General features: G+C 41.0%; 1 protein-coding gene across 1 annotated transcript; it reads right to left on the bottom strand.

The window, feature by feature from the left end:
* Positions 1 to 8714: 8714 nt before the first annotated feature.
* srgap3 (SLIT-ROBO Rho GTPase activating protein 3) lies at positions 8715 to 65304 on the bottom strand. Its single transcript, XM_022745650.1, has 22 exons — positions 65042 to 65304; positions 50279 to 50474; positions 41797 to 41959; positions 37361 to 37423; positions 31348 to 31533; positions 29664 to 29792; positions 25959 to 26180; positions 25727 to 25828; positions 24730 to 24927; positions 24397 to 24481; positions 22266 to 22293; positions 21169 to 21271; positions 20083 to 20143; positions 19374 to 19451; positions 19106 to 19240; positions 17756 to 17861; positions 16640 to 16867; positions 16353 to 16426; positions 14099 to 14279; positions 13765 to 13914; positions 13360 to 13669; positions 8715 to 12486 (listed from the first exon to the last, which is right to left on the bottom strand). The coding sequence occupies exons 1-22, from the start codon at positions 65103 to 65105 to the stop codon at positions 12040 to 12042; spliced, it is 3309 nt and encodes a 1102-aa protein (XP_022601371.1). The 5' UTR covers positions 65106 to 65304; the 3' UTR covers positions 8715 to 12039.
* Positions 65305 to 67686: the final 2382 nt, after the last annotated feature.

Genomic DNA, 67686 nt, shown 5'->3' with positions numbered 1-67686 from the left:
CTTGGGATAAATAAAGTTGTCTGAATCTGAATCTGAATCTGAATCTGAATGACCATATTCACACATACTTTGGAAAAATATGGCTGATAAATAAGCATTTGTGTGTATCACAACTGATTTGAATTTTTAAAAAGCTTGTACTGCTCAAGTGTTTCTAGACATTCCTCATGACAATGAACCAACACTTCATAAAACATTGATAACTTCATTAAAAACAGATTAGTCTGTGCATTGAAACACCTGCCAGTTAATTTGGGAGGGATGGTTTGGTCCAGCGTGAAATTCATTTAATGGGTCGTCCCTTTTGTTTGAATTCAAATTTTGGCCTTTAACACAGTAAGATCACACAGTTTACAAACATAAATAAAAACACTGTACACTCTCAAACATGAAAATGCCAGCGGCACATGCGGTGCAAAGTACCCTCCCTCGCTTGCAGGAGCATTGACTTCCTTATTCAGCCTTCCAGGAGAAGCTCAGGCACATCACAGGTATGCAGTGACATAAGAGTGAGATTTACTGTACACGTATGCAAAATGTATTCCTCTGATATTTTACAAGTGACGAAGAAGCAACTTCTTCTTTACCTGCACAAATATTAGCAGAGCGAGTGTCCCTGTAGTCTCCGACACTGGTCAACAAGACATTATCATGCAAATGTATTTGTGTTGGACCATGTCACATGTGTGCTTGAATGTGATTATTCAGTCACATGGATATCCAGAGGCATTTATGTGCGGTAATTACATTTTTCCTGCCGGTTTAGCGGATGCATCCCCCCCAGAGCCTTTGGCTGGTTAAATCATTTCACAGTGTTGCCAAAGCATTAATGCCTCTTTCCACATGGTCTCCATAGCATCACCAAACAATTTTGATAACAAGGCATCCCCTGCAAAGGGGGAGCCGACCACTCTAATTTGTATAGTTGTTTGGCATCTATCACAGGAGGTGTCACAGAAAATGACATACCTTTGTAATAAGCTGCTGTCTGTTATCATCTCTCTTCTTTTTGTAGGCCCTAATGAAAATTATTAAAGATTTTCCACCCTTCATTATTTCCTTCGTAATTAGTGTCACACCTCTAAGAATGCAGGAGACGTCAGTGAAATTGTAAATGTCAAGGTCTGTCAGGCTGCTCTATTTCGGTTTGTTGTGTTCAGTCTGATGAATTGAACTCATGAGGCCAAAGATAATATTATGCTGTTCTATTTTGCTTTGTCCTGATTGAAGTCTTTATATTGAAACAATTCTCTCCGTTGCTTGAGTTTATGTGTGTCTGACTGTGTGTTTGACATTCCCCTGCGTCATTTATTCATACGTATTTAATCACAAAAGGCATGGCCCATGCTTCGGATTCTGTGGACCTGCACTGAATGACAAAATGCCTCCACTGAGCTATTTCAAAACACCTCAATAGATGGACTACTCTATGATGAACACCTAGACAGAAGTGACATGAACACATGAACTGACACATATGCGTATGAATAATGTAGAATGGACTTAAAGTCTGCTTTGTATTAGGTGATTTCTGCTGGAGTCAACCGCCGTCCCCTTCCAGCACTCTGCTCAGACATTCAGAAACTGGAAACTGGGAATGTTTAATGACTGGATGCTCAGCCAAGCAGTAATTATACACTTATATTAGCAAAATGACATGATGTACTGAAAGCCTGCGAGACTCTCTCAGGTTTTCAAGAATTATGTTACAAATTAAACCCATAACCAGGTATTTCACATAGTGTCTATTTCAGTGTGGGATTTTTAAATGTTCTTTTCAGTACAGAATTGTATTACTGATTCTGTGTGTTTAAGGATTATCTACACTACATTAAGTATTTTTTTTAAAAACTGAACAAGTGTCTTTTTTCTTTTTTTCTTTTTGGTTACTCTGCTTCTCTCTAACTCTTTGCTCACTCAAACAAGGTGTCTATTCTGGGATGGTGCTAATGAATCCTTTTGGTGTACTCGGAGCTGACTCCTGTCACTCTAAGAGAACAAAGGGGGAAATAAAATCATCTTAAATTCAGTTGCAGTGGTTATGATTTAGTCTGTCATTTCTTGAAAGGGAATCAATTAAAAGCAGACAGACTTTGCCATCTAGTGAAACCCCAGAGATCCCCTCCAGACATGTTCTAAGACATATACAAATAAAACTCTGCTTTGAATAATATTGTATGCTTGATTTTTTTTTTTTTTACACAAGGAGAGTTTCATTATCTAAAATATTCTTCTACATTCACTCCCTTTCCCTCATTGAAAAATCCCAGATATAAGAAAAGGCAAATATTTTTCATTTTAAAAGTTTAACTGTGAGGCATGAAGCTGTCTCCTACTTCTCTGAAAAGTCTAATCTCAGTGTTTGTGCACTGAAGGCTTTCCACATCACACTTGTGTAAGTTGTGTAAGGTGTCACAAAATCTTCTCGCATTAAAAGCTCGTAAACTGAGATTCTTCAGCAGATGAAAGTGAAAACAGTCTTGTCCTGACAAACTCTTCACATGCATCATTCTGCACAGCGCAGTTCAAACATCCAAGTTAAGTAACACTAAGCAAAAGAACATTTCTGAGTGGAGGGGAGCTTTAAAATATAGGACTACTGTTGACGCTGATTAACTGAGTCACAGTTTATGAATCTTGCTTTTCTCAAATTATCGGAGGAAAAAGCCTTTGTCAGTTTTAGGGCTGTTTCATGAGAAAAAACGATGTTGAGTATGACTTAACTTTTAGGAGCCAAAAGATCACATTGTGTGTTTTTGATTTCAGGTCAAAGAAACTAATCAACAGACCCCTGCTCTGGATGTTACGCAAAAAACCATGAGCCAGAGTGGCATCTGCAGAGTAACATGTTACATGCGGGAGACAGCTGTGGGGGAATCTTGTTCAGCTTTTCTTCGGTTAAGTGTTGCATGTGTAGCGCTTTGATGTGAATTAAAACAAGCATCAGACATAAGAAATACATTAAGGGAACTGTAACTGAGGTCTCAGATTCATGATTTTATGCAGCTTGGTGGTGGCGTGTGGCTGCTTTTGACATATGTTTCAGATGATGAGAGTATGCTGCTACAGACACTGAGAAAAGCTGTGTCGCCCCTTCTCACTTAAATGTGCCCTTAAAGCAAGAAGCAGCAAACATACCGTAGATCACTGTAGCATATTCATTAACTCTTTTATGCCTAGAGAAAAATGGGCTTTCAAGGGAAACTAAATCCATGCAGCATTAAGTTGTCCCCAAAAAGTATTCCGCTAATGCTAAATAGTTGCATGTGAACATAAATCCAGGGATATAACATTGCATAATATATAACATTAAGTCCACAGGCTGAGAATGTGAAGTACATGTACACATTAACTGTGTGATCCCCGATGCGTATTTGTCTGAAACATCTGCACGATGACATACCTGGTGTTAAAGTGCTTTGTATTATCAGTGTTATGCTTTTATCTATTCTCCACATGTATATCTCTGTCTGATGAGGCCCTTAGCCAGTGAGTCAGCCCCGTGTTAGTCAGTGCACAGAGCTGCACCGGCCTGGGATCTTAACAATGGATGTAGCTGTTGGAAATGACAGCAAACAGATGAAGCCGGAGTTTGTGTCTGCTGTTAAACAATGGACTCAAACAGGCCAGATAGCCTTGTCTTTGAAAACGTCGATGACAGAGCTCTGTCCTTGATTAATTTTTCATGTGCTGTATGTGATTTGCTTCTACATTGATAAAATTGGGCTTCAGTTTGATTTAGCAGGAGTAGAACAACAGAAACCACTTTGGCATTTCCACTCCAACACCCTGAGTCTCAAAAACAAAAACATTAAGAATAAATTGGCTATTCCTGTCCTGTTTGTTTATGCATTTTTAACCCTTTTAATGTTTACCACAGTATGTTATAGATAGAAGTTAAGCTGTTTTGTGACCTGGATTTGGAGAATTTTATTTTATTCTAAAGTAATTATTAGCAGTATTTTACACACATTACTCATTACATGTGACATGAGACGCTATCTGCAGTTAAACTGAAATGAACTTGAGTTGCTCAAGTAATTGACAGAAGCTGATATTCTTATCAATTCTACATTTACACAACATATTATGTAGGTTTCATGAATATTCTACCCAGAGGTCATTTAATTATTGAGGTGATAGACGTTCTTTTATGTGCAGGTGCACTTAATTGAAAATTTGCGGGAATTAATTCCTATAATTCCTTGCTAACCGTGGACTGGACTACACCAGACCAACCAGCTACTAAACTTTAAATTGACTCTATCAGTATGCCTGCCATATCAAATACAACTGTAAATTGATTGATTTCACCTATTATTTTATATGGGTTTACCTTCAAAATGTATACAGTGTGTGGGCCATGAATCTTTCTGATGGGTTTTTAGTGTTTCTGGTAGTACACTTGTAAATCTGACAGTATACAGTGGCTGGAGACGGAAAGGATGAAGGAGGGAGCGGGCTTATTGTGAGGCAGACTGCAGAATGTTTGTTGGAGCTGTCAGTTCACTTCATCAATCACCTTGTCCTAGTGCACCACAAGGTCGCTGATTTTGAATTTTTAAAAACAAACAAACAAACAATATCATTACCATGGTGTTTGTTTATGCACTTTGCACAATCCATGCAGCCATGAAGGACATAGTAATGTTACAACTACTGTCAACCTTTTACCTGCACTGGGTGATTAAACTCATGAACGACTGGGTGGAGATCATTTTAATGGTCTGCTTTCATTTGTTATAACCTCAGAAAATAAATTAAGTAATTAATCAGACATTCAATCATAGGTGTATTAACAGCAAACAAAATTGCCTCACCCATGAATAGCCGTGTGATGAAAGCTAACTCTACCTGATCACATTGTTTGTGGCCATTTGTTTTTCACTTGCTTCAAATAAACAGGTGTGCTATGAAAGAGTGCAGTGTCAGCTCTGACCCGGGCCTCGGCGTTGGCATCTCATCTTCAAAAACTTCACTTCAAAGTTCAGTCATAAGTGTAAAGCTATATTTGGAATTCCACTGCAAAAACAGCATAAATATAAAAAGTAACACTCAGATCTCAGAGCTCGAATGTGCAATCTATGATCATGTGTTTCTTGTGCGGGCATATGATCAGGAGTTATGAGCACTGATCTTGTGTGTGCGTGCGTTGCTTGTCATGAACTCTTTGGTGTTATTTGTGCGAGGGTGAGAGACTTGCTATATCTCTTTGGCTTTCATTTCTTCCCTGCTGCATCCCTGCACATCAATGATACAGGCATAGCTGTAAATGTCACTGAATTCAGGTGTTTCTGTTTGCAATCACCTTGAAAGTCTGATGATTATTTGAGTTTCTTTTTATTCATGCTTGATGAAGCAAGTCACGACGTAACTTGTTTCATAAATATAAAGCAACCGAAAAGATGTTCCCATCTTGGAGTGAGGTCAGATATTTTTTATGGAAATACATCAAAGTAACATTATTGATTGCCCTACAGCATGAAGACTAAAGTATTTCAGGGATCTCTGCAGCGCTGTGATCGCTCTCTGACACTCTGAGACCGACAAAGTATCAAAAATAAAAACGGTTCTCGTCCGTTCATAGAACAGTCCCTTGTCTCTGTCCTGCCAACAACATCTCCATCTGTTCTGGCTTTCCTCTCAACTGGAAAGCCCTCGGTTTGGTCCCTCCAAAGTTTTTGCATCTTGCCAAAGTAACTTTGAGAAAAGCACTAAACCCCCACCTACCTGTAATTTGTAACCTGTAAGTGTCTAGCCTAAATGTTGAAATCAAAAAGTGTTAAACTAAGAAAATCTTTAATAGTACATGTTGTGATAAATCACAATAAGGAAATGTGAACAACAGAGATGGAATTATTCCTTGGGATACTAATATGAGTATCTTTGAACTGAGGCAACGGTTTGCATTATCAAGCAAAGAATTGCCTCAGTACAACATAACAACAATTCCAATTTGGTGAAATTCCCAGATAACTGAGGAGATTAACTCTGCTTATGCAATTTTCTACTTGTTTTCTTTGTCTTTGTTCTGATTAGAAAATAAACTTCATTTGAACTTTCCAACGTCCTCCAACAACCATGTTGACCCTGTTTTTGACCGCTGATCAAAATGCTAGTGTACGTAAATAACAGTATATCATATGCATTCTGCCATCACACATTATGTCTCAGCTTGTTTACCAGCTGCAGGTAATAAATGTAAAAATATCCACTCTCATTTATGATAATTGCACCACCTGCTATTTTTGCCTTAAAACATTTCATATAATGTGGAAACACTTGAAATAAATAATACATGACTTTGATTTGTTTAAATTGTTTTATTCTGATTATGAAAATGAATGATCTACGGCTTGTCACTGGTCCTCGAGGGGTTTTAGCTGAAGGGTGTAACTGCTTCACCATTAATTATTGTGATGAAGCTGAGCTGAAGGCACATAAGATGTAGGTTGAAACAAGAAGTTAATAATGATAATTTTGTTCACTGTGACTCTTAAAAAGAAATCATTCTTTATTGAACAGTTTACTCTCATTTGCGTGTTAATTATAATGGAAGATCAGCCAAATTAGGCCACTGGAGAGGGCTTATGCAACTTCTTTTTCAAAGCAGCTGCAGCATCTGTTCTTCATTGATGAAACATACCTCATTCTAGAGGCATACAACGATTTCCATGCCAGCGGAAGTAACTGTAGATTTTTTTTGTTGGTGACCACTTTACTTTTTCTTTTTCTTCTTTTCTTTCCGAGTAATTTAAATAATTTATAAGATCATTTGCAAGTTCATCTTGGTACGAAACCCACTTTTTCATGGTTAAGCACCAGCACATTCATGTCCTGAGATTTGCCATCTTTTTTGCCTCCATTCTTAAGGAGCCTGAAGTCAGCAAGGATGTGTGGCACGGTGCTCACTGCTTTCAGGGGAAAAAAGGAACAAAATCATTTGTAAAAACTGAATATTCATCATGCAACCTAATTACCAAACATGGAAACGGATGGATGTGCTTAGTGATGATATTATAATGACGTAAGGTGTTAGTTGATACTGAATAATGAAAATATAAACTATTTCACTCTCTATAAACAGACATGTTTGTGGGGGTTCTTCTGTAATTAGAGTAACTTAATACGTCTTTTCTCCTGTCATCTTAATAACCACTGCTTCCTTTCTCACACACAATATCCAATTAATCATTATGACATAAAATGACATCCGAGAAAATAAAATTGTTCATGTAAATTGTTTGTTTGAATTGCTTTAGAAAACTTGAAGTCACATTATCAGATCCCATTGATTGATTGATTTCATAATTGAATGTGTCAGATCTACTAGCCTAAGCTCACAACACTTTAAAATAATGCCAGTAGATCTCAAATTGTAAGTAAGTGATATACTTTCGAGACTAATGAAAAATATGAATAGTTGCTTGTTCGACATGGTCTTGTTGAACAGGAGTTACTCAGATGGAACAAACTGAATTTTGTTTATATTCTGTCAGTGTGAGCTGCTGGTGTAACACTCTCTGACCAATGAACTAGAAAGCTCATTTCAGAGGGAGATGTAATCACCTAATCTATGCAAAACTTTGTTCTCTGCATGGTCATCACTACTTCCTAATTCCTAGTAATCAATAGAGTGCTCAGTGCACATTCAACATGTAAAGCTTCATCTGTGTTCATCACACACTTTCTCTGCTGCAGTTTCTCCATCATGTGGCCACAGAGTGAACTACAGACTCTGTCTCGTTGCAATCAATTTAATGTTAATCTTGAGTGAGTCACTTCATCTGTGTATCTCGTCCTTTTTAATCTAACTTTCTGTTTACCACTGCTGTTTAAGTTAAAAGAAGTTACATTTGGTAGTACATTTGGAGCAACCCCCACATCTTTGGCTTATTTTGGGGGATGTGCTCCATTCCTCTTCCTTTCTTTGCGAACAGCTCAAGACAAGCTTGATCGATGTTGATCTGGCTGCTGATGCGGTCGTAGAGGTTGGTAGGTTTTTGCAATGGCTCCATTTGTGAAAATATTCGGGGCCCCAAACTGTTCAAGTGTGCCAAGTTTCATATTTTTATGAAAAAGTGAACATATCACCCCAAATCTGGCAAATGTCACCTAGAGTAAAAAAAAAAAAAACCCATGACAAGAATGTCAAACATTAGAAATCTTACTTAGGTAAAAGGACAGAAGTATAATCTTTACTCAAGGAATCAAAAGTAAAAGTACTTGTTCAGCAGAAAAATGGCCCATGTGATTGTTACATTGCGCATATAATATTATTGGATTAATTTCACTGTTCCATTAATCAGGAAGTAAAATTTCCAGTGAGCCAATTTTAACCACATACTTACTGTTGGGTAGTTTAGTCTGTAACAGTTTGTCATATCATACAAAATGACCAAAGTCTTTGTATGTAGATCTTTACCAGCTGTCTAATAAATGTAGTTAATAGAATATTTCACTCAGTGAAAATATAAAGAAATATTCACGTAAGGTAAAAGTACGCCAAAATTGTAATTATCTAAACTACTAAATGTTAAAGTCCACCAGTGATGCAAACACATCTTTATCTGTATCTAAAGCATTGTTAGTCAAATCAAGGAGACATATAGTTTGGGTTTTTGTGATGTGCTTCACCTTTTCCTCACAACTGGATCACAACCTTCTAACACCACAAATCAAAAACAAATCACTCAGAATATCCAGATCACAGAGCAATAATGGTTTTATTTGGACGCAGGGGTTTTCAACATCCAGTCAGTGGTATGGTGTACATTACATCACAGGGTTTCAACCAACCAGACACTCATCAACAAACAGCATCACTAGACAAACAATTAAAGAGAAGGTAAACAGTGTGACGGCAACTCACACTCCGGTCCCCACAACATGACAGGCGCTCAGCCTGCTCCCTCACTGCTATCTTCTTTTTTAATGTCAACCTTAATGTTGTCTCATGTCAGCAGACAAACAGTGTTACCCATTTCAGCATTCATTCCTGGAAAGAAAAAAAGTCTGTGTAACATCACATGTAGGGAAAACGAGAGTCATAAGCTCTGCATGTAGAGGTTCCATATCAGTCCTGCTGTTTCCAACAATACTGCAATGATTTTTCTTTGAGAGGGAAGAAGCTAAATGACAAGAGTTACGGCTCAACCACAGCACAGGCAGTTCACAGGGAAAACAAAAATATGAAAGAAATATTCTGAGATGACTCTACTGAACTTTACCAGTAGATTGTGTATACAGTAGTTTTTATAACTCCTATTCTTCAGGGATCACCCAAACACAGACGAGCAGTTCATGATAATTGTTGTGTAATTCAAGAGAGGAATATCTTTACACAATGTACTCCTTATGGTGGTCGACGAGTAATTAGCAATAGAAAGAAAGGATAAAAAAGCAACATCAGTTTATAATTAACATGACAACTAATAGACAACATATTACATTTAAAAAAAGTAAATATAAAAGTCCAATAAAAACTGATGTTGTGCACAAAAGGCACTCAAATTTTTCTGCTCCACTTACACTCTATAAATAAAAAAAAAAAAACAGTCTAGTTAAATATAATGATGATCATTTCATCTTTTGAAATTGTGTGCTTTCTTCATATTTCAATAAACATATGTTTCTATCTTCATAGATTTCAACAGGTGCAAAACTGTAGCCAGGAAAGATAAGAGGAACGATGCGGATGAACCAGGTGATTGTAATATCAGCTCCAGATCACACTCATAATGCCCACATGAGGTGACGGTGTCTACTGGTTCATCACAAGAAGCGATACCAGCAGGAACCAGCAGAGAGCGTGACTGCGCTGTATGACTTTAAATGCTGTATTGCCTTTTCTCTGGCTGTAGGAGCTCTGTGTTCTTAAAGATTCTCCCACCCTGGATATTTATATATCTGCCCATGACAAATAAAAAGCAGACAATACATTGACCACAAGCGAATATGTTCTGTTTACAGCATGTGTCTCTGTAACACTGCAGAATGTACAGAATGACTGCAGAGTTGGCAGTGGAGTCAATGCCTGGTTGACATGCTCATATTTAAGTTTCCTTTTGCTGAATCAAGCATTGTTAGTTCTCTTTCCCTTCTATTTTAACAACTGCTACAAGTGGCTTAATTCATCATTCCCAACCCCCATAAATGTTAAGGCCCGTTTCTTTAAAAAAAAAAAAAAAAGTCCAATACTGAAATTATTTGTGCATTTTACCAAGGCAAGGCACCACATACAGCCATTGTTTAACTGCTGCATAATATGAGTCAGTCATTACAGCGCAAAACATGCAGAACAGAGCAGGCTCATAGGGATGCGCATAACAAAGTCTCTGGACTAGAGCTGTGAGAATGACAGTAGATATAAACACTGAAAAGTTCTTATTCAGTTTTCCTCCAAAGGAACAAGAAAGAGTACACAGTCAGAGCAGAACTGTGTCTATCAACAGAGATAAGGACAAGGCAGGAAGGAAGGAAACGGCTTTGATAACACTATGTCACAACATCTACTTTCAGGTCCCTCTGGGTGAGCATCGCATCTTAAATTTGAAAGAGGAACTTGCAGAGGGTACTTTTCAATGTTTCTTATGCAATAATGAAAATCACCCATATCAGTCTTCAACGGGAAACAGTTCCAAGTTTTACGCACTGTCTGAAACTGGGTGAGTGTGTCAAAAAAACAAACCAAAACCAAAAAAAAAAAAAAACATAATGGAGAAAAGATTTGTTCGGCCTTTGCGGTCTGTTCAACAGCAATCAGTTTTCTACAGTACAATTACCAAATGCAATCTAAACACACAGTACACAGTAAATGATCTGAACTATATTGTACACAGCCAAAGAATATGTTTCTAGTTTACTGAAGATGATAAAAAGGTGGTTTATGTTCTTTACAAGTGCCATTCACATCAACCCTTTGCCTTTATTTTTTGAATTAGCCTGTACAAGATTAACACTTAAAAAAATTACTAGCTATATATTATGTACAAGTTTACCACAGGATTCCTACATTAGTTGATGCATTAGTTTTCTGCATTTCATATACAGGAAATAGAAAAAAAAAAACATGGCAACATGCCCACCGCCCATGATGGCAGAGGATGACTCCTGAAAGTAATGTCTACAACTTCAGAGATCATCTTCACACATCTGGACGCTTTATCTTTAGCAGTGAACAGGATGACTTCAGGTACAACATCTATAGTACCAACAGCCACACACATGGCATCTTTAAAATATAACACTGTAATGTCCTAATGTATTACTTTGTCATGTATTTGAACATTTGAGACTTGATATTTTTTCATCAGGTTTCAAAGTAATTATTTTCTGTTTACAATGAACAACATGAGAAAACTCTGCATCATTACAATAAGCCTTTAATGGGTCCCTTATTTTCTCCAAACCCTGCATGCAGAAGTATATAATGTCACTATGTTGATACTTTGCTGAACATCCACTGAATTATAGTACAAACAGAAACCATGGCAACTTCAAGTAAGTTTTTATGTACAGCCATAAGGCCTATGACCTCAATGATAGATAGACATGGTATATTAGCCTGAATGTGTACACTAGTCCAGATGAGGTGTTTCATACACATCAGCTGAAGTGACTGAAGCATCAGCTGGACAGTGTTCGCTGGGTAGAAACTAATACCAGATTTCACACAAGTATTGCTTCACTTGCATTCACTGCATCTCTGAAACGAGAACATGGCCACAGATTTTTGTTGAAATTGAGGTAAAACTGAAATACACGTATTCCTATACACATTTACTGTAGTTAAATCAAGTTTTAAAGAGGTTCAAGCTTCATGCTGTCACACCTCTACAGCTTCTTCCACCGCTTTATCACCATGGTAACATACGGTAGGCTCGCTTCAGGAGCTTCCTGAATATATGAATTAAGTCAGGCAGAAAACAGAGAGGTGAATATCTGTCTCTGCTTCCCACACATCAGCACCCACTTCCATAAGCTTCCCCCTCACTTGGAAAACTTTACAACCTTCCCACCTAGCAGATTCCACCTTTGCTACATGGTACCAGACTTATCCCCAGCATCACTGGATGCATTCATATTAGAACCAGCAGCTGAATTGTTACTTGGAAACATCTTCTCGGTGGGAGTTACAGCAGGGCTGCCGACTCCTGAGGAGCTGGAGCTGCTGGAGCGGTGCTGCGTCGGAGGAGGACGCACTGGTCTCATGGGTGGGGGGCGTAGCTGAGCCCCGGCCAGGCGGGCGGAGAGAGCAGGTTTGAAGGTGGTCATCATCTCAGAGGTGGAGCTGCTGCTGCGGCGCATGGCTGCATCTGGATCACGGATCATAATGGTATGCAGCGGACTGCCGGGCTCAGAGCTAACCGGGTTCTTCATGGGCTCCAGGGTGTCCAAAACCACATCGGGAGCCTGCTTAACGGTATTCTGTCGCTCCAGCTCCCGCAGCTCATGGAGCGCTGTAGTCATTGTTTTCTCTATGTCCTGGGAGCAGAGGGATGAGGATGAGGAGAACAGAACAATAATAACAGGCAGGTCAGCAGAGTACGTCACATAGTGCGACATATAGCATTTGAATGTGAACCTGCAGGTTATAGAAGTAAGCATCTGCAGTTTCAGGCACACACTGGTTTCAATTCATTTCTGTTGCTTATGTTGTCTACAATAACTTTTGTTAGTGTTACATTATTATTGTTGCACTTCAGTACTTCCATCACAGGTTGACTTGAAAGGTCTGCACTGCATTAACTCACATCAGTAATCACTTCTGACAGAAAATAGATGCAGGCTTGATGTCGCATCCAACACAACTAAAGCGATTTTCTGAAATAAATAATCAGGGCCTTTCTGGTTCTAGTCAAGTTGAAGTAGGAGCTGAACATTTTGTTTGATTGTGTTGGGACCTAATGGCTGCAGTCATTAGCTGATGAGGAGTTGTTATTCAGTTCCAGGCCTCTGTGTCCTTGAGGTGTGTCTATCGCCCAGCTGCAGTCTGGCTCTGACATTTACTGCAGGTCCCAGCTGCTGCTCTCAGACTGACAGCTACAGCAGGGGGCCCAGCTCTGTTCTACCAAACATACCCAATTATATGCTATAATTGTCTGAAATGTTATAATATGTCTGGTACTCACAACACAGAGTCAATAAACATAAATATGTTTATAGCTTACTGTCAATAATTATTTCATATTTTCAACAGCTCACACTCAGTTAAAGGACGTGTGCATGGACAGATAGCTGGACGGTATAAAGAACAGCAGAAAACAGTCCAGTGAACTTGAAGGCACACACATTCAGGTAATAATTGGCCATGACTAAAAACATTTACAAGCCAGGGGGTTGATGACAAAGCCTTACCTCAGCAAGAGCCTCAGTCTCCAGCGATTTGTGGTCCCCGAGGCTGCTGTGACGAGTGGCCCCTGGCACTGGTCTCAGGGGGTGGCCGTCAGGATAGGCCTTCCTGTCCGGGTAGTTGATGCTTCCTGCACTGCCAAAGGTACCGAGGCGCCTCTTTTCTGGGCTCTCCATGCGACCCTTGCTTATAGACACCTTGTGGGGGCTGCTGGGACAGGCTGCGGCTCGTGGCGGAGTGTCGGCCACTCTTGTCGGACTGTGGGTATCTGTACGGTGACGTGGGATTGCAGCGCCATCGGACCGTAACCTCACCCTGTGCAACGGGATCGTTTTAGTGTCAAACAGGGAATTCCCTCAGAAGGAGAAATTTTCAAAACAAGAAAGGTGTTTATTCTCAGTGGCATCTACCTCCCCATGACTCCGCCAAAGTTGTAATCAGGTGACTGTTCACATGGTGATGGGACGTCATTTTTAGATGAACCTTTATCATCCAGCAACGGTCCACTGCTCGCTTCACTATCTGCTTTCTGGCTGAGGTTATCTGAGAAAGCATCATCACTGAAAGACACACACATTTTCTCCTTCAATTTTGTGACATGACAATGAGCCTTGTTAAGCTACTGTAACTATATTGAGAGGTAAATCACTCAAGTTAAGAAAATAACCTTTCATAAGAGATTAGGATCACACAAGGGAATTACTGACAATAACACCTACTAAAATACATTCTGCTTTTACTCACAGGTCTTGTACTACAATGTACTGATGTGGGATGAGACCATCAACACCATTATGACGGCCCTCCCACCAGTCTTCAGACGCCCTGTGATACAGAAGAAGAGAGGCTCCCTTCTTGAAGGACAGCTCCCTGGGGCTGCGTCCCACATAGTCAAACTTGGCAATGGCTTCGATCTGTTCAACCTCTAGAAAACATAAATAGACAAAACAAAAACAAAAAAAATAACATCAGTAAATAGCTTAACAGTTTCATTGATGGACTTCAACATGGCTTTGGTCATATTGAAGGTTATTAGCATGCACATGTAGCACAAAAACCCACAATAATAAAAACTTTAGAGTGCTTTGATCCGTGCTGTGATGCAAGACGTAATGTTGTTATCTCCAAAACATTAAACTCAGTACATCTCTGTAAATTACAATCACAAATCACATACTTATTGCTTACTACATAATTATTTCATTGTAGCTTAAATAATTATTGAGTAGTAGACTATATTACAAATAGATGTTACTGTTTAAACATGTGGGAATAGGTTTTAGGATAAGACAAGGCTGATTAATTAAGCAGTTTTTGCCACAGTCAGTCAGTCATAGTAAACTCTATGGTTAACATCAATCAGCTCTCAGCAAGAAAACTATTCATTTTGAAAACTAACCAGAGGGGTGCAAGGGTGTTAAAGGGATAATAAGGTTGAAAAGCAGCATTGTTCCAATTTGGTTTCAATTATAGAGTAATGAAAAGTGAAAAGTTACCATCATCACAGCTTGGCTAACCCGTTCTTAATTTAACAACATCAACTTATTTTTCCTCCATGAAAACTGAATTATTGCCAGAGGCCACGGACTGAACTGACCGCAGAAACTACAGTGCAACAGCAGAGTTTATAATGTCACATAAGACTCTCAGCAGTAAGGCCAGGAAGAGCAGAACCTTACAGAAGGCAAACGGCCTTTGTTCTCTTTTCCAAGTAAGAGCAAGAAGAGAGAGAAAGGGTCAGCACTCATTACAGACGCAGCCAACAGCACAGATGAAGCTGTGAGATAGAGTTACCTCACTCTGACCCAACATACTCCATACTTCATAGACCTGTCTGTTCACTCTTCACTGACAGCACAGGCGATATTATTTCATGTATTACCCGTGTTTTGGCTTTTGTGCCTGGCCCAGTTATGTTTTCAAAGCTCAGAGGAGAAATGGGGAAATACTGCACAAAGGAGAAAGTCCCAGGAGAACTGCTGACTAACGCTGAACAAAGAGCGAAGGGGGGGGGGGCAGAGACACACACACATACACACACACAGAAAGATGGATCAAAGCAGCAGTGCCGCATGCCAACACTGTTTACTCAACTTGCCTTCAGCTTCAAACATCACATAAGCCTTCGCGATCATAAGCTGTTGCAGTGCAAACCTCGCTCACCTCTCAGTCAAAGGCACTTAATAAAAAAGGTCAGTCTGTACTTAAGGTTTTCTCATCCACAAAGACTTCTAAAATCACATCATACACATTCTCATGTGAAATCCATTTAAAACGAATTGCCAAGATGTGAAATACCTTGACATGCTTCTCTTTAAATGATCAATCTATCAAAAAAATGTTTTCATATTTATCTCTGACACAGTTGGAGAATTTTCAACTTTATAACTAGAGCTTTTTGTGTGCGAACTCAAATGCTAAAGTTACAACAAGTCTAATTCTATATTATCAGAGAAAATATTGGTGACCTCTGCCCCCGGCTCTGATCTTGACTGCAAAACACACAGGCAAGACCCACAGTTCACACAGCTACTAACATTAGAAAAAATGTTCTGCAGGAGTCTACAGCCATCCTCTGTGAGCCTCTATTAAAGTGAACATGCTCACAATAGCAATGCCAACATGTTTAGCAGGTACACTATAATGTTCACCATCTTAGTTCCGTGTGTTAGCATGCTAACATTTCCTAATTAGCACGTAAGTATTATGGGAATGCTATTGGTGTTGCAGGTACTTGGTCATGAACCAAAGTATTGGACAAATTTCAATTTTTAACTGAGGATCGGTGCTAAAGTCAGGAGCCCAGAGTCAGTAAGATTCATCCTGTGGGGACCCTGAATATCAGTTTCATGGCAATTAGTTGGTGAAATATTTCAGTCTAGGACCAACCGCCAGGCCAGCATTGCCGTTCCTAGAGCCAAGCCGCTAAAGTCGCTAAAAACACAGCTGGATGATAAAAAAAAAAAGGATTGAAAAATGACTACAGTGATGTACCGACCTTCATCACTGGTGTGCGGTTCAGTTCCGTTGTCGGCCTCATCAATAGTTCCTGGTTCACTGTGAGGGCTGTCACTGCAGGAGAACATGGAAAGTGAAAAGTCACTGACATTGGAGCATGACAGATATTTTCCTTATGAAAAATAAGCATGTTTATGCAGGTGATTATCTGATAAAAATGTCACACTTCCCTCTTAACCTCAACGCAAATCACAGATGACAGGAATGCAATCTCAACATAATTGTCTTTTAATTACATGTTTACCAGCTGGTCCAGCTAATACTCACCAGTACTCCTCCCCCCCAGTCATGCACTTCTCATACACCGGGCCGTCCAGCTCACGTTGACTGGGAAAGATGACTTCATTGTGGATGATGATGGTCTTGATGACCTCGTTAACATGTGCCTGGCATGCTACAGGATCCTGGCCATCTGGGATGGGCATCAGGGTTGGTCCAAAGCAGATAGCCAAATTGTATGGATCCATCATGTTCTCATCACTGTACTGGGAGAGACTGGGGGGAAAGGACAGCATTGGGTTTTTTTTCTTCATGATTATTATGTGTATTAAAAGATGTACTTATCAGTTTAGGAGTGATAAGGCAACAATCCTGCGTTGGCTGCACTTTTGTTTACAGTTAGTTTTTGTATGAATTCCATAATGTATGAAAACTAACTGCTGTGGAGCAGAGACATCTCTTACACAGCGAGTGGCTTCAACTGAATTCAGCTTTGACGTGAAGTATTAATTGCTTCATTGCGCAGCTTTGTTAGTCATTTGCTTAGAAGGACGTCTGATCAGCCATCCCCATCAACAAATCAAGTTTGCTTGTGCATGCCACAACCTACTCTTGGTAACCAAACCTTTCAGAGCTGAAAGAGTAAGTCATAATCAGTCTTTGCATATTATCAACTAGCTGAGGCTGAGCAATCAAGACACAGCTGGAGTAGCTATAACAATGAAGGGGGTAAAGGAGAGCGGAGTGAAACCTGGGGTATGAAATCAAACTCTTTGTTCAGCAGGCGAAGCCACGAGAATGAGCATTAATAACATCTATTATTCGAGGACAGGTAAACTACTTCAGTGAGGCATGGGTTTCCGAGGCTCTAAATAACGTCTAAAGCACTGTAAACAGACGAAGCAATAAATAGCTGGTTATATTTTTTTTTAAATATAAAAATAATTTGGATCTTAATTGTCCTGACTGTAGCTATTCTGTCTTTATCTGATATTCAATATATTCCACATGGATTTTCCCCTACGGAATTTCTGTATATTTACATCTAGGGTAAGATTCAGTGTCATAACACTTTTGGTGATTAATCCAAAGAAGTCATGTTTGTATACTTTGCTTTGCATGACAAGATATACGGGATGAGAATGAGAATCAGCACAAACTCACTGGTTGAGAAAAGCAAACAGGTATCTCATGACGATTATGATGGTCCGAGGAAGAGTCACAATAATCTGCTGGATGTGATGTGCTCTCTCAGCTCCAGACTCCAGCTCTGAAACACAGAGAACAGAGGTTGGTTTACACTGTGACAAACAGGAGACAAATATAGCTTTTAAATCTTTATATAATGTATATGGGCGCTGAAACTATGACAACACTTTCCACTAAAATACATTATAAAGCAGACTAGCATGGACAATTGATCAAAGTGAGGCAACCATGCTGAATCAAAAGGCAGTGTAGACTGAAAACTGTTATTTGACAGTTTAATAGATGCCCCCTCGTGCCTTTCATCAGACCCTTAGGGAGAACTGATTGATCGAATTATTAGAAAGGGCGAGAAATCAGGGTTCAAAATACAGGGGAGATTGGGGGTGGGGTGGGGTGGGGGCCCCCTAATTAAGACTTGAATCCCAGAAAAGATTAAAAAAACAACAGTTGAAGGGGGCTGAAACATTTATTAAACATTATCATTATTACCTGTAATTGTAAATATTATAATATATTTCCCATATTCATGCCTGGAAGAATCTTATAATATGATTTCAGACCCCCCTTAAGTGGACCAAACCATTTCATAACCTTGACCTTAGCTGAACATCTCTGGCTGTGGTGGTTTGGTTAGTCTTTTACCTTTTTGATATTAACTTTTATAATAGGCACCTCCTTTGTTTTCACTCAGGAACACAGGGGTTTTACCTGGTCGTGTAATTATTAGAATACGCGTCAATAGTAATTGTCGTCAGTACATTTACTCTCAGTACTGTAGCTTACTTTAGTCCAATTTTGAGGTACTTGTACTTTACTTGAGTATTTCCATTTTATCCCACTACATACTTCCACTCTACATTTCAGAGGGAAATATTGTACTTTCTGCTCCGCTACATTCATTTGACAACTTTAGTTAAAGAAGCAAGATACTGTAAGGACTGTAATACTTTCAGCTCATTGAAGCACGTGTCTGCGCCGTACTGGGCTCCCTTTCGCCCCAGAGAAAAAGTTGACCCCCCTGACTGTCATTGTATAATTTGCACTCTGGGAGAAATGATTCTGCGGTGAACTCGTAGATGGCAAACCGATGTGGCCCGCACTCTCCTCCTCCTGCTGGCTTTCTGTTAAATATCAGGCAGAGAGCCCCGGTGTTAAGATTGCTTCCATGTGCTGCCCTGAATGCCTTTCTCTTCTACAGTAAAGCTGAGTCTCTAAGAAACTGCAAGGTGTGTTTTCTCTTTCCTATTTGAGCAAGCCACTCGCAGCGGTGATTGCTTTGAACGTTTCCTGTTGTGCTCGACTCACTGATGGTAGAGATGAAGTCCAGGAACCGCTCCTTTGGGAAGAGAGGGTTCTCCAGTCCCCTGAAGTACAGCTTCAGCACCCCTGCCACTGAGTTAATATCATGCTCGTTCTGGTCGTCGATCAAGGGATCTTCACCTGATTTAAGAATGCACAATATATATGCTTTCAGCGGTGGTTTTGGATGAGCTGAAAATGTGTCAGATGGGTTTTATCTCGTTTACGTATTTGTGACATGAAAACAAGGGCTATAAAGCCATCTTTGACTCACCTCTCTCAAAAGAGTTTTTAATATCATTGACCTCCACCTGAGATCCTGGCACGCGAAATATGCCTTGCTGCTGCAACCCTGAAAGAAATACAACCCAGAATTTACAGATTCAGTGTTATGCTACCTGTCATTATCTACAAACCCCAGTGCCAGTTTCGTGAAAGCCCATTGGAAACACATAACACAGAGCAGGAAATGTAATCTAGTCATAAAGGGAGATGCGTATTTTTCCAGGAGAGGGCCCCTCAGTGAGGCTGCAGCATATGGTTTCAGTTAGAGGGTTCCTAATCAGTTTTCTGGAGTTTCATTAGGTCCAGATCCAGGGGAAAAGGCCCGCAGGCTACAGCAATGAGCTGAAGACAGATGTGAAGGTAGACAGGGAGGAGTTATAAAAAAGGGTGGGAGGGTGGCTGAACTGACTAAACAAAGACCTATGGTACTTTCAAAACTCTCCCTGTGTGATCTATTGTTATGAGCTTGTCAAATCACTGGCAGGCAGCTGAGTGTCTCAGAGACCGAGGTGCAGAGCAGAGCAGAGCAGGTCAGTCTCTGTACCTGCGGCTATTTGTGGAAATAGATTGCCTTCTCCGATAGCTGCTGTCACTTCTTATGTGGCTGAAGGAGTTTTCAAATGACTTCATAGTTTGCTTTCGTTTTCTGCCCTTTCACTCAGAAAGTAGTAGTCACAGCAACATAATGTGAAACTTACCGTATAAATTGATGTATCGGATACAGCTTTCAACAACAAGTGGAATTGGTTGACCTGAATCCTGAAATTAAATAATGTGGAAACATATTAAAATAGAGACAAGGCAAGACATATAATAGCAAAAGGCAACACTCAGCTAAGATATTAAATAATATACAGTATTGCGTGTTACTTTTATACTGCTATAAATTATACAATGTCTTGACGAGGTATCAAACATGCAGTACTAACTTTGGAATATAGGAATAAGAGAACCACTGCTGTGGTTTATGGTAACAAAAAGAGACACGATATAGAAGCAGGCTAATGCTCCATCATACCACAAAAAGAAAAAAGAAAAAAGCTCATAAACATTATTTTAAGCAAATCTCAGGAGGAGCATAATACAAACAGTAGCAGAACAATACAATACTGTTATTTATAATGTGATGCTGCAGAATAAAGACAGAAAACTAGCAGCAAGCAAGTGAAGCTGAAGCAGTAGCAAGTAAATTATTACGATTAGTCCAATAGTTTTGTGCCGTGAGCTACATACTCTAACAACAGAGGTACCTGAATGCGGGTACGGGCATTCCTTCTTCCTCTGGGACAGAAAGCAGCAAAGCATAGAGAAGCACAGGAAGAGAGGGCAGAGAGGCACAAAGTTAGAAAAGCTCAGATGACAGATGACACCTCTGGAGGTTAAAGAAGGCTAAGCACAGGGACTGGCAATAGGAAATGCAGTAAGATGGAGATGCAGTAAAGGACTGGGTGCAGTGAGGGACAAAGCAGACCCACTGCTGTCTCCTGCTTCAAAGTCATCCAAAGACTTACTGGATTTAGAAATAAAGCTAGAGATGGTAAATTGTTCTGGCGGGGAATGAAGAGACAGCTGACTGCCGCTCTGTCTGTCTGCACCGGCAGAACCACGGAAGGGAGGAGGAGGATTAGAGGTTAAACAGAGGCGTTATATCATGATCAAGGGCAGCTGGAAGAGGGAGGAACAGAAGGCCAAAGTGAGGAAGAGAATGAGAGCGAAGGCTCTAGCTGCCTTCCCCTCCTGCTCCACAGGGGCAGGCTCAGTCATACACCACCACCAGAGGGTACCTTGATGAAGGTCTCCATATTGCCGTTAAACAGCTTATGGTTATACACGGAGCGTGGCCTAGGCTTCCGCATTTTCTGTGGTTTAGGGGGAAGGGTGGGGGGCCTGGGAAATGATGGACAAAGGGAACAAAAACACCGTATTCTGTGAAACAGTCGAACCATATGTGGCTCAGAAACAGGTATGAAAAAACAGTCGCTAAAAGAGCACAATGAAAGAATCTTCATTTTGGGAAAAGTAACAGAAAAAGTCAAAAATCTTCAGTGAAAAATTGAAAAAACCCAAAGGGAGACATTTCATTAAAGAGGTCTTTTATCATTACAGCCAGATAAGTCAGCTCTTTAATTACTGTGGTTGGAATGTGCAAGACTTTAGCACTGGATCTTCAACAAAATGCCTTTCTTGACTAATTAAAAACAAAACACAGATAAATGAACAATAAAAACAAGGCTAATGGAATCAATCCCACCAGTTAATATTTTATGTCGTTCAAAAATTGAAACTGCATGGAACAAGCAATCCAAACACATTATATAGGCATGTGAATCCTGCTGACTCTTAGAATATAATTTGATGTATCCCTATGTTATTCTATTAATAATCAAAATTATAAAATGCTGCAAATACTTTATCCAACATTAGAAAACCACGCATATGTACACAGATATGTGCAAGCACAAGTCATTTTGAGAAGTATGGGGGGGTGGGGGGGGTACAGCTAAAAGTTATTTAAATGTTTATGGAAACCATTTGTCAAGAAGCTACAATAACAATATGTTTGTTTCTAAAGGACAACAGCAACTTTAAAACCACTGCCAATTTGTACCTTTTCATTTTGCAGTATGGTACATAACATACTAAATACGGCATTTATTTAGACATCAGTGACAGCAACTGGAAAGCCATGCAATATAATTGAATACAAAATATTTATAAGATATAGAATATTTTTTACAATTATATAATAATAATTACAGGTGTGCTTTCGTCTTTTTTTATTCTATAGCAGAATTCAAGTCTGAAATGAATGGAATGAGCAGACGCTCTGTGGCTGAAAGGCAGGGATCAGAAGCAGCTCACTTATCAAAGGAGATCTTACCTTGTAGTCCCACACTCAGCCCTCTCCCCTGTGGAAAAAAAAACATGAGAGGGACATGTTATATCTTTATGGTACATATTATGCAGACTGCAGTGTCCAGCCTCGGTGAGGGGTTTGATGAGAGACAACATGACCATTGAGGGTGAGATGAATGGAGCAGTGCTAAAGCCATTCATTGGACAAAGCTATTGAGCAGTCGTTGCTGAATCCTCAGGGGACCCGGAGGACCCCGTGGGGTTACAGGCCTCCTATCAGAGTAAAGAAAGAGGGGCCTGGCGGCTGCAGTGTGTGTATGTTGGGGAGGGAGGGGTGCATCAGTGTTGACACTGAGCAATGTCTGTGCTGGCTCACTGAGCCTTTTGTTGTGGGTTTCTCACAACACACGCACATGGTATAGGCTAATAGTCTGAGCATTTCTAAGGGTAATATAGCTTCCATCGCACTGTTTGTGACCAATTAAGGATACATGGAAGTTTATCTTTCCGCTTATGATAACAGAAATGCTAAAACAGAATACAACAGATTTGTAAATGAAGTCATATAAAAGATGACCCAGGGTTTCCTTATGAACTCAGAGGAAGACTGTGTCTTTGTCCGGCAGTGACTGGATTATCAACTGGAAGGGCAACAATGGCACCAAAGCATTCGAACATTATTTCTCTACTCCACCTAACAATGGACAGAAAGAGCAAAGGCTAACCCATTTCTCAACACATCCTTCTGACAGATGGGACAAGGTTTCTGGAGCATTCATGTGAAGAAACAACAGCACGTTTCCCAGACATCATTCCTTTGAGTGATAGCCCTGTCTACCTCTGACCAACCAACCTCAAAATTACACCCAGTTTCTCAAGCATGAGCAAAAGAAAAGTCTATGCTGGTTCACCCCCTAATTTCATATCCAAAAGTGCCAGAGTCCCTCAGTGACAGAGGAGATACAGTATCTGTTCTATAAACATCAAAGGTGACAAGCACAAATCAAATTTGTTGAGCAAGGGGATTGGTGCCTCCTTATCTGAGAAACAAGGGCTGGCAGATATCCTAGCACCATATTGTCTGGTGCCAAAGCTTGACATTATGTTTTTATTAATACATGCAGCAAGATGTAAACGCCATGTGGCACTCACCAGTCTCATCTTGTTCCCCTCTGTCATGCTCACACACAACCACACACATACACAAACACGCTATTTCGCGCGTGGAGCAACGAGCTAATGAGCACGACTCAGCCCTTGATTGATCACCTGAATAATTAAACATGGGTGGTACCTGGAGACGCCATATGCTGCGTTCATACACTCTCTCAGCTGCACCATCGTGGACAAACAAACAGATCTGTCCAGAGACTGAGATGAACTATAATGTGAGAGTGTTTTAAGAGTGCCACAGCATGAAGTTGGTTGTTCGCCGCAGAGCCCAGAGGGGAACAACAAGGAGAGATCCTGCGGGCCCCACAAAGGCAACATAAATTATATTAGAGGACAGGAATAAACGAATGAATGAATGAATTATTGAATGAATGAATGAATCCAAGGTGTGAGATCTGGAAATATGCATGTGTGCTGCAAGGTCTCAGCTGTCTGCGTCTGATGCCCTTTTCTATTAGGTGAACCCCTGATGCAGGAGCAGCTGCAGAAATGGGCTTGGGCCTGCTCCTGCTGATTGATTGGGCGTAAACTGTTCACGCCTGAGGTGACAAGGGGACCCTTGGGGAAGGGAGGGGCTGAGGGAAGTCTTTCTTGTTAGAGCCTGGAAATGGGAACCCTTCCCTCCTACACCACATAGAGACTAACCGGATAACGCTTTAGCCAGTGGAGATAAGTAGAGAGGAGAATTGATACCTCAAAGTAGATGTTGTCTGCTTTTGGTGTGATAGTTTTCCATTTGAATATCAACTCTCATTTCCTCTTTCCTCCCTACAAAAAATGTCTTTGTAGCCTCCATACCTCATTCCCCCGCTGCTTATTTGATAAGACCTGCACCACCACCACCAGCCCTGTAGGCAGTGATTTTATAGAGCTATGACAGGATTGTGCAGGTCATAATTACAGGATAAAAACAGCGGGTCAGGCACACAACATTAAAAGACACCGGAGATATTGAGGAGAGATGAAGAGAAAAGACTCCTTACCTTCACCCAGTGTCTGCTTCAGTAAGTCATGCTTGGCCTGCAGCTTAATGATGAGGTTACTGCCATTCAGGTACTCTTTGAATTTCTAGACAGACAGAGAGATGAAGGGAGCAGTGAGTGAAGAGCAGCACTAATCCAGTGTAACAGGAACCCAGTCAAACAATCCAGCGAGGCTCAAATCAGCATAAATTCAATCTGTTCTAGTTTTAATTTAATTTCTATTTTCAGAGCATGTGGAAATGATGACTGATGGCTTGATTTTGAAAAGCGGCGCAAAGTTAGATTTCATCGCTGGTTAGCCATTAAAAATTTCCAAAATTGACACGAACTCACTGAAAAGTAGAACATTTCTGTCTCCTGTTGGTTGGCCCTCCTCTTGGCTATGTTCAGCTTGCTCATGTAGGACTCGGAGGCCACAGACTTGATGGATTCAGTGGAGCGGCTGTGTTGGAAGGCGTCCGACACATCGAAGTCCTCCACAGTCAGCATGTCCTGCAGCGTCTGCATCGTGGCATCCAAGGTCTTTCTCACCTGCACAGGCGGAAGCATCATATCTTACATGTTTCCTTTTCATGAGAGTAAAAGCTACTTGTTTTCCACGCAAGCCTTGATGGAACAGGAGCAACTGATGACACTCTCAAGGGCGAGAGTGATTGACTTACAGCTCTAGCATATTTATATCATTGACAAATCGACCCCTGAACAATAAATGACCTTGGACTGCACCGAAATGACACCAAGCAGCATCAGAAGACAAGTCAAGAACAAACCCCCAGGTTAGACATACATCACAGTAAGAGCTGAAAATGAAGACTGTCTGGCAGAGACACAAATTGCATGTGAAATTACTGAAGGAGGCTTTTTGTTTAGGGCTGAGATTGATAAAGCTCATTTCCAGTGATGACATGGCTCGTCCATTATACTCCAGAACACGCGACACAGGAAGACGGGGGAAGAGGCAGAGCTATTGGCACAGGCAAGTATAGCAGGCCTCGGTTATTATCACCTCCATTTGCACCTTTCTGTCTGTTGTTGTTAATGAGAAAGCCCTCTCTTCATCATAAAAGAGACAATTTCATATATAACTTCACAGAAAACACAACATTGGCGCTGTGATAATCCAAATATATTCTCAGCTCCTGCAGAGCAAGGGTCATTGAAGAGTAATTGCAATGAGAACAGATGGTGATGTGGCCCTCCCACTTGGCTCTGGGGAAAATGAGACAGGGCTTTCTGTTTTTCTTTTTTTTTTTGGGGGGGGGGGGGGCGGGGGGGCGGGGGGGGTGGGGGGGGGGGGTGCTGGACAGACAGAACCATCATGAATCCTCACCTCCTCGTTCTCAATCTTTAGCGTGGCTAAGCGAGACTGCAGCTGGTGGTAGCGCATCAGGAGTTCAGTCTGGACAGGCTGCTGGGCGCTCACCTGGCACACCTGAGGAGGAGGAGGAGGACACATGGACACAAAATAGATCCATCTTTATAACAAACACAAAAAAATATTCTCAGTCAGTGGTAACAGAAACAAATCTTTAATGAGAGCTGTGGCATTTGGAGCATCTCACCTCATCTCCCATGTGTGGCAGATATTCAAAGCGCATCGGAGGGCAGAACACCTGGTTATGCATATCCATGATCTTGTGCTTGTCACTGCGAGAGTCCAGGTTGTCCACTGCATTCTCTATGATATCCAGTCCCTCGTGGCGGGACGTCTCCAAGTTGTACTCGGCAGATAAGTAGGTCCTGAAGGTGCGTGCCAAGCTGGCATGGTAGCCGAGGTCACAGCACTATAGAGATAAAATATTTTAAGTAACAAGAAAAAAAAAAGGACACTTTGTAAATGTGGAGATGGAAGGGCAAATAGAAATCAGGGAAAATACTGTCTGCATTGATTTTTAACTTAAGTAACCAGACCGAAAAACAGTGTTTCTCTGCCCTCTCAGGTCTGTTTCTGCCAGGTATGGTTGGGTGTGGTCAGAACCGTGATGTCACAGTGTACTGACCGCACCCTAAAGTACACTTTTACATCACTGCAGCAAGATGGGAAGTTAAACCACTGGCAACCGATAAAACAAGATTCTTAGTTGGTGTTAAGTCGCTCTTTTAACATAATTTACATAAACTCATCAGAGAATGAGGAAGCATGTGAAAGGGCAAATCTGTGTTGTGAAGTCTGTTAGTTAGAGGACCTTCTGTCATGATCAGACCTAGTTCATGGACTAAATCCCAAATTACATCCAGGCATACAGGTTACCTTTCAAAAATAGAAGTAAAGTTCACAGAATTACAGGAGCTGGCACAGTAGGACACCAGGGATAATTACAGAGCCTTATCACACCGAGCTGTATGAAGTAACCTAATTAAGCAGAGGACGGTGGTGAGGAGGTTTAGAGGGAGGCTTGAGGCAACTGACAGCTCTGTGAATCACTAAGTAAACGCTCTTTAGCGCTCTTTAAGCTCTGAGGAAGTAGTATCTCTACTTTGGTGCGCAACCCTGATTGCACTACTCAGTCAAAGTGGCTCAGCAGACTGGAGACTAAAGGGACTAAATTAGCTTTTTTTTAAACAAACAAACCGAGTGAGATCACATATCATATTCATATCTGCAGCAGCAGCCTGTAGGAGCAAAGCATCGGGGGAGGGAAGATCAGATGCACCATTAATGCAGATGCTGCTGACTGCTTTGCTTTTAGTATTCTCATCCATTTCATTGGAGCTATGCAAACAGTAGGTGTACACGTACTATATTAACACTAAAATATGCAAATATTTGGCATTTATTATATATGGAATCAACTTATTTTTTTAAATGTTCACGTTTACACTAGCTGCATTTTGTTTCATTCACATGCACTAATGTTAGCTGACCACAACGAATGTAAATCATACATAATCATAATTTTTTTAATTCTTGTTATATTCTACTTTCTTGCTTTCTGCTGCAAAAATGTTATTTTTCCATTGGGCTACAGTAATTTAGCTTTCAACAAATTAATCTTATTTTCCTGTTACAAGCTTAAATATTTTAATCATACTGACAGCACTGACCAGCGTCACTCTTCACAGCATTCATCATTTCCAGGCAGTGTAATTGTAGAGTTGTAGGGTTGTAAGGTAAACTCAGCATGTTATAAATCTCCCTCCAAACAGTTTAAAAGTCAGTGATGCCGACTGACAAAGCCGACTTCTCGCTGCACGACCGTCTGGTTTGATGTGTGGTGGGTTGTGACTCTGACAGTCAAACGAGTCATGCTCACAATCCCATTCCCTGTGGCTCAGCAGGATTTGGGATGACATGGACCTTTCAGCGGATCCATGAAAGCTGCCCAGCAAAGAGGCAGGGATAGCTATGAATCAGGGTCTGAGGATGTCCAGCTACTACCAACATATCACCTTCACACTGCATATAGCCTGAGACAGGTTTAGCCACAATCTGTCTAAAGTAATCTACCATACTATACGAAGTGTAAGTGTTTAAAATCCCAAGTAATGATCATTATATTGTAGAAGTCTGACTGAAATCAGATCTTATCATGCCTGACCAGAAAATGTGCATCTATCACTGTGGCTAATGTGGTGAGGCCTCAAGCAAAATATTTGACAACCAGGGCCATAATCACAGAGAGCAGGGGGAAGAAACAAGAACAGGAAGACTGAGGAGCTGACAGGTTCACATCAGATCATAAGATGAAAGTTTCCTCGACCACAAAACCAACATTCAACGCGATTAGTCATGTAAGTCCTCCAATGTAATATAGGCCTTTGTTAAGTAAGTATGGCTTTACAGGGCAACCTTGGTTTTCACAAATCACCAATCAATGACATTTTGGGAAAGACATGAATAGGTAGCACAACTACGTAGACTGTGTGGCACAGGCTACAGCAGATTAGAGCTGCAACTGAGGATGGTTTTCGTCATAAATTAGTTCTGATCGATTATTTCAGAGTCCAATGTCACGTCTTCAAATGTCTTGTTTTGATTGACCAACAGCTCAAAACTCACAAATATCCATGACTACAATGATATTAAACAGAAGGTTAGCAATTGCTTGAAGAATGACTCAAACAATTAATTTTGATTCAGCTTTAGAAAACAGTATTACTGATTCCTGAAACCTTCAGTGAAGACTAGAAAAAACTGGGGGACACTGGAAAAAATGAACTAGTTCAAAGCTTTGGGCAATGACATGTACAATGACAATGAATGAAGAAAGCAGACAACACAAAAAGTATCACCTCCCTGAAGAGGGAGCTGTTTGCGCGAGTCTCTGCAGTAAAAGGAACAGATCCAGAGCATTTCCAATGATATTATGTAAAATGGTCAACAGAGGTTTCTTCATCTTAATCTTCATCTGTTTGTCTGCAGGGTGACTGGGAGCAGGTCACCCAAGGCTGAGAGCTCAGTGCCAAGCACATTCAAGCCTCAGTAAACACTGCCTCTGCTCACCAGCCGACTTTGACCGACTTCCAACCATTAGTGGTTTGCTAGACACAGTCATCCTTTTAAACACTGCTAATCAGACTTTCCAGCAGTGCGGCTGCTTCATAATTTGCATAACACTTAGTTCATATTCAAGTGCTGTACGTAGGTTTTTTGTTGTCAGATTTCCTCGCAATTCAGGACATACAAAACAGGGACTATTGTAGTGTTAACTTAAAATAAAACACCTACTGCTTTTTGAGTCACTTTTAGAAAGGCTGCTTCCTCTACTCTGATCCATGAAAAGAGAAACCACAGAGGGACAGACAATAGAGAATATGTATGTGTGTGTGTGTGTGTGTGTGTGTGTGTGTGTGTGTGTGTGTGTGTGTTTGTGTGTGTGTGTGTGTGTGTGTGTGTGTGTGTGTGTGTCTTGGGTAATGTTTTTTCCTTGGAGACAGTTAGAAGCAGAAAATCACAAGGACATGCTGTGTTTGTCACAGCAAAACTCCCCAAAGCAGCATCAACAAAAACAAATGAATGAAATATCCAGTCAAAAATATCCTTCTGTAGCTGCATGGAACTAAACTCATTTTCAAGTCACGACTCACCAGCGTATCAGTGTTCAGTTTGTTAAGCAGAAATTAATAATGATTAAAAAAAACAAAACAATGGTAAATACATTTATTGGGGCCAACAGAGCAGCTTGGAAACAAACAGCTAACAGGCTGAGAGTGAATGAGACACAGGAACAGATGGTGAGGAAAGTGACAGTGCTGCAGAGTTAAATCAACATGAGAAATCCCAGCTGAGAGGTGTAAACAAACACATGTGCCTAGCGCATACTTACATCAATCATATCAGAGACGTCATGGATGTAATATTTTGCCACAACTGCATTTGTTGCTGCCAGGTTCAACAAATAGTCATTCCGGGCTTTTGTGCATTTCAGCTTATTCTCTGAGTACTTGGCTTGCCTCTGGGGAGGAGAGAAGAGACAGAGCAGATGAAGGAAAAAAAAAAAAAAAAAAACATTAGTGCAGGAAAATCAAGCAGTAGGGAGGGTTTGAGCGTGTGCTCAGGCAGCCGCAGCTTTGGGACCGTCAGACAGGAAGAGATGGCAGAGAAAGTTTGGAGAAACAGGCTCTAGAGAAGCTTCCTCTAGATAGTAACGTGTAAGGTGCCACAGCCGTGCTTGTGTTTAGTCATTATTCAGTCTCTCAACACTTCAGTACCAGAGGCTGCAGAATGTGGATGCTGAGATTTCTGTGTGTCGTGTAGTTTTAAATTTTGTACTTTTTTTATATGTTTATTAGGTGTTCAACAGGGAGATACACTTATTTGCTGGATGAGAAGATTGATACCACTCTCAGCCAGGCTAGCTGTTTCCCCCAACCAGCAGCCGGTTAGCTTAGCTTAGCATAAAGATGCTAAGCTAAGATAACTGGTTGCTGGTTCCAGCTTCATTATCATATACGAAAGTGGTATCAATCTTCTCAGCTAATGTTAATAAACAAAGTATATTTCCCAAAATGTCAATTTACAAAATATTTTCACAGACTGCATATTTCTACTCTTAATGTCTTTGTGTCATACAAGTTTAACTAACATGGTTGGAAACCTATGTGGGTGTATTTGCAGAATGAATATATACAAATAAGTAAAGGAAGTAAGAGTATTTCAGTGGTGCTAAACAGTATTGACAAAACTACTTCAGCAACACAATGATTCAGACATGTCTCAGAACAACATTATTGCTGTTTGAAAAACAACTACAACATCACAATTCTAAAGCAGAGACTTTTGCCCATTATTTAAATTGTTTATTCGTACATTTCAGTAGTCATGGGCATTTTATTTCCAATTTCACAAAGCCATTATGATGCAAATTTCAGTGGTGGGTTAGAGGAAAAGAGATTAACTTTTTTTTCTTCCTTTTCCTCTTCCAACCTGTTTGCAGGCGGAGTAATGAGACAAAGAGCTTAGAAGAAGACACAGGGAGAAAGAAGAACATTCATTGCCACGTTGTGCTATAAATAGTGTTCGGTTCCCAAGCCAAGCAACATCTCTGAGGATACCAGCTTGAAGAGGGAGAAACGCTGTCGCCCTGACAGCCTTTTGATTTCCTGCACCTGAGAGATAATGGTGGTTTCATTTGCATGAGGAAATTCAAGGAAGGAGATCCAGAATAACAAATGCATAGGTGGGTCTAAAGTACAATGTTCTCCAGAGAACACCAGGGACTTAAGCAAACTAGAAATCTGCACTTAAGATGGAAAGTTGGAGAGTTGGATTACTGGCTAGGAGTGCAGACCTAACAGTACGCTCCTGAGAGTTTTCTGACAACAAACAGAGCTGATTCTCCACTTATAAATCTAGACTCTTTTAACCTCATCATTCAGCTTTGAGGAAAAGCTGATTAAAAGGTCTTATCTAACCTAAGCGCTGAACTGATGACTCAGGACTTTTATCAAGCCAAACAGAACCACACGTGTATGCGAACACAACACTTGTCTTATCTTAGACATACTCACCTTCTCTTTCATCTTCTCAATTTTCCTCACGGAGCTGCGTCTTGGCTGGCGGTCCTCGTGGCGCAGCAGGTTCACGTTGAGATCTCCTGACTTGCTGAACTGTTTCTCCTCCTGTTTCTCTGCATCCTTCAGCTTGCTCTCTGCGCTGATGCTCTCAGTGTGGTACATGTGGTACGTTTTCATCACCTGCAGGGGAAGAGGGACAGATATTTGATAGACTGACCATTAACTGGGCTTACTGTCATCACATTTTACCATATAGGCCATCACATGCTGAAGGAACAGGATACTATGATTTTATCTACAGTACATACAGGAGCCCACAGGCTGAGAGAAGCAAATACAGGTGCAACGGTTGCTCAGGGAGTCACATCCAAATGGATGGGGAGGTTTTTTTTTTTTAGAGCTGCAACAATTAGTTGAATATTCACTTTGACAGAAAATTAATCGGCTAGCCGTGTCAGTTAATCGTTTCAGTTTTTTTTTCAAGCAAAAATGACAAATATTCTCCGGTTTCAGCTTCTCAAATGTGAGAACTGGCTCCTTTTCTTTGTCATATAACAGTAGGCTGAATATCTGTTGGTGAAACAAAACCAGCTAATCTAGACATAGTTATTTTCTAAAAGATTTTATACACTTAAAAATGAATTGATTAATCAAGCAAATAAAGAGCAGATTGATCGATAATGAAAATAACTGTTAGTTGCAGGCCTATAGAAAATAATACATGGTGAACAGACTGTGCTGTATGGGATTTGTCTGAAACCTGTAGTAGAAAGGCATCATTAGTATTTTTACCAGGGGGCAGCTAGCCATTAATATGTGGAGGTGGCCACTGCTGGGAATCGTAAAAAGGACACGTAAACAAGCTCTGACTCACTATCTGAGGTGGACACCAGCTCTGAGTCTGTTTTTAAATTTGGATCGACTTGAGACGTGGATATTGTTTTTACTACTCAAGTCTTGTTTATTATATAGAGGCTTGAACACGTGTCTTTTTTGGCCAAACTCCAAAAAACATTCCACAAAAACACATGTGCTTTTGTCCTCATGTGTCCATTTACAAAACAACCTATACCTGTGTACTGACTTGCTTTAACATTACTGTTACCTCTGAGATGTGACAGAAAATAAGGTGAAAACAGGCCTCGCGCTCCTCTTCCAAAAATCTGGTTTGCTTTGAGCCTTTTCATGGTGGCTTGGTGGATCAATTTGGGCCGTCAATACGGCCGTAACACAGATGTCACTACATGTGGAATATTTTAAGTGGATCCAGGGGCCCAGGGTTGTGTGTGGTTTAGTCTTGGCCGTCACTTCTTCAACTCACCCACTTCACTCCCCGCTCACTGTGGCTTTCCTGGCCTATACGTCATTTCTACTGTAGCTCTTCATCACCCCAGGGCCTGTTCATTGTCAGCTCTTTCGTGCAGCAGAGTGACAGCATTGTTTTCTGTGCTCTCTGCAGTTTCCTCTTCACTTTGATCTCCTCTTAGTCACTCACATTTTGACACAGACACCTCTCCACCCTACTCCAACACGGTGATGACAAGACTGTAGTGACAGAAAACCCTCATTAGACAAGACAGAAGCATCCTGCATCTTTCTTAACTCGTCCCAGATGCTCATTGAGAAAGTCTCTCCTCTTAGAGGCTCATTCTCAGGCCTCGTAAAGGAACGTCCAGATGTGAGGTGCGTCTTCAAACGTCTCGAGCATTCAGAACTTTCTACGAACACCTCAGGATGTTAGACAATCAAGACAAACAGGCATTTATTTGTATCCTGTGATCAAGTCAGTAATGCTCACCCGGTGCTGCGCTTGAGCAGTAGGGTTCCTTTTATCTCTATGAGTGCCACTCATCAAAATCACATGTTTGCTGTTGGGTTACTCGCAACTATAATCTTCCACTGACCTCAAACCCTGTGATAGTAATATTTACAAGTGCTGCCACTTGAACAGCCTCTATTTATTCCCCTGTCTGTGATGGAAAAAATACCTCTGCTCTCCAGGCAGTGCAGGAACAACAAGAACAACAGAGTGACAAAGAGCTCTAAGGCAAACACCTGAGAAGTAAAATAAATAAATAGAATAAAAGACACGGATCTATTCTCAGAGTGACAGAGCCTACATCGATGTAGCTACTCCACGAAGAGAGAAACTAGGCTAACTCCCTGTTCCTCCCCAGGCACTCAAACTGTTTCTTTCAAATTCCTATGAATACGTGCTAGATTTCTAGCCAACTTTGAACCATCTGACTGCAGGACCTGCAGCTAAAGACACAAAGTAATTTGCAGGAAGACTGAGCTTCAGCTGTGTCTACAGGAGGTGTGTGCATAGTCGTGTCCTCTGACGACAGCCTAGGGCTATTTGATGCCTGAGCACAGTCTCTAAGCTGGTGAAAGAAACCCAGGAGGGAGAGAATGGCTGGAGGTTTTCATAATGAATGCAAGGTAGATACTTCTATTCATTATAAATTTAAAACTTCTCAAGGCTAGTGTGGTGCTGAACTTTGTTTCATATCATCCCTCTTCTCTTTCACCTCAAAATATTCCCCCCTCTGACCACATGTAAAAAGAAATCTGCCATAAGGGGGCTTATGAAAATCAGAGCGACCTATATGGTGAATGGCACAAGGGCAAAAACATGAGGAAGGAACAACTTATTCAAGGTAATAAGATACCAAAAATCATAACAAGATCGTTAATATAACTATTGATCCTGCTTGTGTATGAATAATTAATGCTGAGATTCTTCTTAAATGTCCAGATGTGCAGAAGCTAAGACTCTTTCTTTTTCATGACTTGCATGTTGTCGCCATGAATCAGTGACTTCATAAACGAATTAATAAATGAATGAAAGCTACTCCATCACCCTCGCCTGTTACAGGAGTTTCAGAGTCAGTGTCGTAGCCGTTAACAAAAGAATAACCGTGTATGACACTGAAGCGCAGACAGCAGACTCAAGGTGGCCGATCAGAGAGATAAGATAAGCTAAAGCTTTATTGATCCCAGTGGGGAAATTAAGTCGATGTAGCAGGAAATGAACACAGATTGAAGCAAAGAAAACTTGAATTTCACAGAGCCATGTTGCCCCAAGCAACGTTAGGAAGTGACTGACTGCTCAGACGTTCAGGCCTTCGCTCCCCTTTCTCATTTCAGACTCAGTGCTACTGACAAAAGCCACAGACAACAAGATCTTCACTCTCATTAATACCTCTGCTGCTGCTGCTGCTGCTTCTGCTGCTGCAGTCATACTTTGAACAATATTTGAATAATAGCTTCAGCTCACAGTCGTACGTCTCTCCCTTATGTCTCACTGAGCAGCCAGGGATCCAAATGGGATTTCACAGTTTTCTTTCAGGAAAAATTGTTTTGTTGGCAGCCAGTGAAAACTGTTAGAAAATACCACAAGGCAATCACCATGTGGCCACGCTATTGATTTAGCTATTTCTGTACAATCAAATGCTAACAAGGGAGAAGTAATGAAAAACAATACTTTTTTTTCCTCCAACAGTCAGACTTACTGCTGCCCGAGGGCCATCATGACGTGAATTCAGATTACTTGTGGAGCATTTCAGGCCACTTTGCCTGTCTGTGCATTGTCAAACTGTACAAATCTTATGGTGGTAACTGGGAATATCCCATCCCAAGTCAACTTCATTTGCACGGTGGTTAATTACAGCTGGTTCCACGGAGCTTCACAACGGCAGCTTAATGAGAACAATCAATATAAATATCTGTCAACCTTAGAGCCTGCGCTGAGGTTCATAAACAAAAAAGTCAATAGAAAAAAAAAGGGGAAGAAATCGTGTAAAAAGAGACAAAAACAGGAAACGCTTTTCAAGTACAGTCACAATGCAATGGGTAATTAGAGAGAGAAAATAACAAGAAGCAAAAATGTCTTTGTTTTATTAACTAAGGATAATTTGTGTTATTGCAGCAACACATTTTTGACCTTAGCTGTGAATTTCTCACAACTCCCACAACCTTTCTCACACAGTATATGGGGAGAAGTAGGCTATACATCCACATTTGGATTTTTAATCTTCAGCCAGACAGCAGCTGAGGCCAAGCAGGGCCTGAGAGGAGGGACCATCTGACTTTTATTATGCAGCATTGTCCTGAGCCAGAGAGCGGAGAGTGGCTGAAACAAATATATAGCAAAAAAGTATGAAAGTACAGAGTAATGATTTGTTCCCAAGTGATTCTGGATGCTAGGGTGAACCTGAGATACACTCTGACACTGGAAACCAAACTGGAAATGACTGGCAGGCATAATCCTCTGACAAGGGAGAATAACTGCATTTTTATTTATCATAAGAACTGCCAAGTGTATAGAGTAGCAGCCTTGGTTAGTCTACCAAGGTATTTAAACAATAGCACAGTCCTTTTAGATATATATACACGTAATAAACATACTGTTTGTGCCCTTTTGATGAACACATGCTCCCCATAACGCTGCCTGTTTCAGCATCCAAATGTACAGATGGCAGGATCAGGGAGAGTTGCCAATACTGCCCTTTGGTAGTTTGACTCTCATCACATTGCACATATGAATAACTCATATAAGGCAGCTTTGCCATCTCTTCTGTTTCACCTCAGGGGACAGAAGATTGCTGAAGTTGCCTGGAGCTTGTCCAGTTTTTTGGTCTCCTCTCTGAGTAAAAGTGCAGCACTTGTGCAGTGTGTCCTGATCCCCGACATACGTTCATCGATCTGCAGGGTTTTGTGCAGGAAATCCCATTATTAAGAATTCAGTTATTACCAATTACTGTTCAACAAATACAATACGAATGTAAATGGTTGTAGATACAGGGGGCAAAAGTGAAAAAAAAAACTGCTGCTATAGTGATGTCAGTTAGAAACATTTATCGTTACTTGTGACAGCCTGTTGGTTCTGTTATCTGACAGTGTTGAACCAACAGGACATGATGGGCTGACACCCCATTTAAAATCACAAATGAGAAATGTACAGACATACTGCCCTCATTAATACTGCCCTCTAATTAAGTTGTACTGATCTTTGACTGTAAAAACTCCATTGACAGTTTAATCCAAATAGGAATGATAAACACAATGAAATATTAATTATGTGGGATTTTTTTATGAGCTAAAGCCATCCCACTTGACGATAAGTGCTTTGGGAAACATCCATCCACATATCCATTCACCACCTTCTTTTTTTTTTTCTTAAAGGAAAACACATGGGAAGCAGCTGCAGGATGCCCAAGAGCTTCTCACTATGAAAAAAATGGGCTGTTTGGAAACTATGAAAAAAAATCTGCTTTTTAGATAAGTGAGCGTTGTTGGCTACCAACAAATGAAATGCTTCAACACGCCAACAAAGATAAAGCAAACGTTGTACCAGTGGAGAAACTGGTCATTATAGTAACTGACTATCCACAACAAAGCAAAGTGGCGGCATCAAATAGGAACAAAGCAGCTGAGCTGGAGCTGGTGACCTAAAATGAATGAGTTGTCTATTGTTATGGAAACAAGATGCACATTATGTAATCTGCTGATTATTTTTCATCGAGAGCTCTCTACCTCTCTATCACTAATTATGCACACACAGTCTAATGAATGATGCAGTCATGTGTTATGACAGGCAGGTATTTCACAGGCCTCCACAGAGACAACCAGTGACGTGAACCCTGAACAGGAGCACAGCTGAAGGAGTCGCCAGATGTTGGAGTGATTTGAGTCCAGAAAGTTGGAGAGAGAACTGTAATGTTCCATTTCATCATTTACAACTGCCCAACTCATCAATTACCATCATTGTAATGCACATTTGTCTAAGCAGGTACACAAAAAAGTAAAAGAAATCACTTTGAAATGAATTGTTTCCTTCCCACTCAAGGAAATTAAAAGCAGCCTGCACGGTCACAAGAAAGTGAACAAAATAGAAAGAATATGAAATAAAATGTCAGGGAGAAAGAGAGGAAAAAGAGCTTTGGATGGGCCCTGAGATGAGGTGTGAGAGATCGATGCGTCGGAGACGCAGAGCATTACTTACAGTGTAGAGTTCATTCGTCACTTTCACCAGCTCCTCGTGCATCTGGATCCCGATGTCCTTGCTCTGTAACACAGCGAGCAGAAAGACCGCGGGTGAGAAAACAAATATCTTTTGAGGCGTCGACAGTGACCTGCTGGAACAAACTCAGTCGATTATGCTGCCACTATGACTTTGGTGAGTCACAGAGAAATATCTCGACAACTTTTAGATAGATGTCCGGATATTTAAAGACATCGGAGGATGAATCCACTTTACTTTGGTGATCCCCTGACTTTTCATCCAGCACCACCAACAGGTCAGTGATCATGAAAAGATATCTCTAAAATGAAAGACTGACACTATAATGCACACCAGAGGGTAAACCCTGCTCTTTTAGGTCTTTCTCCTTTTGTTTTGTCCATCCAACAGAGTGTCATAGCCTCACAGGGCTGCTGGAATATAGATTTTAAGTCTTGTTCTAATAGAAAACTTTCAATATAACAACATTTTCAGCAGAGAACACAATAAACAGGCTTTCATAAACATAGAGTGGATTATGGGGCAATGTCCTGACTGGGCCTCTTGTCATATTTGTTTTTATGTTAGACTAATTTCATTCCACCCACTGCCACAGACTCCCTTGCTCACTCAACCACCCCTCCCTCTGTCTCAGCAGCGCTTTCTTTCAGCCAAACATGAAACATCATTCATGAAGAAATGAATGAAAATATGGGACGGCACTGCTTTTAAAACAAATTGTTAGCGGGAACAATAGCGAGGCTCGCAAATCAAGTTGGTGAGCTTCCATACATATTTACACAATGGAGCAAACTTTCCTTTTTAGCATCTGTTGTGGCAAATTCACAACGAATTCCTTACGATTATAGTGTGTTACTTGGCGCTTCATATTTAGACTTTTGCAAAATCTCTTTTTTCGCTCATCACCTAAGTGTGTGTGTGTGTGTGTGTGTGTGTGTGCACGTGTGTGAAATGACTCTATGAGCGTGTGCATGTGTGAAGTGCGTCAAGCAGTGAAGACAGGGGCGCGATATCCTCTGACAAAGAAAAACACTGTCTATTGATGCTTGTGCTCTACAGAAGGTAAATAAAAATCAATAATGCATCAGGAAGAAAAACAAGTTCCATTTCCATTTTTATATCTCATCTTGATAATGAAAAGACTGTTTAAGCCATCACGTCTTTCTGCCACCAAGTTTCATCCATTTTGTTTAGAATCACATGCACCTTGACTTTTCCACAGTCACACTGTCAGTCAGCGTGTATCAAAACCACAGGGGAACACCTGGACTGACGGAGTGAATGTAATAATATCTACTTGTGTGGGAGAGAGGCATCAAGCGTTAATTTTAACTTGGAGGTGAGAAAATACACCAATGGCCCCAGCATGTCTCAGTGTGATGGTCGGCCACATTGAAAAAATAGAAACAACACCTCCTCTGACTTGATAAAGCTCACAGTTTCATTTACATGACATCACAGTTTACAGTATGTTGGTACATTTGATTTAGTGGATATTCAGTGTAGGTAGATTGTATGTAGATTAACCCTTTCACGTGGAGAGACATGAAGGAATATGATGCTGATTTGACTGATATTCATGAGCTCTTTTATGTTGCAAAGTATATTTTCAGATTCCGTGCATTTTCTGTTTGAATTCTGAGATCTATTCTAGGTGACGGAATGAAGTGGTGGGACAGATTTTACATAAGCAATCATGCAACAAGCGGTGGTAGAGCAGGGCACTGACTGACTCACATTAGACTCAGCAATGTTGCCATGTTTTTTGAATGTGAAAAATAAAATCAGCCAAAATGGAGGCAACACTATCTGCGACTGTGGCATTGTGACTTGAACTTTTCCACGCGTGGGTCAAGACGCTGAGCCCCGTTAACCATGGTGAACAGGCCACCACATGCCTGACACCGCCCAACCTTTGACCTTTTGGTTATAATTGATTGTAAATGCTGTAGAAGAATTGCAAGAAACTTTAGTGGCTGCAAACTACAATCCTTCACAAAGCCTGGCTGCTATGATGAGTGAGACTTCGTAATGTGAGACGCATTACAGTTTTGGCGTGGAGGAGAAAATGGCCCACAGTAGGAAACATCAAAGCTGACCTGTGGGGAATAACAGTGAAACCACTAAAACATCATAACAAATCCAACTTGCCGGTCAGATCTTAAGGTCTCTACAGCTGATGGATGGAGAGGAAAAACTGTTGAAAGTGAAAAGGTCAAGGAAACTAAAGCCAACTTCACGAGGGAAACAGCTGCAGTTGAGAAAGCCGGACTGCTGGTGCGCAGTTAAAACTATAGGTGATGCCTCGTATGCTGCATGTGAAAGTGCACAGTCAGTGGTGTGCTTTCAAATATGATGACATTTAAACCCCCATGCCTTCACTTTCTTTCTTAGACACACCATTTACCAGTGTCATCGGCTGACTAATTTCTCCTGGTGCACACAAAAGGGTGCAACGTAATGACTCCGCAAGACGCATAACGGTCATTTCACATAGGAATCATTATGAGAGGCTTCATTTTCTGTTGCGCTAGAAGAAAACCTCACTGCACTCATATAGACAAAGAGTAACAGTGAACAGAGACACTACTCATGCAATTCACTCATGCACACACACACACACTAACACACACACTCATACCACACCCACCCACTGTTCAGAGGGCTTCATAGACAGATGAAAGTTAATATTTTGGTCCACACCCTGCTCGGCTGTAATAAGTGTGCTTGAAAAAACCTGCTGCTGGTGAGTCAGACACTAAAACTAATCATTAAAGAAAGAAACTCAAAAAATGTTCACCTCAACAGTTGCCTCGTTAAACTAGATTTAGAAAATGTACCCAGAAAAGGAAACAACAAAATAACCATAGCAATGCAGAGGGGATTAGTTGTTTTCGCTTCTATCTGGAGTGCAGGCATTAAGTCTTACTCAAACAAGCATTGGACTGAATGTGATAAATGGGGAAGATCCTCAGAGGGCTCCAGCAGCTGGTGAATGGCATCTGTATGCATCAGTGGCTCTGAAGTGAGACAGACTGCAGCATGTACTGCAGAGGCTCAGGGGGAGCAGGGAGGGTTCAATCAGAGAGTGAGCGACCGTGATGCAACGCACTGTAAGAGCTGTAGCAGGTCGTCTCATCCCTTATAGAAACGCCTGCTAATATACGTTCTTGAAACCTTCCCTCTGAGAAAGACAGAATGCAACACATTTTGCACCCACTGCAGCTTATTAATGTATTCTCTTTGCAATTAATTTATATTTAGAGTCACGGAGCATCGGGCAGACAGCAGTGAAAACCTGCCTTCTATACATAATTTACACACATAGCATTATTATATAAACTGTACATCATTTTGGATCTTGTTGCTGTTCTGAAAAAAAGCCTTTTTCCAACAGAGGCATGAAATTAACACCATAGCTGTAAAATATGGAAAACATTTTGGGAATATTCAGCTACATAGAGTACCATATGCAATTTTACATGTTTAAGACCGTTACATATTGAACATATTGAACATCATAATAAATACATTTTATCCCTAATATGACACATCCCCGCTCTAAAAAAGTACAGCTTTTGTCAACAGCTGTACTTTTTTTCCTTGGTCACCTCGCCATGTCCAACAGTCAGTCATCCAAAGCTCCGCCATTCATTTCAGTTTCAGATTCTTAATTTTCTCCAGAACTCCATGACATTATATTTGATACATTATTTATTATCCTCCAATGTGTCTTCCAGCAAGCAGCAGCTGTGCCATCCACTCGCACTTTAAAATATAGAAAAAAAACTACCTGAGGGCACCTAACTCAAAAAACGGTGGAGTGTTTCTCTCTTTTTAGTTCTGGCACAGTCTCTGACACATACACACACACACACACACACACACACACACGCACACACACGCTCAGACACACATACACACACACACACACACACACACATACAGTAATATCTGAATGGAGCCTTGTAAGCAGAGCGGAGCTCACCTACAGGAAGGCCTGTAAGGTGAAAACAGGATTCTGATGTTTGGATAAGACTTCAGTCATCTCTGCTATGTGCTGACAATGAGCCAGACGTTGCTCAGACTGGAAGGGGCTGTGGAGCCTTGGGCCAGATGGGTCTCAGCTCCATTTTTCCCCCACAACTACTACTCTGCAAGCCAGACAGAACGTATACACCGTCTACCAGTTCAGAGTGTGCTGAGACCGAGCTCATGGTGCCACATTTCTTAGCGCCTCAGTCAGTCTGCATGCAAGGCTAGACTTCAACTGAGTTCAACTGAAGAGCAACTACAGTGCATACCAATGAGACTCTAAGTTTAGAAATAAGATGCCTTTGGTGTTTGTATCTTCCCTGGACATTTTGTGAGCCGCTGATAAGAAAGTAGGGAGAGGGAGAGATGACAGTTTCACTGACCTTCTTGAAGAGGCGGATGACATCCTCGCTGATCTGGGCCAAACGGACAATGACATTGTTGGTGTAGATGTCACTGAGGGTGGCATGGTCGCGGCTCTCACGCCTCGTCTGGTTCAGCACCAGGTACCAGCAGTTTACTGAGGACAGCAGGTGCTGGTCTTTCCTGAAAAACAAAATATAGGGAGGAAGACATGATTGTTAGAATATCTGAGTTTGAACCAGACAAGAAGAGTCTGCAGTCACGCTAGCAGCTCTGTGAGGCCATAGTTAGGCTCAGTGACGCTTACAGTTAAATGCTAACATCTGTGTGCTCACAATGACAATGCTAGCATGCGGATGTTTATCAAGTATGTTAACTATGTTTATCATCTTAGTTTAGTCTGTTTTTGTTATTTGGCATGAATACCAAGTACAGCTGAGGATGATGGGAATGTCATTACATTTGCATGTATTTAGTCATAAATCAAAGTAATGGAGAAAGTAAACATTGAGCTGATGAAAACAAATGATTACAATTTCCCTGTGGGAGGTCATGAATGTCTGTACCAAATTTCTTGGGAATCCAACCTCAAGTTGTTGAGACATTTCACTAAAAACTACAAATTCAACCTCATGGCGATGCTAAGGAAAAGTCAGCAAGATTCATCTTCTGGACACTAAGAATGTCCATCATGGTCATTAAGATATTTCACTTAAAGTGCTGGACTGACAAACCAGCATTGCCGCTAATATGGCTAAAATTATACTGAATGGTTATTGGAGGAATTGCAACAAGTTCAAAACATGGCCAAACAAAACTAATGACTGCCCCACAGTGTTCAACAGGCAGCTATAACGTCGTTTGACTAAAAATGTTATTCTTAAAGTAAACAGCATAGCAACCGACATAATGTGCTACAACAAGACGACTGTGGCGGCATCAAATTCCCCAGTGTTTCCTTCTTTCTTTCCTTACTCAGTTTCTGCCTCAGTGAATGTTTAACATGCTCTCACTCCATCATTTCCTCTCTGCCCTCCACAGCACTCTAACAATGCTACACTCTAGTAAGGCATCAATTGGTTAAATGTATAATGCTGGTGACCATAATGATCCTCAGAGTCATGGGCCCTGATTGCTGCATAATCAGTTTAAACTGTCTCCGCCTCGCAGGCTTTCAAATAGAAAGACTGAGGCACATAGAAAGAGCAGCAGACAGACACACACACACACACACACACATACACACACACACACACACACACACACACACACATACACACACACACATACACACAATCCTCTCAAACCCATACCCTTGTCTGGATCCTATCTGAGCATTAATCAATCAACCAACCCCAAGGAAGAAACAAAGAGAGAGAGGGGGGAATGGGAGTAAAGGAGGGAGAGAGCTAGAGCAGGGTGGGGGATAGGGTTTCACTGTGGAGCAGAAGAAGGGATGAGCATCAAAGAGCCCTCCGTCAGAGAGCCTTCATAATGCTAATCACATCTAATGAAGTTGATATCTAGCTACTCCAGAGTGCTTTCTCCATTATTCCTTTACTTAAGTCTGCCCCTAAATACACTTACACCAGTCTGACAGGACCCCAGCACCAGCACATCATCCTCATAACATCAGTGGAGATGGGTTGGCATGTGTAGTAAAATTCCATTTATTGTTTGGCCTGTATCTTCAGTGTTAGACTGAGCATGGTGTCCTAAGAGGCACTTTTTCTCAAAGGCAAGTCAATTAATTGGTAATTACAGAAATGTAATGGTCATTTGAAAGAGCTGAGAAACTCCAGTCATCAATCTACGCCACATTTCAGGGATGCAGTCAAGAAGTAATACTGAAATGATTAAATTGGACATTAATTTGCTGTATCGGAATGAGATGAACCCATCTGACAGACTATGAAAAGGATGGGTAAGATTTAGTTTTTACTAACAATAGATGATCCAATGTGGACCTCAATCTCCTTCACTCCTCTGGGATGGCCTATTTCTACTGTCTCACCATCCCTCATTTTGTGCCAGTTCTGCTTGACTGACCTATCTGCCTGTAAGGGGACGCAGCTCGTTGGTGTATAATCGCTGTTTGTGGTGGAGAGATTTAGGGAACAAGTAACTCCACTTTCTGGCTAATCCCTAAAAGTGGTCAGAGATGCTTCATCACATCCCTAAGCACACCCAGGCTCTCATTTTCTTACCTTTTTTATCCTCATCAGCTTCCCACCCAAACACTGTTATGTGTGCACCAGAGGTAAATCCTCAGCTCTCCTCTGATAGTTTAAAGTACTTATGGACCCGTGGTCCTTAATATGCTGATAAATGTGCTGCTTAAGTCACTTTTCCTTTAAAGTTATTAAGTGTTTCACTTGACTAGGGTACCAGGTTATTTACTTTCTATGCCACACTGACTATACTACAATATAACCTACACTTTTGGAATTTATTCCTTACGGATATTTAATCTACAGGAACATAGATAAAAACCTATTCATGTTCATAAAGCACAAAACACAACTAAGACTCTATATCCATGCTAGCACGTCCACTGGGCACAGTTGTGCTTGTAGCTAAACAGGCCTTTCAGCTTGTTAGCATGCTCTGAGCTCCCACTGTGAGCATGCATTGTGAGTATGCTAATATGCTCACAATGAAAATGCTAACGTGCTGATGTTTAACAGTTATAGTATAATGCTTATCTTAGTTTAATGTGTTAGTATGTTAACATTATTTGCAACACTTAGTACAGCTGGTGTTGATGAGAATGCCAAAAGTAAATTGTCATTGTGATCCAATGATGTTCCTATATCGAAAGTAAGAAATCACCAGCATTCTTACATTTAATCCAGAGGGGGACATGAATGCATGTACCATATTTCATAACAATGCATTCAATATTTGTTAAAAAATGAAATGCCAACCTCATGGCAGTATTATGGGAAAAGTCACTGAAGTCATTAGGATATATCATCTAGCTACACAAAATTTAATCAATAGTAGATATGGAGACCTTTCACTAGATAAGGGAAAACCTCGACCTGGTTGTGGCACTGGAAAAAGTCAGGAGGACTTCATCTATCTAGGGACCATGAATGTCTGTACAAAAGCTTATGGAAATTAATTCAATAGTTAGAAAAATAGTTAGAAATATTTAAGTCTGGACCAACGTTACCATTCCTACAGCCAAGCTAAGGTATCCTTACTTATTCTTACATCAAGAACTTCTTAATGGTGAATGTTAAAGCGTCAGAGAGAGACACAAGGCTTCTTTTTTCCTTGCCGCTGTCCTCATTTCACAGGAATTATGAGCAGAAGGTTGGTAATTAGGCCTGTATACTAGCTGCATCTCTGGGAGTATTTTAACACAAAACTAAATGTAGCTCCTTGCCTTGTTTTATGGCACTGAGACACTACCTTTTCTAGGACCGACACAGCAAAACTCATTCTTCCATCTCTACTCTGTACCCACTTCTCCTCTCTGATTTCCCGTAAAAAGGCTGAGTATCAGTTGACAGCCTGCAGGTCAATTAATATAGAGGGCTTCAAAAGGGTTGGTTTGGCATGGCTCAGTGCCCTCTGTATTTATACACAGGATATCATTAACATGCAGAAGGCAAACGATGAGCTCTGAGAGTCTCTAGAGAAGTGAGAAGGAAGAGGAGGAGGAGAGAAGAGTGCGGCTTTCTGGCATCCTATTACATCTGTCTCATCCTACAAAGCACTGCCTGACTGTCTCACTGGTTTTTACAGTTCTCTGCTCTCCCTCATTGCCACTGTGAGACAGAGACAAGCACATACTATATTCTGTGAATGCACGGAGGAGCATAAAGGAGACGAGACACAGAGACAGAAGAAGTGACTGGGGGAAACAATGACAGAGTGTATGGTTGGAGAATATTGTGATAATCCTTTGATTCAAGGATAAACTGATGGCAAGCTGTCTCCATAATGTGCATACCCTAAACAAGTAAGCATTGTACAGAACAGTGCCCGTTCTTTAGTCATGGCTGCACTGGATGCCACCATCTAATCACACAGAGCCTATGATGTGTCTGAGCTAGGATTTCCAGAAGGAAGTGTGTATTTATCAAACCAGGACTCGGCTCTGTGAAGGCCTTTAATCCCCTCCACACTGCCTGCCTGCTGCTTATCAATGAAACAGCCAAGGAAAAGGAGCCAAACAGTTTCAAAAGACAAGGGGCACGTGGGCACATGCCGCCAGCTTTGCCATTCAAATTTGCTCTGCCCCCGTTTTCAAGCAGGGCTTCAAGATGCTACATTGCAGATTTGCACATCATTTAGCAGTTTTTCTTTTTTTTTTTTTGGTGAGAGGACAGACTGCCAACATTTGATAACGCACAGCTGCACAGACGCAGGGGCCAGAGCATCAGTGAAGACGAGACGAGGGTCTGACAAGATCTGAAAAAAACAAACTGCAAACCAGCTAATCTACCGATGCTGAACATGCTGCCTTCCATCAGCTGGAACTGTCAATCTGACAAGAGCAGGGAATTGACTGCTGTGTTCAAGCACACCAAGCCAAGAGAGATATAGTTTAACCTTTTAACCTTTTGCCCCTCAGACCACCAGAGAGCAGTTCAATAACACAGTAAGACTATATGGGGCTTTGTAGTCCACAAAGCACCATTAGAGTATCTTGTCCTATCCTATAACTGCAGATTATTCCTCATAATTATATCATAACTAAAGCATTGCATCCTGGTCTTTCATAGAGGCTGCTTAAATACAAACACAGCTCTGGACACAGGCTGCATCACACTTAATGTGTAATATCGCATTTATGAAAGAAACAGGCTGGAAGATCAATTTCAGCATTTTCAAAGCTGTGCCCTGCTGACCATAAAATGAACAGAGACATCACATAGACATGAGCAGAGGCAGCTTCAAACCTGAAATAACACCCACTGCAAAGAATAACACTTTTCTCCCAGCTCCTCCCAAACCAAGAGATTACTACAAACACACACACACGCACGCACACACACACACACACACACACACACACACACACACACACACACACACACACACACCAATTTGGACACCACTGCAAGCCCCGTCTTATCTCTCCCAGACAGGTTATTCTCTGTATCAATATTGCATGAGTTGCCTTTCTAATGGTGCTACGCTACATCTGTATATGTCTGTGTAACAGATAGACGATACCAATCCACTCTAATTTGATGGGGTACATTATAAATCCCATTAATGATACACCGTGAAACATCTGCTCCATAATTAAAATCAAGTTAGCTGTTGTCTCTTAGGGACTGAGAACCAGTAAGAAGAAAAAAAGTGGTGCACTATCCGGCATAGCAACTACAGTATAGATCAGCTAAGTAACCCTTCAGTGTTTCTTTTCACTGAGGCAAATGAGGTAAATTGGAAGAGCAAAATGATCCTTGGTCGGGTTGCTGCGGTGTAGCTGTAGCTGCAGAAGCTGTAAATCACAATGGCATTCGGCTTGCTAATGAATCTGCACTGGGAGGGTTCAGCCAACAGACTGTAGGCTGTGATCCAGCACATATGGAAGTCCGTCCTGGTCAGGACGACTCAATTTTACTGCTCTGTTTTGATGTCCCTCAAAGACATAAAGGTACAACTCGGTGGAAGTTACTAGGCTGCTTCTGAAGTACTCTTGAGTTTATAGAGCACAACCTTTACTGCAATGAAAGACAGCGAGCTACAGGCATGTCGAAAAATAGTTCAGATTTTGTTGCATCTGATGAAATACCGAGTAGAGAAGATAACAAAGACAAAATCAAAAGCAATTAATAGTGTACACAAAACATAGAGCTCTGTCAGGTTCAAGGGTCTAACATGTTTTTTGTGTTTTGGTTGGTGCACAGTGCATGGTTGGGCTTTGTGCCAATTAAATGGTTTTATTGGACAAACACAAGTGGTTTTTCTTTGCCTAAGCCCACATGGTGTTTTGGTGGCTCGCCATGAACTTAACTACACTAAAGTGGGAGGAAAGGCGCAGTTAAGGGCGTGTCATAGCTGATTATCAGGATTTGTGGTTGCCTGCCTGTTCAGACCAGGACTGTAAGGCACAAGTTGCAATCATGTTATCAGCCTCTTGTGGCTTCTCCAAATTCACTTTTGATGACAGACTGGTCAGTTTGAATTTAATGAATCTTCTGCCTCCCTCAAGCAGGAAAAAAAAATTTTTAAAAATGTTTTCATTCTTATGCAAAATGATTGTGTGAAATAAAAGGTAACAAGGACTTTCAGCCTGAGTGAATATTACATCCTCTCTGCATGTCAAGCATAGTGCCTCCCACCCACACTTCCTGTTTGATCTGCTACTTCTTCAGTTAAAATCTTCAGCTCATATTGTTGAATTCTTGCAATTATTTTTACACATTTAGTGAATTCATGGGGTAATACAGGGGTTGCAAGTCAGTGCATTCCTCATTGTTGTCCAATTAGGTCTCACTATACTGTGCATGCATGTGCACTGAGACAATTGGCTTGGCAGTTCACCATGATCTTGACAGAGTAAAGTGTGATATTGTTAGGACATGTGTCTGAGGTTTAGTTGTTTTTCTGATACCTGTCCCTCACTGTGTGGATTAGATCAACTTTACGAACCAAAGGTTAAGCCGCTGTGTCGCAGCAGAAGCAGCACAGTTCTGTCTACGACCAGACGCCAGTGTGAAGCTGGCCTCCAATAATACAGCTGGACCCAATTATCCAGTCAAATCCTCATCCACGTCACACACACACTCACTCTCACACATACAGTACATGTACATACTGTATACACACACTTCTACATGACCTTGTCCTATAGAGTGTAGAGAATGCCAAAATATCTTACTAAACTAAAAGTACTGTTGCAGATCAGTGAGCATCTGAGTGAGTGCAGTCCTGCCGGTTCCATTTGCAGGAAGAGTCAAGAGCTGTGGTTGGAGTACATATATGATGGTGTAGATTCATGTGTGAGATCTGCTGCCAGATTACAGCTGGGTTAGTGCTCCTGTTTTCAGACTGAACTAAACTTGCCTGTTCGCCTGAGGTGTTTGATTTTGGGAGCGGCAGAGCTTAATTTCATGCCCTGCGTGAGTCATGTACCAATGCGTTAGTGGTGGTTTCTGTGCAGACGAGCCCCTTTTTCTTCACCAGGATACATTTCAGTAATTCCAGGGCTACAAATCTAAATGGGTCAAGGCTACAGGTGAGCTGATTTTGATCCATTGACCTTCCATATTCTCTGTTTCCTTCACTTGCAATATCTGTTCGCCCTTTTTGCCAATGGACACTCAGTACAACAGTACATGTAAAATATTTTAATTCTGTAAAAATAATTTAAAAAATGTCTTACTCTGTAAGTGCGTATGTGTAGTTCTGTAATTCTATGTTGATATTGCATAATTTTGTAGAACACAGGCCTACAGCCAATACTTTGTTATTGTCTTTCAGCTGCTCCAGTGAAGGGTTACCACAGTGGACCACCATCCACACATTTGGTTTGGCATAGGTTCTACACTGGACGCCCTTCCAAACACAACCTGGATTTCCTTTGGGGGGAGCCTGGGGATTGAACCGCCAACCCATGGACCAGCTGCCAATCACCTGAGCCATGCCATGCCTTGCCATGACCCGACCCCACCCAACAAACAGTACATAATATTAACACTCTAAAAAACCTTTAAATCTATGATGACTAATCCCTGTTCATCCTCGTTAACTTCACAATAACACAATGATCTGTCTTTTGCTTGTTAAGTTAATTTAACCTTCAAGCAAACACACATAGCACCAACTGCACTGTAGGGTAGCGGTTCTATTTTAGCTATTAAGCAACTATCTTGGAATAAATGACATGGTTTTTAATTCAACATCAACATCCACACTGATGCAAACCCAATTCATATGTTTCTGCCTGATGCAGAATTTGTGCTATAGCCACATTTCTACATAATGAGTGCAATTTAAAACATAATGAAGCATAAAGCTTCACTCAAAGCTTTCTTCTATAAAGTTAAGTGCTACATTTCAGCACCAAGAGTGCCTTGAATTTCTTAAGTCCACCCCTCAACAGTCTTCAACTCCGTTATTGAACTGCATTCTCAACATCATGCTGACCTTCGAAGACATCATAAAGATGTTGACTGTAATAATAGATATTCCCTTACAGTACATAAACATGCTGGCGTATTTTGTTGGATAGATCTGCACTGTAATCAGACGAGGCACTGTGATAAGCACCAAGGCTGGGTCTTACAGTCTGGTTATAAACAGTGTGTGTAGAGATCGGATCCCTGTGATCAGGGGGCACATTGAAAGGAATAAAGGGAAAGAAACTTTACAAAAACAAACTTAAAGTGAACTCTAAAAAACTCAAAGAAAAAACTTCTTATTTGAAGTAAATGTCATTAAGGAAAGCAAATATGAAAATGCAAAAATAACACACAACCTCTCAAATGCACACACATTGTACATGCAACATCTGTAGGGAGGGGCACTCACTTGAACTGTTGATGTTCTCTGGAGCTGCGGATCTTGGAGGAGAACCTCTCGGCCAGCTTCTCTAAACTGCGGGAATATTCCAGTTCAATCTCTGCTTTGCGGCGGAAGAACTCCTGCAGGTCCTGCAGCAGCTGGATACGAGACTCAGACTGCTGCTCCAAGCATTTGAACTGCTCCACCAGCTGGTTACGGATCTCTGTCCATCAAAATACCAAACAAAAATGACATGAGTCAACTGTTTACACTGCTGTCACAGCAAATGCACAACATGCCCTGGTCAGAGACAACGTGTCAAAGCACCGCATTATCATGTAAGCTCAGGTATCGGTCTCTGACAGAAGGTTTCTGTGTTAGCAGTTTATGGGACTATGCACAACATTTCAAAAGAAATGATACGTGGTTAAAATGACAGCCAGATTGAACTGCAAATAGTATTGTTAATGTTGTTCCTCAAAATGACGGCCACATTTCCTAAGAACCTGCTGCTTGTTCTTACAGAGGACATTTGTTTTTTTCAGCCAAAGGTTTGTGATAGAAAGGAGACCCCAAAAACATCTGTAGGACTGCTGTTTTCCTACCAGCAACATGAAGCTGAGAGCGAGAGCACCAGTGAGGCTCCCTGCCAAGCCAGTCAGATGACCTTTGTGTACGACCTCTCATAAGTGTCTACACTGTGGACCTACAGTGAGATCAGACTGATTTAATGAGAAGCTAATGCGCTCCCCTTCTAGGCCAAGTAGTAGAGTAACATTTCTCCTGAAGAGGAAACTGATGCTGCCGGGCAAACTACAGATCCTTCATGCGACTGGGAACCGACGATAGAAACCTGATTCCTCTTTGTAGTGCTGTCATCAGCAGCAATGATGCCTCCACTCAGGAACAGAGAAAGGCCTATTCTGCAGAACAGAAACACAACTGGATGGAAGGAGCTTCAGTAAACGGCATCAGTGGTGTCACTTATCAAAAGGAAAGAAACCTCCTATCTAATGAGCATCCTTGATTAGAAATCAAATTGTTTCTAATAAACCAAGACGCCTTGTTGTCACATAAAAACACAATTTCCCTCAGTGCACTTCCTGAGTCAATTTAATGACAAGAATTAAAGATTAAAGTACATCCAGCTGTGATTTCATCTCTGTATGTTTTCCATTTTTTTCCCTGTAATCTTGAAGGAATTCCTGCAAATCAACCTGTATGATGACAAAACAAAGTGCTTTGTAGGTTTCTTTAGAAAATGTTTGATTCCTTCATTTCAAGTAATAAGTTCCCATAGGAACACAGAACTCAACACATTATGTGCTGTTTCTAACGAAAGAATTTATTTGGCCAGTTCATTCAAGCTTTTCCTCCACTCAAAAGGACTTTTGCGTTTTGCGTTTTGTCTTTATTTGTTTTCAAAAGGTCGGCATGGAAATGCACTTGAAAGCAGTAACAGAAAAATGAACTTCCTAAATGTAAGTCACTGCATGTTGTAACACCCATTTGTTGCAACATGAGTCACTGTAGGTTAAAACCCTTAAAAAATAAGGACTGAGGATGGATTTTACACATATCTGAGCCATGGCAGCAACACTGCCGGCAGATGAACTGCTGACTGAATGGTGAAACCACAGCAGTGACACAGACTGTGTTTCCATGCTGCTGAGGGTGTAATTTGGTCACCCAAGCCCGCCTCATGGATATATATGCAGGCTCTGTCAGCTGGGGAGGCAGGGGGGCCTTTTCTCTCTCTCTGATGTCGTGCCGCCTGGTCTCAGCCTCAAGCAGCATGCTTCACTCTGTGGTTAACCATTGTCCCAGCCCTCCCCTTTATCCAGGGGCCTCCCTCTGCCCCAAAGCACTGAGGGCTTAAAGCTCGGTTTTTAGAAGGAGCTCTGAACCAGCTCGGGGGAGAGATACCACTTTGCTACATCAGTCCTGTCAAGAATGTCTTTCCTTTCCAGACAAGCAGCATGTTCCTTGTTTGCAACGGGTTTGTCTTTTTTCTTCAATATTTTTACAGGGACAAACGGTGCCAAAGCAGGCGAGCCAAAAGAAATGCCCCTGGAAAATGTGACACCGATGCACATGAGTGACAGGGAGGACTTCTGAAAACACTTTTTCACAAAAAGGGAACTCTGAACCACCAGCTGCAGCTCTGCATTTGACAGATGAGTTTGGAAAAATAGGTCACACACACCAAAGTGGTGCGTGCCCTTCCCTCCGAGAAACCATGAGCAATTGGAGAATTATTCCCTAAGTATTCCCAGCTCTTTTGAGAGGCTTCATTCGCTGTGGTTTATTCAAAGTGAGGGACCCTTCTGTGCTTCTTTTCAATCTGTGAGGAGAAGGAATGCTCTGAATGTAGGCCTGCAGTCAAAGTTAAGATGATTGCACATAAAGAAATCCTTCTGATATCCATAATTGGCTCTGATTTGTATCGAGTGAAGAAATAAAAATAGCAGTGTTTATAGCACAGATAAAACAGTCAGTGAGTAGTTTATCACATAAGTCTTTATTGCTGTCAAGAATGATCACCAGTTCGAAACCACCAACAGATCAAGCTTTGGATTAATGTTTAATATCATCCTCCTATAGAATCTGTATAATATTATAACCTTTGTATAAATGCCTCTTGAAATACTCCCACCCCCTAATACCTCCTCACCTTCCTCACATGTATATGAGACAGTTCTTTGAACCCACAAACATGGATGCCCCACTTCCAGCTTGAATGTGTTGCAGCTAGAATGTAATCGAGCATAAACAAAACATTGTTTTCCAAATGAGCCTCTTAATAAAATTGCATATGCAATGTTCTGGAAAAAAAATGAATCAACACCAACTGATTTATGGAATGAAAAGGGGACTTTTAGCAGCCAGTTTAACTATATCACTATTAGCATTGCCTGTTGTTCAAAAGCAAAGCATTCAGTGTATTAAAGCATAAGCTCATTTGAAGTTGTTGACCTTTAATTTGAGAAAGAAAAATTAGCATTTCAAACAGTGCTTTTGATTACAGTGTTACTGGATTTAGCGATGGGATGGGAAGTGCTCCCAGTGCAGGTGGGATTTGTTTGGGCAACCTACCAAAAACTCTTCTAATTCAAAGTGGGCAAGTTAAACCTTTAATGTTGGTGCTTGATGAAGCATGCAGTTATTATCTGTGGCAGACCTACTGTGTGTTGCCTCTATGCGTTTCTATTTAGAGAAGGAGCCATCTGCTTTTTTTTTTTTTTTTTAAATAAAAGGAAGGAGGGGGTTATCTTCAGACAAAAAGGCTGATGGAGAAAATGGGGAGTGAGACTGGAGCAGCTGAAACGTGGTCATACTCATACAAATGAAGGCTACAATTCTTTGTGTGAAGGTGACATTCCTCATTTAAAGCTTCATAACAGCTTATAATTGGATGACCAGAGTATGTGTGGCCATTACTATTAAAATTGTTTTTTTTCCTTTCCTTCAATTTGGACGTTTTCTTACTTACTATTATTTCTTATATGTTACTATATATACAATGACCTGTTGTGTTATGCAAACACTGTTTTTCAGCCTTGTTCACTTCATCGTTTCCCATTAATGAACACTGTTTCTCAACTGTTCGATATATTGACTATAATTAAGTCCACTACAACATCAGCATACTGTTAAGCAAAAGCAAAAGCAAAAGTAATTCCCAAAAGCTGCATGAATCCAGTAACATCTGTAGTCAGTGGGTTCATGAGATACTAAACTAATGATGGAGTCATATTTTCACACTGGATCTGCTGAGATCAAAAACCTTTCTTTTCTTTTCTTTTGGACTAGAGTTGTCTGCAGATAACTGGGAACTCGTCCATATGTATTAAAATGCAGACTGTTCCTAACAGCAATTCATTAAACTTAAAGTACGTTGGGATAGAGGAGAATGTGTGCGTGCGTGTGCGTATGTATATCTATTCATGTATGAGCAGAACATATCCATTTTAAAGTCTGATTATGTCAAAGATAAACAGCAATCTATTAATGTAGAGGCAGCTTCATTCCTGCTGCTTCTTTGTGACATACTGACATATTAAGAGAACAGTTACTATTCATCACAGACACTTTACATTCCTGACCTCAAGTCCATACATCATCATTCTTACTACCCCTTCCACTAGACACCTGCTCCACAGTAATTATTTCTGCTGCGCCGTTTAGGGACAGGAATTGAAAACATGGTGGACACTTGTGTCCTCGCAGAACAGGAAAACCTCTGAAAACAATAGCAGGATGTTGGAGATCCTTGAACTTTGACTCTCACAGACAGAATCCTGTATTGGCAGCTGTGTTATAGCAAAGTATGGTGATGTGTCTAGCAATAAGTGCAGCTATATCAAATTAAGGTTTAGGTTGAATGAATTGAAACAATTGCTGCTGGAGTTGCACTACAACCAAAAGCTTTTGTATGTGAAAAAAAATGCATTAAACACCAGCTTCCATCTCCATTCTTATGCATTCCCCTGCCAAGCTTGTTGGCGCATGTGCATTGGCTGGAACTATGGATGTATTAGGAGAACTGGATGCAAGACGTATACGGCAAAAACATTTGTAGGCTTTCAGAGGTGTTTGCATTTTTTGGGCCCATACAACACACACTGCACAGCTTTTCTCTGGCTCAGCTGGTTGATAGCATCTGCATTAGAGACTTCCTCTGGCTGGGTAGGCTGACTTCCCGTCGGCTTCCCGAACAGTTGAACAGCAATAAAAAATAATTCAGTGATGCACCTTTTCGCTTCTTTTGAAATCAAACTCTGATTTCAGGGTTCTTGTTTGTGACGTTTATAATGGCTGTGTATAGGGAAAACGTCTTTATGAGCCATACTGAGCACAGAGCTCATTTTTTGCTCTTCCATTGGTCAGATCATCTGGTTGTGTTGAGTGTGTATTTTGTTTATTGGGGTGATAACTTTGAGTGAACAAAGAGTGAACAAAGCCAGCACACAAACCGACACACGTGCCTGCTCATAAGCTTAACAGGGTCATATATGAGGACTGAAGCAGAAGCAGTGTGCTGTATTTTACCCAAAAAAGGGATTGTATGGAAGACACAAACGGACATCAGAGACATGGATTATATTGCAGATGTGATGTGGGTGTGGAGCTCTTCTGTGATGTTTTATTCTGCGCCTCCCTCAGCCAAAATGCAGCTCAGTGCAAAACATTGCCAACAACTTCCCTAATGGATACAAAAAGGTAAAACTGATCCACGGTTATAAAAGGACTCACATTATTTCAACACTTGAGGTATCACTGCCTTTGATGAATTCAAAGCGCAATATGGACACATTTATGGACTGACAACAAGATGTTACTGATTATATTATATTATCTTATAAAAAATAAAACCTGCGCCTTCTCCTGAAGTCAATTCAGGACACCAGTGGTGATGCACCGGTGCAGCATTTTACTGCAAGTTTGCTCTTAGGGGGGGCCACGTGATGTCTTGACGCAATGAACATTGGAGTGCAGTGAATGAGATGTTTTCTGTAGAGCATCCTGAGGGCAGCAGGGGAAGCCTGGCTGCACAGGGCAGCCGCCAGCCAACGGAGGATCACGAGAGATGGATCACTTCACTGCAGGATAACAAAGCTAAAATATGATCTCACCTACAGCGGCGTTTGATGGTGAATATTTAAGCGTTTCAGTGAAACAATATGAGGGACAGATTCCACTTTGTGCTTTTTTTACAACACTGGATATTGGTGCAGTGAGTGTGGAGGACAGAACTACATGTCTCCGTGTAATGCGGGCAAATTATAAATCATAAACAGCCTCAGAAGGTTTTAAACACTTTGAAAATAATGTCTTAGGGCATTCACATCATCATGCGTTAAGACGCGCACACATACAGCATCTAGACACACACACCAGACAAAAGCAACTCCGAGCCAAATTCACTAACCTAATCCCCAACTCAGCTCTGCAGTATCTGGGCTCTACACTGCAGAGCCAAATTCACATGAAAAGCAGACACACAGACAAACGCAACCCTTATCTAGACCTTAATTCACTCTCTCTCTGTCCCCCGCACTGAGTCTCATAATACAAGTTCCAGTCGATGAACTAATCCCCCACTTCTCTGTTCTTTTTTTTTTTTCTTTTTTTTCAAATCCCATAATGATTAATGCAATTTTGGATTCATGAGGGCATGCTCCTGATGTTAGTCCTCTGTCTCTATCTCGCCTGGTCCCTCATTAGCCCAGACTGCTGCAGCATGTGTACTCAAAGATAAGACAACAGGAGCTGAGACCAATCAATGGCTAAGCAGAGGTGAACCGATGGAGCGTCTTACAGCAAGATGTCAGCTGTCAGTCAGCTGGGCCGTCCCTCACTCTCAATCCCCCCCTCCTAATTATTGGCTGGTTTGTGCCACGTTCCACTGGATATTCTGTCAAACTAAAAATCTAGAGAGTAAAAATGTACATTAAATCAGCTTGTCTTAAGCAATTCAGCTTTTTGCGCTCACACTCTCTTCACTGAAAATAAATGCTACCTAGGCTACAATCTTTGACATAAAGCTTGACAATAAACAGCCAGACTTCTCATTTAAGCCTCCCAAACTGTAATAAACCTTCAACCACATACTTCGAGGAAAACGCTCAGCCCATAATGACAATAAAACAAACATTCAGCAGAGGCTCAGATTCCCAGCGCAAGGAGAGGAAAATCATTCCAGACTTCCTCATCGCTCTCTCTCTCCCTCTCATTGATTTCCTCTCTGGTGCCCATATCGTCATCACGTCAGCACGTTACACAAGTCTGATGCTTCAGGAAATCAGAAACACACCCTTTCAGACTCTAGCTGTCCATCTTTTGCCGTATCCAGGATCCAGGCTCTGCAGGACCAGGCTGAGACGTGTCTCCATGGCAACACGGGCGTGCACCAGTCCCTTGGGAGCAGCTTATTGGCGGAGAGGTGGATTCTGATGGATGTGGATAGGTGGCAGCAGTGAGTGAGGAGGCACGTACGGGTTGTATGCACTGAGACATGGCATAAAAATTGTGTGTGAAGCTGATGGGGTGCAGCAGCATCTCATCAGAGCAGTAAACCTAATTTTACCTTTTCCTTCTGAACACTAATTGCATCAAATTAAAGTCAAATACTCCCACCACATATGCCTTTGTTAATGCATCGAGACACAGGAAGTTTTAAATGATTCAGTTCATTCAACAACATTTAGCTTTTATAAAAGCAGAGTATGTGGGCGTCTGAAACAACAGCTACATTTAACAATTTTTCAATTACACAAAAAAACCTCTGCACTGGCTCAGAGGAGGTGAAACTGATTGCAGAGTTCAGCTGAAAAAACAGAGAAAAAGAGAAGAGACGTGTCACCTTTGTGTTTCTGCCTTTGGTGAGCCACTGATGACTTACAAACAAAGGAGCCCCTTATTTTCTGCAGGTTTCAGGTTGAAGTTCAGTTATTTTAGGGCACATTCTAGAGACAACATACACTACAATTATAGTAAATTGTAACTAGAGTTGTCAATTAAACATTCAAGAAACGTATTAAGAAAAAATGCAAAACAGTACCTATTTGTAGCTTCTTTGTTGTGAGGATTTGTCACTTTTCAGTGACAGTAAACTGGATATATTTGGGTTTTGTGCTGTTGCTCAGACAAAACAAGTAATTTTAGGATGCAATTAGTCAAATATATCGATACTGAAAATCATCATCATTAGTTGCAGCCAGACAGCAAACAATTCATTAGCTTGCATATAACAAAATACCACAGTTTTGTGCTCCTAATAACTACGGAGCCTGTGCCACATATGGTGCTATTTCTACCATCAGAGCTGCAAAGAGGAACTCTCTTTAATTATCTAAATTCTATTGTGGGACATGTGCTTCACTGGTACATAATAAAGTTCATCAAGCAGGTCCCTAGCCTACACTGTAAGGACTTAACTAATTACTTCATCAAATAGTGACTTTCTCAAACTCACACTGTAGAGTTATTTTTGCACAACTGCCCTGTTTCCTCTGTTTCTAAGGTTACTTTCTCCCAGCAGGAAGCGCTTTTTTAATCAGACTTTCTTCTTCTTCTTATGTCAACTATTTCTGCATATCACCATGGATACGTGTTGGGCAGTAAAGCAAACAATAAAACAAATGGCAACATTTCCTGTTACTGTTGATTTCTCAATTTTCTAACAATATCATATGCTCTTCTTTCTTCATTTCATATCTATGTTGATGAAATCAGAATGGTTTAAAATGATAGGGGCAACTGCTATAGCTACTAGTTGTAGTCACTCACCATTTTACATTCTTACACTATCTTCAGAAACTTGTCAGCGATTGTATTGAGACAAAAAAACTAATACCTTTGTTGGATCATTAAAGTAAACAACAATTTAAAATTGTGGCATTAACAAAAAAAAAATCAGGGAAAGCCACCTGCCTACATAACTCCAGGTTATGACTGAAGACTGAATCCAAATATTCTCAGTCGTAGTTCACATCCTTTTCACATGGGACTTAAGCTAGTACAGTTTTTCCTGTTATTAGAATGACTCTCCAATCGCAAAATACAAGGATATATATAGCATTAACCTTATATTTCTACAAATATGAATGATGAAGGTCTATGTATAAGACTTTAAGGGTCTTCTTATTGGAAAATACAATGATGGCAGAATAAAAGACAGACAAGATAGAGCTTTTAATGAGCAGGTTTCACGTGTCAGATCAACCACTCGTTTTTTACATTTCAAGTTTAACAGCCCTGTAACTAGGTTTCTAGTCCCCGAGCAAACAGCAGTGCATTACTGGACTTGTAATACAATCATGGTGTAGAAAGCTACACTTCTCCAGACAGTGCTGATTAAAAATCTTTCAGCATAAACAACTAAATGAAATGAGAAGTGAACTCTCACTGACTGGCACCAAACAACCAAGAAAATGAAACTGTTTCTTCTTTCTGTTTAAATGGACCTTTGTATTCTTTATCAATGCTAGGATCACAAACCAGAAAAACTATTCTGAGACTGTGTTAAATGATAATCTATGCCTGGCAGATCAGCCGTTTCATGAAAGGCCGATTATCTCTCGAGTCCTTGTGAAACAGACAGAACAAACTGTCAATTTATCATGTGGCAGCTGCATTCATCATACTGAGTTTCCAGAGACCAGTCTGCTAAGTTACTCTAGTATGATCTACCAATCAACATGATGATACATCAGTATGACATGAATGTATTGTTTTCTAAAAGGGCTAAAGACACAAGTGGATCTCTTATCGGTTTTGTGACACTTTCTTAGCATTGTACTGCTCTCATGGACACAAATAAAGAGTGGAAAGCCTTACTCTTCAGACAACAGTGTAAAAATTCACTCTTGTTCCCTCTTGTGCTGTCATTGACATGACAAATACATATTTTATCAAACTCGTGCTTTCTTCTCCTTCGTCGTCATGGTTACAATAATAAATACGCAGAGTATGCCTGCAGCAGTGTACCAGACCTCTGTCATCATGGTTAAAATAATAAACACAGAGTTGATGTTGTGGAATGGTCATGAATAAAAGAGACAACAACAACAACAACAGGAAAATAACACTTATCCCATGTTAAGGTCTTGATGGCCCATCACTTCACCTAACGCAGACATTGTCACTCTATACACTGCATCACCTGACTTCTTTTCTCCCATCATAATTGCTACAACCACTGGAGCTCACCCAACAATAAAGCGTAGCTAACTATGGGTCGTGATAAGCTGCTTGCACAGACAACCTACGGGGCTGCTTTCCACAGGAGGACAGTCACTTGCTTTCTTGGCAATAGTTAACAGGAGAAGATCCGTACCATTCTCGTGTTTGTGCATTATGTATTAAGACACTGCCAGCAAACAGCTAATTTAGCTTCGCATTAAGACTGGAAAAAGAGGGAAACAGAGTGACAAATTGTTGTTTTCACATTTATGTTTTTGTATAAAGATAAAATGTGTGAGCTCATGTAAGTTTTGTTAAATTTAGACAGAGCCAAGCTAGATGTTTCCCCTTGTTTTCAGTCTTGATGCTAAGTTGAGCGAAGTTAGCCAGCTGCAGGTAGTAGCTTCATACTTAGCATACAGACACGTGAGTGGTATCAATCTTCTCATCTAACTCTTGGCATTGATGCAAATTAGTGCACTGCCCAAAATAAGAAAAAGTTTTTCTTTAAAACATCACTGTGTATTAATAGTATGAAATCTTGAGTCAGCAACAATAGAGCTTATTTGGGCTGCCTGTTTGTTTGACTAGTTAATGCCACTCTACACAAACAAACCATTCCTTAATGAAGCCCAAAAATGATTGGACTGCAGAATAAACAAGCTGTCCCACTAAAGATTATTCTGCCTTATTAGCTAGTGGATGATTTTTTTTTTTTTTTTTTGCTAATCTTCTCTCAGTCAGCAGCAGGTTTGTTAAACAAGCTGGCGATCCTCAGCTGGTGAGTCAGCGTGACCATTTCTTCAACTCTCAACATGTCAGTTTCTGCACAGCCAGCTCCATGCTGCCCAGCAGGTAATTAACGAAATAACACCACGATGGTAACAAGCTCTGAGCTTGAGACACATTTCCAACATTTACTGAGCAACACATTCATTGTCAGCAATAAACCTGAGTTGGCATGACGGGCTGTAGGTATTTCAGGGCGCAGAGAGACCACAGGCTGTATTCAGTCATCATTGTTACTTTGCTAACAAACACCACAATCCTATGAACAGTTTTCAACATTTAACTCCCTCAGCGAGGAAGCTGTCTGTAGCCTGGAGCAACAACAAACAGAGACACACCTAGTGTCTCACATAATGCTCATACACATTTAACCAAACCCACCAAACAATGTTTAGGGTTATATAAGCGATTAGAAGTGTGGTTTGTGACCACACTGGGCATTTGCTGAGATCTGACTGCTGTTACCAAACAAACTGCAAGCTGGAGATCAATAAAAATGTATTTGTTATAAAACTGCAGAGAATTTAAAATGATATCACTTGATAATTTGAATTAGCAAGGTGTGTGATCATCTACTCTGATGAGACTTAAAACATGCCTTTAGTTCCTGAATAAGGCACTTAAGTTTGCACTCTGCTGTAAAATTAGACATACACGCTTCTTGCGGAGCCCTGTGTAACTGACAAAGCGGCTACAGCTAGTTTAGAAATATATGTTGATCAGATTACTTTCAGGGTTATATAAGGGCTGCTGGGGAGGTTAAGCTTGTTTGCACTTGGTGTGACAGAAAAGAACCAGCAGAGACTATAGCAATGAACAACGAACAACGAGCAACGGAAAAAAAAAAAAAAAAAACCTGAACCAAGAGGTGTAAAAACCACGCTTCCTTTTCAGTATCACCTCAAGTGATTGTGTGTGTGTGTTTGTGTGTGTTTGTGTGTGCTTGGCATTAACGTCTAGAACTGGGGGACACTGAAAATGTTCTTTGAGCAGTTGCCTGCATAATTTCCCTGATCAGAGCAGTTGTCTGTAGCCTGGAGGAAAAACAAATGACAACACTTTCAGTCCTGTGTCATTTTCATCACATCAGAACTGTACTTTCTCTCAACAACACAATTCATTGACATGTACCTGTCTTTGTGTGTGGGTGCAGCACTGTCAGTGTAAACAACGGTTACATCTAGGAAATGACAACCATTGCAGGCCATGAGCTCAATCTAAAATGTGTAGATTATGTGGCTTTGAACATGAGCTATCCATCTGACCCAACACATTTAAAGCTCTCACTATATGCTGACTTTTATCTTCAACATACTGCAGGATTAATACCATTACTAAGAGTCCAGTGTGCCAGAGAGAGAGAGTGGGGTAACACTGTGCTGCACTCCAAGTACAATGAATCAGTGATTCTTTGCAGAGGGGGATTCAGGGAAGCCAGCCAACAGGACCTGCTGTCTCTCCAGCCAAAGTACACTACAGCAAAAAGATGTAAACTCAAGACCAATGTAATAAAAAATAAATGAAAAAAAAAGACAATGGAGTCTAGCCTGGGTGCATACATGTCTTAACATTTACTAGTGTTCTTAAAGTATTCAGGTTTTGTTTCAAAGCTTTGTTCTGTGCATGTGCTGTATCATCGCCACCTCTCATCAGCTATCTGTGGGCCTCATCCTTAAATCTGTTTCTCAAAGTCAGCAGAGTTCACTTGTGATCACTAGACTTATAAAGCATGCAGTTCTGCATATTCTATGGACTAAAAGTTCAAGTCATCCCTGTCCTGCTGATGGGAAAGTATGGATTTATACTGAAACCATATTTTGGCCTCAGAACCTCAGTTGTAAATGTCAAATAGCCCGAGAGCAACACTTGCACAAGCTGCTTACAAAACTAGCAAACCGGAGGAGACAGAGCTGCAGACCAGCGACCACACGGTGGTTAGCTACAAAACGGAGTCCAAGCTCCTCAGCCAGTCCCTCTCTGTTCAGACTATGAACCCTCTCTATTGACATGCTAATGCAAGATCTGCCAGCTGAACAGCCTGAACAAAATGAACACCATCTCCCAGGGTCCTTCAGAGACCGAGGCTTTGGCAGCCAGCCTCGAGGGTCGTCAAGAATTCATTCATGGCAGGGGGTTATTCTAGCGGAGTTAAATTTTATGTTAAGACCATCTGCAGTCATCACATTTAAACTAACTAACAGTATTTGGGCATAGCAAAGGTAGTGGTGTTGTTTTTTTCTTTGTTGTTAAGCTACTGCTGAAACCGAGTGATTTTTCTCTGTCGCCCATTTATTAGCTCTCATACATAATAAAGCAGCCGTACGATCTTGTTATGACCCAATCAATGACACACTGATGATTTGGCCCCTGCTGCCATGTACACATTAACCACCCAGCAATAACTCAGAATGAGACAGGTGCAATTTCCAATCTGAATGTCATTACGGTTTCGCTCACAGCCTGGTTCAACTCATAACATTGTTGGATGTCAGGAGCAGAGCCCTCTGTGTCTGTAGACCATGCAACACAGCAGCTGTGAATGAGAAACAAGCAGCAGTCTCCATAAATTAAGATCCTTCTCCCTCACACAGTCTATTGCAAAGAGGCAGCAGACAGGGCCTGGACCTATGAAATGAGCTATTCTCCCGTGACACAGCTGGATCTAAACTAAATAACTGATACCTAAATGACCAAGAAAAATGGTGAGGAATAAAGTGGAAAGCTTAAGAATAAAATGGAAACAAGAGATGTTTACATGCATTTTCTTTCCTCCCCAAAACGGCCAGCTCATGCCACAAGACAAAAGTAACGTGATAAGAGGCAGAGAAAGTCTGGTGGGTAAAAATCAATCAGGTGATACATTTTCCACACAAAGAGGAATGTGTCTGTAGATCAATCCTACAAATCCAACTCTTTGCACTCCGAGAAAGTCCAGACTCGGGGGGCGATCAGCTGAAACCCCAGAGGTGTAACATTAGTGAGACCACTGAGAGGGAGAATGATAGGTCCAGGGCTTTGAAACTAAACCCCAGCTCCACTAAGGGAAATGTCTGTTCTTTGTTTGTGTGTAGAATACACCCCCTCATTTTTACACAAGACAGCAGAACAAACTGTCACTGAAAGCATCTTGTGGATGTTTATTTGGGTGGCCTGTATGTCTTGTCTTTAATCACTGCCTTCACGGACTTGGGATATGTCATTTCCCAGTTGTCATCTGCGCCCTTTTTTCTCTTTTTTATGTTTAATAAATCAATCATTATCTCCAGGGGGGCATCATATGCACACAGGTACACAGGTAAAGCAGGAATATATGTCAAAATAAAGATGGCAAAAACGTCTTGCATCCCAGCGAGCAATGAATCCACTAGTCAGGATTCTTAAGACCTACCCTGATATCTGAGATAATGATGACTCTGAAATGAAGTAAGTCGCTACAGAGCCATGCCCTTTACCTGTGACGTGTGTGTGTGTGTGTGTGTGTGTGTGTGTGTGTGTGTGTGTGTGTGTGTGTGTGTGTGTGTGTGTGGAAGAGGTGCCAGGCGAGAGCAGTGAGAGAGAAAACAGTCGATCACTGATAATAAATCAAAGAGAGAAGGTGAGTGTGATGGTCAGGTCTGTGGTTGAAAGCTGAAACCACCTTCTGAACAGAAGCCATTCTAAGACATATGGATATGGAAAATGAGTATGAATTTGACATACAGGGGCCTACACAGTGTTCATTAAATCTTTTTAAATTGACAAATATTTGTGCAACATCTGGAACAACACTGGGCACCGTAAACCAAATGCAGGCCACAGAATGTGAAAGAATGAGGTGTCATAATAATAATAATAATAATAATAATAATACCACCTCATAATCCTCCATCCTGCACTCATTTCAACACAGGGATCATTTTACCCAGCAACAAAGCTTGCTCAACCAGGATCCTGTTACCACATTATGACAAATTAACATTCAGCACACAGAAATCCCTCTGGCTGTTGGTGAATTAACGAGAGAAACCTTTTGCACATGACAGAGAGAAAAAAAATGCAGGAAAATAAAACGCTCCTGGCACTCTGATGCTCTTGTCATTGGGCTGACTGTCACGGTTTGCCTGTCATCTGACGGGGGAAAGTCTACCACTAGCTATCTGTTTTAACGCTGTACAAAAAGGCGTATCCTACACAGAGACGGCAGCACCGTGTTAACGCGAGTAAAAAAATAAATAAAAGAAAGGCAAAAGCATGAAGGAGTCAGGCTGGACGGACAAGGCTCTGCAGAGACAATGCACACAGGGAGCGGACACACACATCAGACTCACACCGCACCTTTCACTTGGGTCTCATAATCCGCTATGATCTCCTTGTCCTTCTTGAATTTCGTAGATGACATGGTTCCTCTGGTTTTAGGGTGAGACCCTGCAAGTCGAGGACGCTCTTGGGTCTTGGGTGATGATCCCCGACTTGTAACGTTGCAGCACTTTCCTCCGTTTTTCTTCTGTCCTCTCTAGTGGCCGTGCACTGGCGAGAACAAACGCTTAAAAGGTTGCGTTCAAATAACCTTATCGTGGAAATCAGTGCAGGAGAGTTAACACTGGAGCAGCTGCAGTCTGATGTTGCATTCTTCTCTTTTTTCTTTCTTTTTTTTTTTTTTTTTTTCCTGCAAAGGGTTTTTCTCTGGCAGAGGAGCCGAGTCCTCCTCCTCCTCCTGGTACCAGTCAAGTCAAAGGCTTCAGCAGGAAAAACAAACAAACAAAAGACACAGGCGAGCTCAAAACTGTACCAACAACATGATGAAGAGAGAGCAGCGTCGCTTGAAGGGTTCAAGCAGTCAGGTCCTTATTGCGCCTGTGCTCAAAATGAACAGACATGCGGTCGAGGAGCGAGGCACCATCCGTACTCTGACAAATTGCGCTGCAGGGAAACAGGAATTTAAGAGACAGTCACGTGAGCCTCCTCATATTGTCAAAACCCACCCCTCCTTCCACACACACACACACACACACACACACACACACACACACACACACACACACACACACACACACACAAATGTCATTTAATTGAATTTAAACATATTATGTTCAGCCTTTCTGGTCACATTTTGCATTAGTAAACATATAGGGATCATCATCATCATCCTCATCATCATCAAGCATTCTTCTATAGATCTAACAATGATTTGATTTGATTTGCCCCCTCTCTTCTTCAGACTCCATTGCCTTGGAAACCTCCCACTTTTATCTCTGCATTACTTTCACCATGGCTACTGTTTAGGAGATGTGGCACATCTCAGCAGAGGCTGAGGGATCATTTCTAACAGGCTATTCTGACACACACACACACACACACACACACACACACACACACACGCACACAGAGCACAGACCGTGTGAAGTGAAAAGCCTGGTGGGTAAATTTGCTCAGGAATGACACACCAGCACCAACACCACCACCGATGCTTCGATCGTGAAGTCTTACCATGAAGGCAGTGCTGTGCTGACAGCACATATACACAAACCATTATCTTTTAAAGGGACAATTGTGTCTTTACAGCACCTTCCTTTTTTTCTTTTTTCTTTTTTCTTTTCTTCTTTTTTTGCACACAGTTGCATACTCATGCTCTTGTTGCATCCATTGTTTACTTCTTTTCTTTTCTTTTGGCAGAGCTGATGTTTACTGTGAAAGACGAGTGTGATAGCAAGAATGTCACCAATGACAGAAGTGTCTTTAGCCAATATGAATATAAATATAAGAAAATAAAAAATGCATATAAGTCCCTGATCATGACCATGAATACAAAACCTCTCAGATTTACATGAAAAAGTGTTTTCAGTTTTGTGTACACTTGTGGCTTTGTGATGGGAATAATGTGTTCCTCACATGGTGAAAAAAAGAATATTTGAATTCATATCATGAAGAGCAGCAGCTTTTCAAAGCACTGTAGCGACAGGGACTGAGTGTGTTTCCTGGCAGACACTGTCATCTGGGTGCTTCAGTGTGTTTTTAACAGACCAGGGAAGTTGGTATGTTGTCTGTCACCTTAGTTATTCAGGAGTTCAGGAGGGAACAGGCTGTTGACTCACAATGAGGGGGCACAAACCTGCACACTGACACACTGTAGAAGCCATATAAACTTCATTTCCATCTGCACCGCACAGGCTTGATGTTCTGTATATTTCAAGCTGACAGGCAGGGAGGCGTTTGTTGACAGACTGTAGATCTACATGGTGCCACATTTGAAAAAGCTGTTAAAAAGGATTTCTATGACAACTGTAAAAAAGAAATTGTTCCACTTTCCCTTAATAAAAGGTTTATAAATTATGACTAATGGCTTTATTAATAGTTAATTAGTTGTTAATAGTGGTTATAGAGGTTTAGAACAACTCTTGGGTTGCCAGACTATGAAAAAATCCCTGCCTGGCAGATTTATCCTCATCAGGAATATCTTTCCAATAGACGGTTTGATGACTTACTTTCTGGAAAAGTCTATTTATTAACAACTTTTTACAACTGCAGACCTTGTGGAATGTTGTGAAAACAGTTATTAATGACTTACTAACATCTATACATTTACTGCAGATTTAATGGCTTAATAGTATAATATATCATTATTGGATTATAACTGATATAATAAAGCATCAGTAAATTATGTATTCGCCATTAATAAGTGCTATACAAAGGCAACTAGACTTGCTTGAGGTTCATGAATACGTCTCATCCAAAAGGCTTCTGTTCTGAATTAAAGTATAGCCCTTAGAAATACACTCTGAGCACTTAGTAGGTAGAAAATCCCATGACCTGGATGACTGAGAATCTTCACAGACACATTATTTTTATAGGATATGGCTGAGAAAATGACTTGTGTACCTAACAACATACTGTGTCATTGAGAGGCACTTTGGTGTAAGCTAGAGTCTGATGTTACTCTGCAGCCAGCAAGAACAACTTAAAAGACAATGTAATATGTAATA

Source organism: Seriola dumerili, unplaced genomic scaffold, assembly GCF_002260705.1.
Source record: "Seriola dumerili isolate Sdu_G_001 unplaced genomic scaffold, Sdu_1.0 BDQW01000089.1, whole genome shotgun sequence".
Taxonomy (NCBI): domain Eukaryota; kingdom Metazoa; phylum Chordata; class Actinopteri; order Carangiformes; family Carangidae; genus Seriola; species Seriola dumerili.
The sequence above is the reverse complement of the archived record's forward strand: the minus strand, read 5'-3'. Positions and strand labels throughout refer to the sequence as shown.

Excerpts from the sequence above, each read along its gene's own strand:
- srgap3 (XM_022745650.1), bottom strand. The coding sequence starts at position 65,105 with ATGTCATCTACGAAATTCAAGAAGGACAAGGAGATCATAGCGGATTAT. Across the intron at positions 21,272-22,265 it reads GCTGAGTGTGGGACTACAAG|GCCCCCCACCCTTCCCCCTA; the intron begins GTAAGATCTCCT and ends ATCATTTCCCAG. Across the intron at positions 19,241-19,373 it reads TAAAAACTCTTTTGAGAGAG|GTGAAGATCCCTTGATCGAC; the intron begins GTGAGTCAAAGA and ends TTCTTAAATCAG.